The following is a 67,641-nucleotide window of genomic DNA, read 5'->3' as shown; positions in this document are numbered from 1 at the left end:
ATTGCTTCCAGATGATGGTATTCATGTGATGGGGTCACGTCAATTTTCCATCCGAAATTCTTCGAATCTTGGCAATGCGGCATACCGGGCTGCGACTGTATTAGTACTTGCGAAACAGACATAATCCATTTACCTGCTCAGCGAGTTCCCTACTGACCGAGACTTGGAGCCCTTTACCACGTAAAAACTGGCCGCGGAGCCTGCAGCGAAGAAATATTTGCACTGCGGTGTCAAGGATAAAGGAGTATGTAGTCTTTCCGTGGTAAACGAGTACAGTCGTTCACGGGGTGAGGACGAACACTGGGTGAAGACGGACAAGGGTTCTCAATATGGCAAGAAACAGCCAAGCTGCCAAACCGATCTTTTCCATCGTTTCCTATTTGCCCAAAACCCCTGTCCGTCTTCACCCAGTGCTCGTCTTCACCCCGTGAACGACTGTACACCTTTAGCCACACCGCCACGTTCTAGAGTACTCACTTACCCTTGACACTAGGGCTCTCGCTTAGCAGGGAAACGCAGTAGACCCGCCGTGGCGGGTGGTGGGGAAAAGCGATAAGCGGGGGTATGGCGCATCTTGGCGTCTTGGCGGTCGAGTGCTTAGCTGTGCAAATTAAGAATAACTAGGTCGCTACTACCGATCACAATCAGCTCACTGGGGTAAAGAGGATTGGTGAAAGAATCGTGAGATATGACATGATATCCCTCTCCTAAAGATCTGATAAGCTGATATAATCTCACCTCCGGATCCCCCTGATGTTGCCGCCCCGGTAGAGCCTGGATGTATCACGGTAGGCACCGGTCTCCAGTCCCGATCTGACATTCGCGGTGACGGGCTAATCCAGCTTGATATTACTGTCTAAGCCAATGAGGATGCTGCCGAAAGCAAGGGAAAGGATGTCCCTAGAGGGTACCTGAGCAGAGAAAAAAGCACAGGAGCCTTTGGTGCTGAGATGATCTCGTGATAAAAAGAACAGGTAAGCAAAGCAACGGTGATAACTCGTGATTGAAAAAGGAGGAGAAGAAGCAAATAAAAGTAACAGTATGTGCGGGTAGAGTAAAGAACAGTCAAGGAGAGTCATTGCGCCATACGTGTACTTCCTACACTGGACGCGAATGAACATCACTTAAACACATGGGACACGAGGAGAACCTTGATGCGGTAATAAATAGCCTAGTAAACGGTTGAGATCCGAAGATGTCCATGCCAAGCTGGGAGAGCTTAAAGAGAATTTCAGCCACAAACTGTGCCATATCTAGGACGATTTAATAATGTATTTGTAGAGTAAACACATACATACTGGGATTGAACAACGTATCCTTCTTATATTAGTTACGTCCCTTGCCAGTGTGAACGGTCAGTATAAATACCAGTGCAGGTTATTATCTCTTCTACCTTATAAACATACCATCCACTCGGGATACGGGAGAGAAATATTGATGTAACGTATGTATGTCGATATAATTTTCAGGCAATGTCCAATCAGGGCGTATTTCTTTCGTTTCTGGTCACCACCTTTGATTGGACCTCGCCCACATGTGTGGCCCCGCCTAGGTTATGTAATGCAGCATCGACAACACACCAAATATCATCAGCTCCGCACCAGAGAAGCCCTAGACCGCAAAGTTCAAACGCAACGCCATGGATCCCATTTCAGTCACCGCATCCATCGCTGGGTTGTTTACCGCCTCCATTGAGGTAGCGAAGCTATTTGGCGCGCTTAAATCAGCCTATGATTATGCCGGGACGGTTTATGAAGAAATACATCACTTTCGATTTATTCTCTATCGACTGGATAAATACGTTCAACCGGACTCTATGAATATTGCCCGGGCGTCGATGATTGACCTGGATCAGGTCGTGATAGTGCTCCTGGGATGCATGATCACATTCTCGGAATTCGAGAGGGAAGTCAAACGCCTACACTCAAGGTCACTCCAACGGATATGGTGGACGATCACAAAGCCCAGCCTGGTAGACCTTGTTCAAAGACTACAAAACCACAAGGGCACTATAAATTCCATGCTTTCGATCCTCACCTGGTATGTGTGACACTACCCCCTTGCACCTGTTATTCTTGAAATAGGGCGCTCGGCACGTTTCATAGTTCTGGAAGATTCTCATCATTTCATTATAGTATTTGTCATCGGCGTATGACTCACTTTCCTATTAGTCATTCTATTACTCACACGTCTATGACTCATTGTATTTCTTTTGTACTACATTTCCTTAGTATAAATACGGGGCATTCCCCCTTAGCTAGCACAATCAACACGATCAATTACTTTACTTCTCCTACATACTTTCTTTAGGTTATGAGCCCGGAGACCACTCACGCTTACACACTCTTCACCATTTTTACCACAAAGTACACTTTCTCGTTTCACTTTCAATCATGTCTGAGAGGAGCATCAAAATTCCCGCACTCCCATGCAAGCTGGATGGTCAAGGCCATTACACGGTATGGAGGGACCTTGCTACCCGCATGTTGAAAGTTCACGATCTGTGGAACTTGGTCAATGGTTCGAGCAAGCGTCCCGTGTTGACAACCACCACCACTACTGTACCTACCACGGCACCACAAGCATCAGGAAGCGTAGCTGAGGCTGAAGAAGACGAAGAAGAAACCTCCGACAACGCCGAAGAAATCAGCGACTGGGACAAAAAGGACAACCTTGCAGTTGTATTCCTTCAATCTAACATCGAATTCGAAGTTATTCTCACGCTGACACCGGCCGACACCGCTCATCACCTCTGGACTCAACTCGAGGACAGATTCGATCGGAAAACCGTCACCTCCCTCCACTCGCTCCTCGCCAATGTCGTCACACTACAGTACACACCCGACAAGGGTATCAAGGAACATCTAACCCAGTTCAACACTCTTTGGTCATCTCTCCTCACTAGAACTAGTAACTCTACGGACAAGACCAAAGACCCACTCGGTTACCACCTTCACCAACTCGCATCTGTCTCAGAAGCGAAGGCATCCTTCCTACTCCTCTCACTCCGGCACGAATCCCTCGAATCAGTCGTTGACAACCTGCAAACCAAGCCCAACGTCACCTTCGATGACGTCTACGAAAAGCTGTTGGATCTGGACTCACGGCGCAACAACGATGGACAGGCGGCTGGAGAAGCCTACACAATCAGGCGAGGAAACCCAGGACATGGAAACAACAACAGAGTCAGGAGGCCACGTAACAACGAAACAGGAAATCGGGACGTTACATGCACCTGGTGCACCAAGAATGGAGAATATGCAAAAGGCCACACGCACAAAAATTGCCGGAAACTCAAAGCTTTCAGAGACAAGGAGAAGTCCGCTGCATCTGGCAATCTCAACGTCGCGTCTGGTACTGCATTTCACACAAAACTTGACCTCTCTTGGATCCCCGATCTTTCTGGCCTTCCCGCACTCGAAGAAACCGATGTATTCACAATGCCGGTTGACTTCGACCTTACCAACTTCTCAGATGACACCTCGGATATAACCATGGAAGACTACTTTGGCTTCATTGCAGGACCTTCCACTACCGACAACAAGGCATAGATCTTCGACCCTGGTGCGACCAACCACATGACCGGAACGCTGGTTACCGACCCCACTCCCCATACTGGAACAGTTACTGTTGGAGGAGGTCGCAAACTCCAGATAACCGGAATCGGCAACTGCACAATCAACGGATCACATGGCCTGATCACTCTGCAGAACGTATTCTTGATCCCCGAATTAGGCAATACCAACCTGATGTCTTGGTCTTGCATCGCTAAGAAGGGATTCACAACAATTGGGACGGAAGACGGCTTTACCATCTACAAACCTAACAGCAAGGAAATCATCGGGATCGCTAACGCAAATAGTACTGGTCTTTATATTTTTGAAACCAAGGAACCATGCGCACACCTCTCTGCCGCCAGCAGCTTCTATGACTGGCACCAACGGCTCGGACATCTCCCCGCTTCCTCGCTCTCACGGCTTCGCACCATGGTCGCCGACCCCAAATCTCTCCCCACATCTGGTCACATGGAAACATGCAACACATGTGAACTCGCTAAATCAACCAAGTCTCACCTCGCTCCTCTCACCGAATCACAATCCAAACAACCACTGGAACTAATACACTCAGATCTGAGCGGCAAGTTCTCGACTCCTTCTCTGGGCGGTTTCAGCTACTATATCACTTTCATCGACGATTACTCCAGGTACGCTCACCTCTACTTCCTCAAAAAGAAGTCAGATGCAGCAGCTGCCACAGAACGATACATCGCATACATGGAAAATTAATTGGACAAAACGGTTAAACGATTTCGAAGCGACAACGGTGGCGAGTACATCTCCAATGACCTTCAACAATTTTTCGCCTCTAAAGGCATAAAGCATGAATTCACTGTACCTTACTCTCATGAGTCAAATGGAACAGCAGAACGCTTTAACAGGACTATAGCAACAATGGCACGATCCGCCTTGCTCGACCACAACCTCCCAAAAAATCTATGGGCAGAAGCGATCAACACCATGGTACGCGTCAAAAATCGACTCCCGCACAAATCACTCCCGAACATGACACCATACGAAGCACTCACCAGCAAGAAACCCTTTATTGGGCACCTCCGATCCTTCGGTGAAACCATGTTCATACACATACCCGTCGAAGCACGACCAGCTGGAACAAAACTGGATGCTAGGGCTATAACGGGACAATTCTGCGGATACGGAGATTCTGAAAAAATCTGTCGCGTCTACATACCATCACAAAGGAAAGTAGTTCTCTCTCGTCATGTTAGGTTTAAAGGTACATCCGTAGGGGAAGAAATCGAAGTCAAAACAAAAACCGACACACCCCCTAAACCAAAACAAATCGAGATCAAACAAGAACCATCCTCATGTCCGTCAACACCAAAACAACATAGAATATACGACGACGACCCAAGTGACGACGACATGATCAACCAACAAATAATGCGCGAAACCATGGAACATTTCTCCGACACTGACTCGGAAGACCACGCAAGTATAGTGGGGGCCGGCTATACGAGGCCCGCCACTGAACGTACCCCGCATGATGATAATGAAACAGATACTAATCAACCGAGACGTAACCCAGTACGGGAACGGAAAGCTCCGGTCAGATACGGACACAACATTCACCATGACACTACCCTAACAGAACCAACAAACTATCACCAAGCGATCAACAGTCCTGACTCCGAAAAATGGCAGAATGCTATGAAAGTTGAACTCGACTCACTCGCAAGGAATAATACATGGAATCTGGTCAACACACCGGATCACCGCAAACTGGTCGACTGCAAATGGGTATACAAAATCAAACTCGGGCCCGATGGCAACCCCATACGGTACAAAGCCCGACTAGTCGCAAAAGGCTTCTCACAGGTCCCTGGTCAAGATTTTGATCAAACCTATGCCCCCGTCACTCGATATGAATCCATCAGACTACTCCTCGCTCGCTGCCTTCAAACCGGCGGCCAATGCGATCAGATGGACGTCACAAGCGCATTTCTATACGGCGAACTTAAGGAAGAAATCTACATGAAATCTCCTCCAGGCTATCCCACTCCCGGGAAAGCATGCAAACTAATCAAATGCATCTACGGACTCAAACAATCATCAAGGGAATGGTATGCCCGCCTCTCAAAAGCGCTAATCAAAATAGGATTCAGAAAAGCAGACTTCGATCCTTGTGTCTTCATACACAAAACAGGGGAAGTTGTCATCGCAATATACGTAGACGATATCCTCATCTTCTACTGGTGCGTTGAACGCAAAAACCGCGTCAGCCTCCTCCTCCATTCTGAATTCGAAATGACGGAAACTGGCACAGCCAACTGGGCACTCGGAATCCACCTGATCCACACTAAGACTGGCATCATCCTATCACAGGAAGCCTATCTCAAGCGTGTACTTATCAAATACGGCTTCGACGAATCCAGACCTGTGGCAACACCCATCGACAACAACGTCCACCTCCAAAAAGGAACGGAAGCTGAGAAAATCGACGATCCAACAATATATCAGTCAATAATCGGTTCACTCATGTATGCAGTAATCGGCACTAGACCCGATCTCGCCTACACCGTCACCATGCTCTCACAATTTTCCTCTTGTCCCACCAAGGCCCATCTAGCTGCAGTCCATCGCGTCCTCCGTTACCTCAAGGGTACCCTCGATTGGTCACTCTTCTATGCCAAAACGCCACCAACTGCACTCATAGGCTATAGCGACGCAAGCTATGCCTCCGACATCGACGATCGCCGCTCATTCACCGGCCATTGCTTTATGCTAGGGGAAGCTCTTATCTCCTGGCGTTCTTATAAGCAACGATCTGTCGCCACTTCCACAACAGAAGCGGAATACATGGCCCTCTCAGACACCAGTCGACAACTGATCTGGTTAAGGAATGCAATCCACGAGCTGGAACGAAAACCGAATCTCTCTTTTATTCTTCGAGGCGACAACAACGGCTCTCTCTCTTTGGTTAAAAATCCTGTCTTTCATAAAAGGTCTAAACATATTGACGTACATTTTCACTTTGTTCGGGAACGGTTTGAGGATGAATTATTTGAACTAGAATATATTTCTACGAACGAGAACGTGGCGGATTTACTTACAAAGGGTTTGGATAAAGGCAAACATGTTTTATTTTCTTCTACTATTCACTGTGGCTCACGAGGGGAAGTCTTGAAATAGGGCGCTCGGCACGTTTCATAGTTCTGGAAGATTCTCATCATTTCATTATAGTATTTGTCATCGGCGTATGACTCACTCTCCTATTAGTCATTCTATTACTCACACGTCTATGACTCATTGTATTTCTTTTGTACTACATTTCCTTAGTATAAATACGGGGCATTCCCCCTTAGCTAGCACAATCAACACGATCAATTACTTTACTTCTCCTACATACTTTCTCTAGTTATCTCCCCCAGATTCACAGCCTCCATGTACCTTCATAAGCTGATATATGTGATGGCGATGTAGCGAATCGCAAGAACAGGCTCTGAATGGCATGCATGAATTACAAAAGCAGGTAGCAGAACTGGTACGCATCAACGCCGAAATGGCACATAAGCTCGAGTCGGTCACAGCTGGATCCGCCTTATCATCAGGGGCCAGCATCGCAGGGAGTGTCACGAGTATGCGAAGTGTGGTTTCGTTCTCTTCAGTCAGGACGAACTTTGAAGTCACCCTGAGAAATAGTCGGATATACAGGCGGGCACTAGTAGAGCGCGTAAATAAGCCCAGGCCGCCAGCCGAACAAGCCTCCGCTCCATCAATTCAACAATCATGGTCGGTACTCTCAGGCATCAGCCTTTCTGAAGTATCAAACTATTCTGTTTACTCTTTGCCTATCTCTCCGCAAGAACTCTATAATCCAACTTGGTACACAACATCCGCCCAGGTTGTCACGCTTCAGCCCAATACGCCCGAACTCCCAAGCTTGCTCACGGCAACTTTCGCAGAGAGCCTCAAGATTGCTCTGAAGCACAAGGATATGGAGACTGCAAAGACCATTGCCAACTACATACCCTGGAACGTCGTCCTGCGAATGAGTGCAGTATACCCCACACTCGTAGCTTCGAAGAGCCTTGAGAACGTACTTGATAGTTTAACTCTTTTCAAATGGTGGCTGAAGTGTGGAGGTGACATAAAAGTCAAGGATCAGGATGGTCGAACCGCCATCATGAAAGGGGTGAAAGATGAAAATTGGAGGGTTCTTGATCTCCTTATCCCAAATGGGCTAAATATCCACTCGCCAGCATCCCCACTTCATATTGTGTCGGGAGGGGAGGGTAAGGACTTTGTGCTTGGGCTTTATCAAGATATCAAAGCGAAAGATAAAGTAGAGACAACCCCGATGGATTGCGGTTTGGGGGGTAAGCGTGCGTTTGTGGCTAAGGTCCTTCTTGAGCTTGGACTAAATATCAACGCCCGAGACATTGGAGAGGGGACCGCACTCCATGAGGCTTGCTTGAACGGACATGGGGAGGTGGTAGAGGTTCTGCTTAGCCACGGTGCAGATATCGAAGCCAAGGATAGGCAAGGCGGTAGCGCACTCCATGTCGCTTGCAGGAACGGACATCGGGAGGTGGTAGAGGTTCTGCTTAGCCACGGGGCTGATGTAAATGCCGAGAATGAGCAGGGCGAGAGCGCACTCCATCACGCTTGCTGGAACGGAGATCGGGAGATGGTAGAGGTTCTGCTTAGCCACGGGGCTGATGTAAATGCCGAGAATGGGCAGGGCGAGAGCGCACTCCATGACGCTTGCTGGAACGGACATCGGGAGGTGGTAGAGGTTCTGCTTAGTCACGGGGCAGATATCGAAGCCCAGGATAGGCAAGGCGATAGCGCACTCCATGTCGCTTGCAGGAACGGACATCGGGAGGTGGTAGAGGTACTGCTTAGCCACGGCGCAGATATCGAAGCCAAGGATAGGCAAGGCAATAGCGCACTCCATGACGCTTGCAGGAACGGACATCGGGAGGTGGTAGAGGTTCTGCTTAGCCACGGTGCAGATATCAAAGCCAGGAATGATGCTGGGGCGGCGGCGCTCCATCGCGCTTCCTTCGGCGGATATCGGGAGGTGGTACAGGTTCTGCTTAGCCACGGGGTGGATATAGAGGCCAAGGATAGGCAAGGCCATAGCGCACTCCATCACGCTTCCTGGAAAGGACATTGGGTGGTGGTAGAGGTTCTGCTTAGCCACGGCGCAAATATCGAAGCCAAGGATAGGCAAGGCGATAGCGCACTCCATGTCGCTTGCGGGGACAGAAAACCAGAGGTGGTAGAGGTTCTGCTTCGCCACGGTGCAGATATCAAAGCTAAGAATGATGCTGGGGCGGCGGCACTCCATCGCGCTTGCTTGATCGCACATCGGGAGGTGGTAGAGGTTCTGCTTCGCCACGGTGCAGATATCAAAGCCAAGAATGATGCTGGGGCGGCGGCGCTCCATCGCGCTTGCTTGAACGGACATCGGGAGGTGGTAGAGGTTCTGCTTAGCCACGGGGCGGATATAGAGGCCAAGGATAGGCAAGGCTATAGCGCACTCCATCGCGCTTGCTGGAACGGACATCGGGAGGTGGTAGAGGTACTGCTTAGCCACGGGGCGGATATCGAAGCCATGAATAACGCAAGGATGACGGCACTTGGCTGCGCTTACTCGAAGGGACACGGGTCAGTGGTTGAGATGCTGCTTAGCCACGAGTCAAATATAAAGTCCAAGTAAGAGAAGGATCTTACCGTACTCGATCGCGCGATAAGGCGAGGGCTTAATAGCATAGTTGAGCTCTTCCTTAATCACCCAGCGGATACCAGAGAAATCTATGTCACCCTATCCAGACTCTTGTTCCTTACAGGGATCAAGTTTGAAGCCCTTCTCCAGATTAGAAGACATGCAGAAAAATGGAAACATGACCTTGATGGTTCTTATAGTTTTGGTTAAACGGAATAATTCAAAGTTCTTTTTGCTTATTCGTCCAGAACATTAGTTTGATCTTGACTGGTGTCTTCTGTAGTCTTAAATTTCCTTAACGAGAGGTGTCTCCTCGCAGCGAGGTATAAGTACTTCATAGCAGTGTTCTGAGCCAGCGATGGGCGATTCTCAACGGCGAACCATGCTGTGTATAACCTTCAAGCCGGTGTTCGTGAATATAAAAACCCAATGAACTAGCAATTAAGTACCTTTGAACTGAACCAACTGTATCAACTGGTAAAAGACGGTTTGAACTATTCTAGCCACCCAGGAAGATTGCCTCCAGTAGCTTCTGCAACTGAACTTGTTCGCACAGGAGGATTCATTCATGGACTGATCTCTGCCCCAACAAGCTAGATTTGAAGTTGTTGATGGAATAAGATGGAGAAATCCTTTCATGAAACAAATCCGTCATGCATCGGACGGCATGTCATGCAACGGACCCCCACACTAAAGCACCTCCTTTACTTCCTTTGCCCGCATCCCCCATTTAGTCTCGGGTCTTCGTCCTGTTCGGTTTAGGAATTAGAGGCATACTTTCAATTAAGTAATATCATTCCCACCAGCTCTCCAGTCTATGGAGGAAGTCTGGGGACATCCTCAGTTCGCCCAGGAAGTATCATCGGTCACAACTCTGCTAGCGGGTCAAGTAGCGGTAGTTCTTGGGACGTTAGCTAGGCGAGCCATGCTCTAGGGCTTGCGGGTGAGTTATCGCTGATAACATTCGTATTCAGTGGAATTGACACCCAGGGTACAAAATTTCGTTGCTATCACTCTTTTCTATATTACGGCTACGACCGTGAAATAAATCGATTAAGGAATAACCTCCTGGATGAACTGAATTCCCCTTACTCGTTTCTCAATTGATTGGGAACTTCAAATCCAGTTCATTGAAGAAAATACAACTCCTCCCAGGAAATCTCTTTGGAAAACCAGTTCGTTTAGACAACGCTATTGGATGAGTGATCTTCCTGGATGGGTAGCGCATGTACACAGACAGCTGTACGAGATTGAAACTTATGGCATTGCTGAGATATACATTGGAAAGGAAGACATACTTAACTCACTATTTTATCTCTACCAATAATACCAAAATATATCTAGTATTCCCTGCTATATAGCCTACTCTCCATTCAGAGGCAAACTCCAAGCCCTGATGGGGCAATTAAACAGGATTCCATAATGTGTCGCGTATCCGCTCTTCCGTCCAGGTCTAGGAGTGTAATGTGGAGTGTCAATATCCTCACCAAACCTTATAAATGCCATAATGGTTAGACCTCAAGCATTTCTTTCGCCACCTTGACATTGAACCCCGATATATAGGCTATTAGTAGACAGAAATAAAACCAATAAAGCATAGATATAACTGTTTGAGCGACAATGCCAAACCTGGGTCGATGAGCAATAGCGACATATCGGGCTAATGGTCAGCCAAGGCAATGCGCTCGGTGTGCATTTGTTGTTTACAATCGGTCCATAAACCACCATGTCAGGCTACTAGGTGTCGAACCAGGAACGACTATGGTTAAACGTAGACAACCCTCAGTAGCATCCAAATTAGCCTCATAGGTGGTCACTCGCGTCACAGCGTATCACTCGGATCAATAGATACAATTATAGCTGAAATATAGCGTCCATATCCAAGACTTATATACACAAGAGTATCCTGTGTTGTGTCTATCCAGGCTGACCGGGGGTGGAATATCATAGCGTACATTATCCCTCAAGCCATCCCTCTGCATCTACCTACATACATCCCGCAATATTGCGAACGGTAACCGGCAATCTGGAGGTATTCATGCTTGTGAAGAGACCATATAAATGGAAGAGGCTGTTTGGTTAAGTTGATGCAGTAGTGGCTTGCGGGTGCGCTCGCCTCTCGAGAGCTCTCACTAGATGGTCTTCCCATACATTATTCCGCGAAGTCACGGTACACGAATTCAAATGGGTAAATACTAAGTATACATGTAGTTTAACCACCAACTCGGTTCAACCATGGCAGGTTACTCTGGGCAATGCTGATTCGAAGACTATTGTAATATTAATGTAGGATGTTTTTAGTCAATTGCAAACGTGGTCTATTAGGAAACATCCCTAGCCTAGTTAGGAACATTGCCGCTTTCCTCCAAATAGACATCAATAAAATCTACAATCATTTGATAAGCGGTTAATATTTATCAAGTTCCACTCCCGAACATGTGGTGCCTTCTTTCTTATTGATAATGATAGTCCAAACTGATCGAGCTTGCCCCCCTCTACACTCTCCTTTATCGGTAACAGGATCAGTGTTTTGAACACTGCAGACATCTGGTCCGTAATAGCAAAACTTTCTCCAGTGAAGTGCGGTCATCACCAAACTAAAACATGGCTTCTGTGGTTAAGCGAAACAGTTATCTTATTTGACGACCTTGACAGCTATGCTTGGAGTTCAAACAAGATCCTACTTGATTGGGATTGGCTGGGGCGAGTGATATTCTGTGGTTGACAGTGGGAAATCTGTGGGTGGTACGGAAAGGCGGCGATCAAGACAAGTTATTCTCTGAGCCAGATCGTGAGAACGGCAGATCACCTCTTTCCTCGTGGTGTGCTGAGGACTATGCCTATTTCAGGCGTTGGGTTAGGCTTGATCGGAGGTGCTGTGATACGTCATGGTACAGTAGCTGTGGCCTGACCCGTAAATGATAGATGGCGGTGTAGTGGGAATGCCGACAGTGATCGCCGCAGTTTCCGCAGTGTGGTGGACGTGGTACTGTGGCATTGTCTTGCGTGTGTAGTAGGCCGATGTAGCCACTACACACTCAAATACTAGAGAGAGAGCTAAAATGTGCAGTCTGAACCTTATTCCACTTTGCGCGCTTTTCCATTCCACTTTTGCGCATTTAGCAGCCAGGTTTTCCGTGTAAAGGCATACTTCGTAGGCGGTGAACTCGCTTGGTCGGGAACGAAGGTATGCGCCTGCGTGATATCCCGACATTATTTGGTGCGCTTGTGTTAGATCGGGCTCGGAATGCGACCAGCAGAATGCCAATAACCGCAAAACATGGGCTGGCGATGAGACATACCCACAGCTCTGCCACAAGCATGTGAATAGTAATGTGCGATCATCCTAGTACTCTGGATTTTGTGTTACAGATGTTCATGGGGCTTCTCCGAACATGCGGCTAGGGCCTACAAGAACGTACGCTAAAGCACGACAAACCCTGTTAACAGCTATACTAATGCACGCCAAGATGGTGGCCGTAATATCTTCTGTGGCTTTCCGATCTCGTATGAGCGGTGGACAATGCGCGGTGTAACCACTGCACACACCCGCCGTCAGGTGCAATGCGCCTATTCCGTCGCTTTTCTGGCGCGAAATCGCAGCAGGTCCCGGAAGATCAACCTCTCTCATACAAATAGTCCCTGTTTCCGTCACTTGCATTTTCTGGTTCTTTTGCTGGTAAGCAATACACGCACTTAGCTGCACCACACACACCGCTGCGTTACACCAAATATGCCAAGCACATCTAGAGTAAGTGGGGCGATATGGGAACGGCGCGGGCCGGCCCACTGCACTAGCTCCCGCGCTATGCACTTACCCGGCAATAAGGTCCTGAAGCTTGTTTTGACGTTAGTCGGTCACGTGGATTTAACTGCTTGGTTTTCTCTCCGACCGAGATCGTATGCGTGTATCGCTTGGGTGTTACGTATGTTATTATTATTACTTGTAAGTACTCGCAAAGTCGCTTATTACATTTGCCGCGTGGAGAATGGTGAGAGTGCGAAGGGTAGCGGATCTTTGGTCTTGCTACCCTTTAGCTTGCTCCAAAAGCATGTGAGGCATATAATATGCGTTGCTAGTACTGCCCCTTGTACGTGGGGGTACAGATGTTACTTGTATACGTTCAGAATTACTGTGTCTGAGGGAGCGATAGCGAGGCTGACATTTTATGATAAAATGGGGTAGGAATTGAAGAACACGCTGAATGTACATATTCCTTGCCAAGAGTGGCCGAAAGAGGGAGAAGCACGAAGCTACACATCCCGGCATGTACGCACAAGACATGACAGGAAGTGCACGCAAAATCAGGGAAGTACAGTACACTCCATGCCGCAGTGCGGAAGAGAGCAAATTACTGGACAAGAAAAACCAACTTAGTAAGTCACCGCAACAGCTATCTAGGGGGAATGACGTAATACCGCTCACGGGCAGCGAGGTGATATACATGTGGGAAATAAGAAAGGGAAGGAATGCAATGAGGCAGGGACGGGAGGGGTGGGGAGGCGGTTTCTGCGCCCCGAAAGCACGATCGTTTTTACCGGTGACTACACCCGGGAACTGTAAACGCCGGAATCGTTTTTTCTCAGTGCTGTCTATATGCGAGCGAGTGAATGCTGAGACCTAACCCTGGACCCCAGGATAGATGCAATGGGCAAATATTGATATCCTATATCTGTAAACTCCGACACGAACCTCTACCGACCTTTGGCCACACGCCCAAGCCCCACTCTCAGTCGTACTAGAATTTCTCTTGAGTTTTTATCTCCCAACCAACCAAGCTCTGAAGAAGACATGAAAGAGAGGACCGGAAAAAGTTCATCTATGCCCCTCAGACATATCAGCAGACAGCGAAAGTACATGCTGAATATCCATTGGTGTGAACGGGCTAGCCCATGCTAGGGTTAGGGTTAGGTAGATTTTTTTTTTTTAATTCATTGATTGCATGCAATTACGGTTAGGGTTAGGTAGTATTTTGGGGAAAAGTTCTTTGCATACCATAGGACTACCGGACTTGATACAAAGCTATAGAATGCTAAATATTCACTAAATTAGAAGCTGGCTTGATTAATGCTTATTGCTACATGTTATTAGTTTTCAGTTATTTTGTCTCCACCTTTTTAAACAGTAAAAAGTGTTCCTGGTAGATATCCTGGTCTTTATCGACTGTAGGCAGATTCGGGATACCTGCGCACCAAATCTTGGGTAAAGTAACCAGGAGTAAGAAATATTAGAAATAGAAATCAAATCCACATAATACAGGACGAGTGCAATGTGTTGTATCTCATATTCATATCCCCCCGGGCCCTCTCACGCGTGGTTGCCAGTTATAAATAATTCGATATATGGTTAACTAGTGATGGGCACGAGGCAAGTTGTCTCGAGACTTTCAGCAAGACAAGACGAGACCTGAGGGTTGACAAGCCAAGACCAGACAAAACTAGGTCTGAAAGTCTTGAGACAAGTCTTGAGACGTTTTGGACTTTATTTCCACACCTAAATATGCTTCCCAGCCATGGTTCCAAGAAAAGTTGAATATTTCATCGAGTTCCAAAAAAGAAAACCAACTCCTAATTCGCACTAACTATCATGATGATAGAGGTTTCCCAGAAACGAAATCACATGACTAAAAGTCTCGAGACTTTGACGAGACTAGACCATTGTCTCGAGAGTTTCAAGACCTAGTCCAAATAATACAAGACAAGACGAGACTTCCCCAAGTCTAGTCTCGTCTCGTCTCGTGCCCATCACTATGGTTAACCCACAAAACTGCTTTTACAGCCGATGAGATACAGGCTACGTGAGCTAGCTAGTTATATACTAGCCAAACAAAGACTACTTCCTCCCAAGTTACTTCAAGTAGATTTTGACGCTCTAGAAGTCTTTCCCGGTTTCTTCCTTACTGGCTCCACTGCCAGGTAATTGACCCAACACCAGCGTCCCCACCCCTGAATATTTCCGAATTTAGAAATCATCTGTGCTCCGAAAGGTCTAGCTTTAGTTCAGCTGCTATTCTCGTTCAATTCGCAGTTATTTATTCATCATCCCTCATTTATAGCGTTTGGCGGAATTATATCTTGTCGTGTGATCATTGACGGCCAGCGTTTCGAGCCATTTCGCGAGTACTTGTCAAAAGCTCAGGTCTTCTCAGCATGTGTTCTGAAGGTTCCGAGCCCGCTGACTGTTCCCCACACTCAGTCCGGGAATTCAAGTGGGAGTTCGTCGGGCTTACGTGAGGATTTCTGTAAGGCATATGCATATGTCCGGCGATGCCCGTTGTCACCTTACTAGACCGGGGGCATTGTTGAAGCAGCCTACTCAGGACCGTCAGCCTTCGGGAAAAAACGGACTCGTCCAGTTGTAAGTGTTCCCTTCACGAAAAGTCTATCTTTGTCGTTCGAGCCTGCCATGCGAGTTCTATATCATATATATGGTCTTCCGTTTGTACCTTCACCTAACGCACCATCCCCGGACTTCACCTGAATGGATTACAAGTGGTGTACCCTCTATGATATTGCAGCTGCTAATCAACACCGCTATCTTCTGCTGCAGTGTAACATACAGTGCTAGGGCCGGATTGCGATTATCTGGCAATTGGGAACGATATTGCGTATTGGGTAAGTTTTCCCAGTCCCGTAATGTCGGAATCTAGCAAATCAAACTAAGCCAAGTCAGTCTACTTTATCGGTCAACGAAAAAAACCCCGTCAGTGCGGTACATAGGAAGGGGCAAAAATGAGGAAGAAGAAAGAAGAGAAATGAAGCTTGGGTGGGGTGGATTGCCAGACAGCGTTTAAAGTGAAGGACACAAGGTTTTAATTATACTGATTTATTGTTTTATTATTTTTACTTTTTAGTTGTGCTATGTGTGAGAGGTGGGGGAAGTTGATGAAATTAATGAATTCAAAGAAAAAACAGTCAGTGCGGCTGCAATTAATGAATTAAACCAAAAAAAAAAAAAAAACTCAGTGCAGCAATGCCGAGTGATCACTCATGAACCGAGTGACAGTGCATGAACCAGTCGACCGCCGAGTGATATCCCATGATGCTGGGACATGAGACAACCGGTCACCGAGTGATCAATCAAGATTTCGGTGACACGTTTTTATTTTTATTTTGTTTAATTCGTTAATATTTTGGTGACACGGCATAACCGCCACTTGGTCGGACATCGCCCTCATAAAAGTTGTGATGCACGATTGCAATCGATTCGATTCTTGATGGCTAATGTAATCAACTCATGCTATTTAACAAATCAAGTCATACTAACTCAAATACCAAAACTGTGAGATAATACGAATATACAATTTGTGCTACTCGGTGGAAAAAAAAAGCTCTTCCGCAAGGAATATGACTTCGCATTCAAACATGGTGCATGCGGCAGCTAGTGATGGGCACGAGCCGGGTCAAGACGAGCCCGGGGTAGGGCTCAAACTGGCTCGATTGTGGAGACAAAGGTTCGAGGTGTTTGAGCCATGGAGCTAGGCTCGATCCCAGGCTTGATCTCTCATCTTTATACCTAAACATTGATCTTACAGTAAGTCGGCATATAGAGTTCGTATTCAGGATGAATGATGGGGATATACTCTCATATAAATCACCAAGCTCCGGCTTTCTCGAACCATTACTAATGTTTCGCTAGGCTCGTGCCCATCACTATTTGTGTCTGCATATCGCCAAGGTACGGCTGAGCGGCAACATTCTAGTGCCCCATATCAAGAGCTAGTCCCGTTTAAAAACATTATACATGAGATTATGAGTGGAGTATATGACAGCGCCAATGCACACGCGCAGCGGTGAATCACTATACGCATTTAGCTTCCAGAGGAGAACGGTTACAAGTACTGATTCAGTTATTCGCTTTGTATCGCAATAAGTATTGCTTTTTGGTGAGTGTAGGGAGTGTATCGATGCAGCCTAGATTAAAGACCACGATGGAGTGCAATCGGGCACAGGGTATTGACGAATTAAAACAAGAGGAGATAAATAACGCAATCAAGCTCTTGCTCATTGGCCAAAACACGTAGACGTTCAAACTACGAAATAATACTTGTGCATACAGCACCAGGTCAATATATACAAACGAAGAAGAAGCGTCCCAAAATTCCCTTGGCGGGAAACGAATCAAATGATTCATTTCCATGGCTGGTAGAGTATGTAAGTCAATCTATCGAACAATTTTGTTACGCGGCGCTAGACCTCTTTCGGACTAGCGAGCGGAAGTAACCAGTAGGTCTAGCCGCATATGTTGTAGTCGGGAGGTACACTCGCGACCAGCAACAAGAACCCGAAAATGCACGTCCTAATCTGCAATTTCCATTGGAGTAGAAGTCAAAAATACACCAAAGACTTGTAGCTGCATATTCGGGTTCTTGCCGCTGGTCGCGAGTATATCCTCCCGAACCTTCGGGACCTTAATAGAATCATATTGTTCTGCTATTACGTATTGCCATAGTGCTACTTTCGTCTTTGTGACCCAGCAGGCCATTACAAACGTAGTTAGTTACAAGACAATTACAGATGGTTCATGAGAGAACAACAGCAGGCCTCCAAAGGCATATCAAAACAGATGAAATCAATTCTGGCCCCATGCCCATGATCACTCACTGCCATTAAAATTTACTTATTCGAGCGAGCCATTTATTTCACAGCGTACAACATTATGCGCAAAAAAGCGCGCAGCATCCGTTCACATTGTGATTAACCAGACTTCGTCGTAACCAATTCCGGTTGCATATCACCACGCGCAGGCGCCCTACGGCGCAAGTAAATGAATCCGGTAAACGAATCATGGCCACACAAGTAAATGTCACAAATTGACTATGTGTAATCGAATCAGTAAATGACTCCTTTAGTTCAATATGTCCCTTTTGTTTACACATTAAAAACCGAGCTAGTCTTGAAAAGGATGTTCTAGGCGGTCAATTATTTGTTCGCCAAAGAACAGCAAAAATAAGTCCTAGCAGTGAGAGGTGAGCCCAGAAGCTTGTTAGACTGTATGACTTACGCCAAACAATAGAACAATTATAGGTTTACGCATGATTAACCGGAATATAATGGAAATGTGCAGGGAAAATGCTACTTCAATGTGCAGTTCGGGCGAAATGAGTACAGAAAATACTACCTTAATGTATTACAAAATGTCATTCTGTAAATGCATCACTTGCAGTAAATGAAACACTTGTGTCATTTACCAACGGCCTCTTCGGTAAATGAATCAAATGATTCAATTACTCAATTCGCTTTAATCGGTAATGCATCAATTGCTTCGTTTACGTTGCTAGTAGCTATAGAGAGGGGTAATAGTCGCCGATATCGATCTCGGGCGCACTACAGTAGGTAGTTAGTCATCTTGAGCTGCAATATGTCATACGCTGTGGGTGGATGAAATCATTTTATTCAGAAGATATCGCACCGTAATATCTGGCATCATCCGTTGTCGTTGCAGAATGTCGATGATTGTCGTCGAGAGGGTTTGGAAAGTATGTACTTGTGGATGGGTCATAGCGGGGTCGGATATATTGTGATCCGGACTGCATGTAGCGCGCCCGGTATGGCCCGTGATTGGCCTTGCGGATCCGCACCCAATGTGTAATTCGGGTTAATGATCACTCGCTGGGCTCGACTTCACCCCCATCATTGGCCCCAACTGGAAACTTACAGACTGGCCAAGCCTCCAACCCACCCTCCAGAACTTCACAGTCCCCAGCCCCAACCTATCGACAAGCCTCAATGCATGGTTCGAACAATCGCTGCAGAAGCTCACGGATACCCTAAAGGGCCACACCCCCTCCAAAACAATCACCAAATGGTCGAAACCTTGATGGAACCCCAACATCACCCAACTCCGGACAATCTATCATTCCGTCCACCGCGACTTCAGAAGAGGCCTCAGTCCCCCTTTCGAAGTCAAAGCGGCGAAAAATGCCTACTTCAACGCAATCAAAAATGCAAAACGCACTCACTGGAATTCCTTTGTGCCCAATGCAGCCACCAGCGACGTCTGGAAACTCAAAAAGATGGCAACAAGATCAGAAGACAGAGTCCCATCCCTCCCCAACTCCCCCACCCCTGCACTACTGAACCAGAACCTCGTCAAGGCATTCTTCCCGCCCAGACCCGATACCGGTTCTCCCCCCCCCCTCAACTTCGCTCACGTTCCTGACATCACCCCCGATGAAGTAAGAACCACCCTTCTCCCCTCCTCCAACCTACCAGCCCCTGGGCCAGATACCATCCCCTATTCAGTATGGAAAGGGGTTGATAAGGCCAACCCCCACATCATCCCTGCGCTCCTCAACCCACTCTTAAAATGCGGGTACCACCCCCTCTCACTTAAAAATGCAAACGGAGTTATTCTGGCGAAACCAAACAAAGCCGACTACACCCTCCCCACCTCCTACAGAATAATCGTCCTCCTCCAGACCTTCTCCAAAATTCTCGAGAAGATCGTCACTCTCCGCCTCACATCCATCGCAAAAGCAGTAGGCCTCATTCACCCCCACCAATGTGTATCAGTAGCCGGCCTATCCACAGCAGATGCAGTCACTACCCTCCTCCATGATACTAAAGCCATGCAGCACGTCAAGCTGAAAGTCTCCACTCTATTCCTCGACATCAAGGGAGGCTTCGATAACGTCGTCAAACACACCCTTGCATCCACCCTCGCTGCCAAAGCTACCCCCCCATACATCATTAACTGGGTCCTATCGTTCCTCTCCGACAGGCACATCACCCTTCTCTACAAAGGTTCTCCAAGAATCCCAACCCCTGTCCAGGTGGGCGTCCCCCAAGGCTCCCCCATATCTCCCCTCCTCTTCGTCATATACATGAACATCCTCCACCTACATGACCCCTCCCCAGGGCTCACCCTATCTTACGTCGATGATTTTGCAATAACCATGGGTTCCCCCAGTTACCAACAAAACATCCACATACTCGAAGAACACTTCAAGGCGATTACAGCCATCACGGCCGCCCAGAACACCACCTTCTCAATCCCAAAAACCGAACTCATGCACTGGCGAACCCCTAAAGATAAGGCGCCAACCTGCACTCTCCCCATCACCCTTGATAACCAGATCTTCCACCCAGGCCATCAAGTCAGATGGGTCGGATTCTGGCTATCCCCAAACTTCAACCCAAACGTCCATTTCATCCGCCGCCTAGCCTCCGCCCAAGCCAGCTTCGGGTTTCCTCCAGAGATTTTCCTCCCCCGGCAAAGGCCTCTCCTCATCCAACTGTAGGAAAATTGCCCTACGTGCCATTCGCCCAATGCTCACATACGGGGCATCCGTCCTAACCCCCATCAGCTCCCTCAAAGCGATTAACAAATTCTGGAACTCAGTACTCAGATGGGCCACCGGCTGCTTCAGGGCAACCAACGAACGTGTCCTCTGAGCTGAAGCTCACTGCCCCCCCCCTCACCAACTACATCCACTACCTCAAAACAAAGTTCGCCATCCGCGTCCTACTCGCTCACCCCCTCAACAACCCAGTGATAGGACGCTGCCACCCCTCCTTCTCTACCCTGACCCCCGATAGGGTTCCCTCCCACACACACCTCCTACACGGCCGCCCTAACCCACCCAAAAAGTGGAACTCAACGACAACGAAGGGTGTGGCCTACCTCCCTATCGAACACCTCTGCTCCCTCCTCCCCTACCCAATCGCAGGCGGAACCGACCACAAACTCCTCCCAAAACAGGCCAAAGAACAGATGCTGAATAACTGGGCACAAGACTACCCAACACCCTCCTACTACTCCTTCCCTCTCACCACAAGCCCTAAGCTCTTCATGGACTTACATAAATTCACGGCTACTCGAATCCATCAAATGAGAGCCCAAAAAAGCTACCTTAGAGGCCACAAATCATGGCTCAACCTCCACCTCTCCGACGTGTGTGATAGTTGCGGCGAAGGCCCTGAAATCACCGAACATGCCATCTTCTCTTGCCAAGCAAAAGCAACCCAACGCGCCCAACTCCTCCCAGGAATCAGCACCCTCGAAGAGATCTGGAGCAACCAAACCAACACACTAGCTCTGGGAGCCTTCATCACTGCCACCAAAACAAACCTCCCTAGGAGAGAACATATCTCACCCCTCCTATCGGGATCCCAGACGTCAAGCGCCCTCAGTTCCCCTCCCTCCTACACCTAGCCATCACAAAACCGCCTCCACCAAACCATGGAACCCCACACCCTCAAAGACCCTCAAAGGGCAACAGGTTATCGAAAACCAGCAGGAAGAATCTCTTATGTCGGATATGGGCCGCCAAAGATTGTTGTTTTCCTTATCGTGATCTAGTCAGTTTGTTAGCGCAGTAACCATTTCCTTACATCTCATATGTTCTTCTGGGGTTGTGATATTTGTTTGTTTTCTAGCCGGGGAGAGGTATTTTTATGCCATAGTCTATGACTGCATGCAGAGTTTTGTACCTAGAATCAATTAAAACTACATGATTTAAAAAAAAAAAAAAAAAGGTCACTCGCTGGGCTCATATTCCTACTATACCGCAGTTTACGAACAGTTCATTTTGTAGCTCTGGTAAACGATTGAAAACATTCTGCAAGACTCGAGTCTGTTCTCTAATCACAAGCAAGAAACCACTCACATAAGATACCCAAGTATATCAGTGTTCTGTATCTCTGCATCTCTAGGGCCTTTATGAGGTGGAGGAGTTTGAAGGAGACTTAGCCCTCGCTGAGTTTTGAAGTTACTTAATAGATGTAGATAGTTTAGTTTGCTAGATAAATACTTGTGTATCCTCATTACTCAATTGAAATATTGGCATGCCAAGTAACTGGGATACTGACTCCCAAATGCGCAACTGTCCGCTCACGCGCAGTATGTGTCATGCCATGCGCCGTACCCCCGTACAGGGAGAAGGTCTTCAAAGTCGAGATCATCGTTCAACAGTCTAAGAAGTGTTCAACAAATGTGCACATGGGCAATCAATACTCCTTAGGGTACAATTTCGAACTGGTAAACTACTTTCTATATGGGGGATTGGGGTAGGCATGAGGCTCACAGCGGAAATAGGCCTATATTAAAATATCCAAACAGACGTTTAAAACGTACCATACAAACTTAGTACCTTACGTTCTCGGTGCAACTCTGATAGCGGCTTACTATATAAAGTATCATGCTCTCGATCATCTCAACACCCCGGGTGATTGCATCCCTTTGAGATCTATCCCGGCGACCTACCGACCAATCTGCAAAAGGGCTGTAACATCAACCCTTTTCTGCGCCTCAGCCGAGGACTCATCGCAGCCCGACCCTAGTTAACCGATGTTAGTTAAGCGATTTTGGTATCGGTCGACAGTCGCTGGTGCCATATAGCAAGAATGGCACCCTACCAGTAGGTAACCAATATATCACATGTAGACCTTTCTTCGAGTGTGGCTGTGTGATATAAGTAAAGCTCACCAGATTTTTATTAGAGCGTTTAAGCTCCCGTGACCTTTTGTAAAAATAAAAAATAAAAAAAATAGCAAGCAAGAAATATTAAGAAAATAAGAAGCTAAGTGACGAGGTTGTAAAAGAAATATTGGAGCCAGATGCTGTTGATCCTATGTCTGATCATAACATTGTTGGCTTTACTTGTATTTATTCTTCGCTTATATGGTTGGGGATACTTTGAGCCGGAGTGTCAAAGTTGCCGAAATTTGAGGCTTAATGGCCAACCATCACAACACATTAAAATCAAAATAGCTCCGTAGAGTAATAGAAGAGGAGGTAGATAACAGTGTAACAGAGCCCAATTAATCTATCTGTCGTGGTTGTTGTGCTATCGAATTTCTAAAAGTTGGGTTTTTGGTGAGAGGCTGACCAAATGTCGCACATAACTTCCAGACCAATAATTACCCGATTAGGAGGCGCGCTAGTATAAAATAACCCGATTTGGAATACATCACTGGTTCATGGCCAGTATCTTGGCATAACCTAGCTGATGACAAGTAGTTACTTGATTGGGAAGGCGACCTTCACTGGGGACTCTAGGTGTCCCCAACCATATTAGAGACTTTCAGTTCACCCGAATTTTCGTTTTCAAAGTAAAGGGAAAACTGTTGCAGCTAAAGTTGCGTCTGCTTCTACACCTAACATGTCACGTTCTGGTAGATACTCGATGCTAAATATTCAGTCCTCAAGTATTTCTCGGTCTGCATCTACAAGATGCCCTTTTTATCAATAGTTCAACTCGCTCAGGATAGAGTCTTGGCTGTAGGGTTTCCATTCCACTCCGAAATGGAAAACAGGGCTCAACTAAAAGCCTCTACTCGGGTATGGTTGGGGACACCTAGAGACGGAAGGGTACGACATTGGTCCCCAGTGAAGATCACCTTCCTAGTCTAGTAATTACTTAGCACCAAATCGCACTTAAAATGCCAAGACAGTAGATTTATGCCAAGATATTGGCCAGCCATCAGTGGTCTATTTCCAATCGGGTAATTATGTACTAAAGTACTTCCTAATCGGGTAATTGTTGGTGTGGAAGTGCGACATTCAGTCAGCCTCTCACCAAAAACCCAACTTTTAGAAATTCAATAGCTCAACAACCACAACAGATAGAATTAATTGGGCTCTATTACAGTGTTATTTACCTATTTCTCTACTACTCTACAGAGTCATTTTAATTTTAATGTGCTGTGGTGGTTGGCCATCAAGCCTCGAAGTTCGGCAACTTTGACACTCCGGCTCAAGGTGTCCCCAAGCATACAAGAGTTAAAACCAGAACATGCAATGAGGTTATTTGTATAGGAGTGCGGCGCCACTCCATACAAATAATCCCTGTTTCTTCACTTACATGTTCTAGTTCTTATTGCGACACCCGAGCATTAGACGGGGGACGAAAGGTGAAAAAGCAATTAGTAGTCCATGGGTCATCTAGAGGCGTTAAAACAAGGTTTCATCCCGCGAGGCCGCATGTCTCACCCGCAGCTTCGCACATGTAGTGTAATGCTAGGCCATGAAGTGTGGGGAAAGACGCGGGAAGCATGATCCTTCTCCCGTGATCGTCACAGATCACAAATTGCTGCAGGAAATGTGACAGCGAGTATGCGCATCTTCAATGATGTGCTGAGCGTGGGTGTATTTGTGTCGATGGTGGTAACACTACATGCATTCTAGGTGCTAAGTCAATTGCAATCGAACATAGACTACAGTCGATATGGTGTATTACTAATCAGTATCATTCTTTTACGTTGATTTTCGAATTGAATCTAAGAGCTTAAGGTTGTTCGTAACTAAAAGCGGAGTCAGGTAGCTGTGTAGACGCCTGTCAGATGATGATCTCGGCGATACAGACTTTTATACCGTGGAAAGCATAATCACCATTTCCAATGCCTGCTTAGAAATTGCGCTAATGTATGATTTCTTATTCGTGTCTGTAGCCGTTGTCATCCCTCCATGTCAAGCTTTGTTCATACTTACTATCCTCACTCGTCCGTTAATGTTATAAATCCGTCGACTCGCCGTTCGACCACAACTACCAGCCAGCCTACACATCCTGATATATCCTAACAACAAACCATGGCCTTGACCACTCAACAGATTGCAGGCCTCCAGGTCTGCACACAGCTGTTTCCTTCATCCTCCAAAGCCTACGAAGACTGTCCGGACAGCAATCTTGTCGGACGTCACTTTGGGCATGTGCCGTTTATTGCGCTTCCCATCAACACGCTCTGGCAAAATGGTATCACGTTAAATGTTCGTTTCATGGGTACGGATGGCAGCACATTCGTCAGAGAAAAGGTCAAGCAGTATGCAAACACCTGGATGCGCTTCGCCAATATTAGACTCCGCTTCGTGAACGAAGGCCCCGCTCAAATTCGTATTAGCTTTAAACAGGGCAGCGGGTCCTGGTCCTGGGTGGGAACAGGCAATCTTAGAGTACCTGATAACCAAGCTACCATGAACTTTGGCTGGTTTGACAACAACACTCAGGACTACGAGTTTTCGCGGACTGTGATCCACGAGTTCGGCCATGCCCTCGGCTGTATCCACGAACACCAAAGTCCAGCCGCTAACATCCCTTGGGATGTTGAGCGTGTATACCAGTATTATTATAAAACCCAAGGATGGTCACGAGAACAGGTCGATGTGAATATCTTTCGACGGTACAGTGCGTCAACCACGCGTTACTCGGAGTTTGATACTTTGTCTATAATGCTTTACGCAATTCCCGCTGAGCTCACCACGAATGGTTTCTCCACCGACTAGAATTACGTCCTCTCTAGGATGGACCAAACCTTTATCGCTCGGGTATACCCGCGGAGCCGTGCAAACACCAGTCATTTCTCCATCTCCGACCTACGTGAACCACGCCCGCCAATCCCTTTCAACCAAGAGCAGGTTCTTCTAACTCCGCAGTATTCTTCGCCTCCCCGAGTTGCCATCGGACTCACTGCTCTCGATGTCAGTGCCAATCATGACTTGCGTATCTGTGCCTACGTCGACCGGCTTGCGGAAGATAGCTTTGTAGTTCACTTGGATTCCTGGGGTTCTACTGAGCTGCTCGCAGCCAGTGCCACATGGCTCGACGTCGCTGCAGATGATCCGCACTTTCAGGTCGGTAGCTTCGATACAATTGAGATCCAGTCATCAGAGCAGCCCGAGCAGGCAATTTCGAAACGCATCGACTTTGAACGCACCTTCGCAGACTCGCCCCCTATTGTCCTAGTTTGGTTAAATTCCGTCCATGCCAACAAAAGCCACAACACACGTGTCAAGGTGTACACATCGGACATTGATAAACAGGGCTTCACTATCCACGTGGACACATGGGGCGATTCCATCCTGTATTCAGGGGGGGCTTCCTGGATCGCCTACCCTGCTTCCAGGGCCGGTACGTTCTCTGGTGTAGTCGACATCGAAGGGGAGCCGGGCTTGCAGTGCAATGGTGATGTTTCCTTCCCTATCGCCTTTGCTGAGTCTCCTAATGTTCTGTTGGCGGTGAACTGGATCGACTTTGCTTGTCAAAAGGAGGTTGGGTTCAAGACGTTTGTTGATTGTGCATCAGATAAGGGATTTAAATGGCACTTCAATTTATCTGAAGGTAGCCATTGTTATGGAGCCGGCGTCTCATATCTGGCTCTTGTCTAACTTGTTCGTGCTGGTTGTTCGCTTTCGAAGAGATATGAGTTATTTTGGTCCTGTTTGCTACTTTTGTCCTGCTACTTTCACTTTTGCTACTATTATTTTTCTACTTTTGTTTTGCAACACGATCTATGAAATGATTTCTTCATGTACTGTAGTGGTCAATTGAAAACTCGGTTAGTGCGATATCAAAGTCAATACCTCAGTTACCTTATAAACCGTAATTTGGTTAGTATTCCGGAATTCGTCCGCCTTAGCTCTCTAATAGGTCGATAAATGAATCAAACAACGCGCGCCTTCCCCTACAAAGACAGTTTTGGAAACGAATCGTTTGATATGTTTCTCGAGGGGATCATTTGATTTGTTTCTCGAGGAGATCGTTTGGAAATGGGACGGGGGATGCATTTCTAGGGCCGTTTGATGCATTTCCCTGATGCATTAATCCGGACTTGGTGGAATAGAAGTATTTTTCCTAATAATTCGCACGAATTCCTTCGATGTAAGAATAAATAGGGAAAGCACTATAATCATTCATAGCTTGAGTGATAAATTCTAGGTTTTCTTAGCTGAACAACTTAGGTTCAGCTCTCCTATTTTCCGGTTTTTTTTTTGCACCTAAGAATTGTATGTACACACCTCGCATATGGCTGCTACTTTGGGAATTATGCATTCTAAATATGTCAAGAAAATAGTTAAGAAAGATCCATTTTTCAGATGCCTTTCTACGGGTGGATTCATTTCTTCGGGACTTGGTCTCCGACCCAAATGGTCACTTTGCACACACATTTCCCACAGTAAACATTACGTGGTAAAAAGGATGCAATTCTTGAGTTGTTTCCTGGCGGCACTAGAGACTGCCCCCCGTCGTCTAAAGCTCCGGCGCTGTGCTTGCTTGCTATAGGGCTTTGTCATAACAGTTGCGTCACTCGCCGCAGTACTCTCCGGAATTAATAGATAAATAAAGAAATTAACCTGTCATATATTTCTATAGCTGATAGGCTGCATACAATTGGTGGGTTAAACAAAAAAAATATTAACTGATGGGATCCCGCCTCGAGTGATCGACTGTGATGCTGAGCCGGAATCCCGCTAGTACAACGACGTTGACTACCGTATTGCCCAAATACAAGTACCACACTCAGGAAATAAAGCTCCGCAATTTGTGTGTCATGCCATGTGGCGGAGGATAATTTCTTTGAAGGGGTCGATTGAGCGATTTCAATTAGTCGGAAAATTGATTTATGTCTTTGTCAATGTTCCTTTATTATTCTCTGAGACTGATATACGACATTTTCTATGAATACGGGACATTTCCCCTTTAGCTATTCTTTATATGTTGATGGCGGTCTAAACTCATTGATATCACGAGGTGGGGACTCTGCGGGAATAGTCCAGGAGCGACGCCGGACGCGGATGTTCTACCTCAAACATACACCTTCGGTTACGATGAGATTGCCAGAGCAACGGTGCCCAAAGGTTTCTCGTGTTGTAAGGTTTCTAAATTAACGGACTTTTGCTTCTATTATGTGCGAGATCTGATTTATAAAGATATGCGCCGAGTATGCTGGCATTCAAAGCGTTTTCGAGAATAATTCAGCTAGAACTAGATAACCACATAGTCTTTTTTTTAAACCACAGGGTGGTTAAAGTCAAACCACACAAGGGCATTTTAAAAGACACCGCGGTTTAAGTTAACGGCAAAAGACTACAATGCCATAGAATCTTTTTATATATATCCACGACGCCACAACAAAGCGAATGCCACAATAGGCGAAATCTTTTGTATCCCCCGCCATCACTACTAGCAAGGTCTCTTAGAATTTGGGTCACGTGTAGATCGCACAAGGTGGAAAGGGTAGAGAATCCACCTTCACTCTCCTCTTCACTCTCCTCTATCTCTCTGATCCTCACGTGAGCCAAATTCTGAGCGACCTTGCTAGTAGTTGGACGTGAGTGATAATCCCAGACACGGATGATAATCCATGACGACGAGTGATCCATGAGGACAAGTGATACACCATGAAGCGCCCACTTCCCCGATCCCGACCGACACAACACCGCTTGCAGTCTATTTCCCCCAAAGATTCAATTGTACTGTTATTAAAACAGATAGTGTAAGGATTTGAGAACAACCAAGTTACACACTGCCGCACCGCAATATATAACGCCGATTCAATTCAAGCGAGCAGATAGATATCGGGGTGCGCCCAGCGGGCTGTTAACTTTCCTCCGGCGGGGCAGAAATTTTGAATAGTTGGGGGTGTGATGAAGATGACTGAATTGATGATTGAAGGGTGCGGGTCACGTCCCTGTTAAGTATATACAAGCTGGGTACGAACCCCTTTCATACTAGTGACTTGAGCATTACTCCAACAAGGAACTTATCATGTGTGATCATATCAAGTACTAGGAGCCTAGCTAAAGCCTAGTCATGCGAGATGCTCCATTACCACCGCCACCGCCACCAGCGATGGGGTGCCAAATGTGGGGTTCCCGCGGGGGGGGGGGGGGCTGTTCACTTATAAAATAACACGCCGATGAAACAAGTCGATCGATCACCCTGCCTGGTCATGCTGACATCCCCACCCGCGCGGCGTTGCGGTGTCTTTGCCTGACTTCCGGCCGTATATAATACAAATTCGCAGCCCTAGCTAGCTGCCCGTGGATGATACGGCCGGCCATGGGCTTCCGGATGTGTCAACTGCAACAGTGAATGAAGAGCTGGTTATCCTTTGTTAATCCCGTGTATAAGGAACTCTGGTGGTGTTTTCTATGTGTGGAGTGATTCTTTCGGTGGCCGGAGGGGGAAAAGAAAGAATTGGAGCAAGACAGACAGAATAGGGGGCGGGGGACTACAGTTGGGCATGCATACATGTCTCGTGGATACTTAGAAGTGCGATGGGCAATGTTATTCTTGGTATACAGTAATATGTGGCTACGTACTGAACGTACATTGCTCTTGCCATATCGGCTGCATATGATGCTAGCCGTTCTATTTTATAACCGGTCATCCCGATCGAGCAGCAAAATATATACGTTCTTGAACAATTCTGTTTCAATTTTCTTAGAACTATCCATAATATAATAACCATAGGTGGAGTCGAAGCCATCCCCCCCCCACCCGCGGGGTGTTCGGCCGACAAACACACACCACACACCCCCACTATGAAGTCGTTGGATATTAGCATCAAAACCATCCATACCTGCCTAATCTCACTGAACGAGCATCCATAATGTAATTCGGACCTATCAATCATATAACCATAAATTAATGAGATAAACAACAAAAACAAAAAACATATATCATACATAACCCTAACCCTGACCGGCGGAGTTTCAAATATGGTAGCGGGTGCTCCCCGCCGCCGCCGCCGCTCGCAAATAATTGGATAAGTAGCTAACCATAAGAATCGAGGGTTTATGACAATACATGGGTTTAGGATATTGGCAATTTCCAAGTGCGCCCTCCTCTCGGGTTTGCGGGGGAAGGAGAAACATCCCAATGTATTGTCTTGTTTTGTATTGTGTCGGTAATAGGGGTCGCGGGGGGGGGGGGGGATATCGAAGGCCTTTTTAAACCCTGGAGAAGAGTGGATGGAGAGAGGCAGGATCGATGGATATACACGCATTGAATAGTCTTTACCTTTCCCCATTATCAGAGTACTACTAGTACTGGAGGGAAAGAAATGAATCCAGCACGTAGATCAACCTCCCTACCACTACTACTCAAAGCTTAAGAATAATAATATCCCATTAATCACAAAACATACGTAACATTTCCGCCAATATAAACAAATACCCCAAAAAGAACATTCAACAGTGCCCATGAACAAACACCACTACAAAAACCTAACCCTCCACTACTACCTCTCCCGCCTGCGTCTCCCCCGTCTTCGCCGCCTTCCCCCCCACCGCCGGCGCTCTCAACTGCAAATACCCCTCCACCGCCGTATACGGCCCCCCCTCAAACCTCGGCCTCCCATCCGTCTTCTCAATCCCCAGCGGCAAAAACCCCTCCCCCCCCCCGTCCCCTGCACATACGGCTGCAACCACGCCCACTCCGCCACCCCCACCGGCACGCCCACTCCAGCGCCGGGCACCACCGCCCCCTTCTTCGCCAAATCATACCCCGCCGCCAGCGCATGGCTCTCATTCCCCGTCCACGGCGGCACATCGCCCGTCAGCAGCACCGGGCCAACCCTAAAGAACGCCGTCATCTTGTCCATCGCGCCCTGCCACGTCCACGGCGGCAGCACCAGCGCCGCCGGCGGCAGGAACGAGCTGTAGGCGTGCACGGGCGCGAAGGGGTCCACGATGGCGCCAAAGATGCTCATGTTTGCGATGCGCAGCGTGTCGATGTCTGCGGCGGTGGCCGTGGATGGGTCGGGCCAGAAGGGGGCGAAGGAGGGGTATGCGGTGCTGTCGATGTCGACGACGGCCTTTCCACCGGCGCCGAAGAAGGAGTGGACGGCGGAGAGGTCGAGTGTGAGGCGGCTGGGGGGCGGTGTTGGCGGTGTTGGCGCGGAGGGGAGGAAGTATCCGACGAGGCCGTCGTACGACCGGTTTGCGTCCCCGAGCTTGACGGGGAAGGTGTATGTCTTTCTGCCTGGGTCCTTGGGGTCCGTGAGGAGGTACCGCTCGGGGAGGAGGTTGTTGTTGAGCGTGGACTGCTGCGTGAGCGCGTCCGTGGTAAGCTCGAGCGACCACCCCATCGCCGTCAGCGCCAGGGGCTTGCCGACAATGGCAGTGAGGAACTCTGCGTATGCCGTTGGGGCAGCGGGCGCTTTCGACAGCGCCTCTGAGATCATGACCATGAACGACTCCAGCCACTCCTGGTCGCTCTGTATCTGCGCCGCCAACTGGTCGAGTCTCTCGTCTGCCGCCGTCGGCGGCGGAAACGGTAGCCACTTTGGCGACGGATTCCCTGTGTCCTGCCCGCCCAGGCGCACCTCGGTGTAGAACGTGCCGGCGGTGGTAAACAGCTGGATTCCGCGGTCGGGGTAGTTGATGACGATCCATCCCCAGATGGGGTTCTCCCACTCTGCGGCCGGCCGCCAGTTTGTCCCCGCCTCGTTCTCCATGAGGAACCACGACGACAGGCGCGCGGGCTGGTTAATTGCCGGCGGCAGCTGAATGTACTCGCACACCCCCGCCGCCTCCTGCGTGATCCCGTTCGCAGTGCCATCGGGTAGCATGGCAGGTGCATAGAAGTCGCTGATGGCCGGGTAGAGCGGGGGCGGCGTCTGTTGGGACGGGTCGATGGCGCTGATGGCCTGTCCGAAGCGGTCGATGATGTTGAGCTTTGTAAACCGCATCTGGCCGTGCGTGACGGGCTTGAACGCGCAGTGCGTGGAGCCCAGAAACTGCACGAGACTGCCGTACGGTGTTAGGTCTGTGTTTTTCCCAATCTGCGACATCATGGCGGGCGTGAAGCCGATTTTCGTCGCGGCCTTCACCGCCTCCGCGAGTGGCGTGGGCGCCGCTTTGGGCCGCCGGACAAGCGGCTTGATGTGTGTGCCCTGCACCAGCGTCAGAAGGTGATCCGTCAGCCCCGACAGCGGTGCTGATAGGAACGGCAGCTCCCACAGAGTATCGAGTAACTTCTTCTGTTCCGGCGGCTTGATGACTTTGTTGAGGATGTGGTGCGGCGTCGACTTGAACAGCTGCTCGAGCTTCTCCACCAGCGAGAAGTTTGGCTGCGGGAGGATCAGGACGCGGCCGGAGAGCGTGCGCTTATCGTCCAGCTGCTTACCCTTGGGATTGGTCTTGGTGTTGGTGTCGTAGTTGTACAGCGGCATGTAGTCATCCGAGATGGCCCAGCGGAGCTGCGCGTGTGTGGCGCCGCGGCTGGTCTTTTCCTCGAGCGCCCACCCGTCGTACGGGATGTGCGTGTACTCGACCTCCCACTCGAGGAAAAGCGGGAACCAGGGCTGCGTGCTGTTCCAGCGGTCGCGCCAGGGCTCGGGGGCGGCGGGGCGGCGCTGCTAGGTTTCGTGGCGGGGCCAGTGTCGTGGAAGAGTGGGTAGCACTCGGTGCTGACTGGGAGTGGGGGAGTGTCGCAGCCGTGCAGGAGGAGGAACTCGTTGAGGAGAGCGGCGGCGGTGGTTGTAAGCTCCGCGGTTGGCATCTTGCTGGCCACCATCGTGGAGAAGTCGGCCCAGCCGGCGGGTTGCGAGGGCGGCGATGGGACGGTGGTTACTACCTCGGACTGGAGACGGACGACGAGCTTCTTGAGGTAGTCTACGGGCCACCCGCTCTCGATCCCGCCGACGATGAGTGTTGGGTCCCGCGTCTGGAAGGCCGGCGGCGTTGCGGCGGCCTTCACCTTCAGTGGGCTTAGGTGTGTCGTTGCAGTGTTGATGTTCTGCTGAAATGTATTCATCTGGCCCTCGAGCTTACTGATATCATTACTGAGATCCCCTGCCCTCTTCGTATACTCCGGCTGGTTTGCCCTCTTGTCAGCCTTCACGAGCCCCACATACTCCCACCACACCCCAAACAGCTCCCACCGCTTCCTCTCCACCGCCATGGCCGCCATATCATACGCATAGCTATTCTGGTTCAGCGTCCTCAACGTATCAATATTATCCTGTGTCGGGACCATTGGCGATGCGCTGTCCCCACCCGCCGGCGCCCCACCATTTGCCGCAACAGCAAAATGGTACTGCGTCCCCGTCTTTGTCCGCACATAGTTACCGGCACTCAACTCGTCCGCCGCCTGGCGGACATCATCAACGCTGTCGCTCTGCGCCAGCAGCAGCGCCTGCAGCCTAAACAGGTGATTCTCGAGCTCCTTGACGTCATGCGTCGCCGCCGCGTCGTCCTTGTGCGCGGCAACATATGCTAGCAGAGCGTCCAGCGGGGTTGTGCCCACTGCGACGGGCATGTCCCCCGCCAACAACATCCCCTGGTCGTCCGCGGGGGTGTTTGTTGGCCGCCCCGCGTGATCCCACTCGACATCATAGATGGCGCCATGGCACAGCAGGCGTGTCCCCGCCGTGTTCTTCTCATCCATGAACGCCGTCACATCGGGTGTCCCCGCCATCGCCGGCGGGAACACCATATTCAGCGCCTCCAGCACCGCGGTGTGGTTCGGCGGCGTCGTCGCCGCAGGGTCAACATAGAACAGGTCCTGCGTCGGATCCGAGTGCCAGCCGAGGACATAGTAACTCGCGGTGACGTTCTCCGCCTTCTGGGTGTTCCCGTACGCATCGACGTAGTCGAACCCGTCACACATGCTAAACACATTCCCGTTATGGGGCTGGAAGTCTGCAAAGAGGTGGTTGGCGCTGTTGACGAGACACAGCGGCACGCGGGAGGCATCGGGGTCCTCTTTCCACCCGGAGGCGTCGGCGCGGTAGCCGATGAAGACTTCGGCCTGGGTGCTGATGTCGGGGTCGGTGTTGGCGCCGCCGGGGTCGATGAATGGGCTGACGTCGGTCTGCAGGTCGACGGTGGCGTCGAGGTCGTCGATGAGGCGCTTGCGGTCGCTCTCGATCACCCAGGCTTGCAGGAGGGGGAGTTGGGTCTGGGCGGTGGTGGGCAGGATGGTGGTTGCGTCGGTGATGACACGGACGACGAGCCAGCGGACGGGGGCGGAGATGAATGATGGAGCGGAGTTGTCGACGGGCGGGGTGGGAGTCGGCGTGGGCGAGGGCGTGGGCGAGGGCGAGGGCGGCGACGGGGGATTCCTAGTAGACGCCGACCCAGCACGGTAGACCCGCGGGATCAGCCAAGTGAGATACACACCGACGCGGTTCTCGCGGATTGTGTTGGCGCCGAGGTCATAGAGGCGAGGGTTGCGCCCGTTGACGCCGGCGGTGTGCAGGTCGGTGAAGGGGACGATGTCCGGCTGTAGGACGTCAGCGCTGAGGCGCAGGAAGGTGTAGTTTGGCTGGGTGATGGGGGCGATGAGGGAGGGGTGGTTCTCGATTGGGTAGCTGATTATGGAGTTGAGCGCGAAGGCGTCTACTTTGAGCGGGATGAGGACGGTGGGTTGGGGTGGGGGGGGTGATGCCGAGCGCGGAGGTGGGGCGGCCATGGCGGCGGCGGGCGGCGAGGTGGTGCGGCGAAAATGAAGGAGCTAAGAGGGAGGTGGATTGGTTGTTTGATAGTGGGGGAAAGTCTCAATCTCGTTCAGTGCACCCCCAGCGTTGGCATTAACGTAGTGGGCAGAGGATAGGACAGGAATTGAAACTAGTCTCATTCTCAGTTCAAGACTCGAGGGGGATATACAACATACCGGTACACGGCGGGGGGGAGAGGAGGAGGGACCAGAGGCACGCCAATGATCATTCATCCGTCTGTCCCCCCACCCGTCCCACCCCCCGCACCAGTCCTCGTGCTCTAGAGCTAACTGCAGCCACAACCACCACGGGAAAGTGCTAAAGATTACACATTGGCGCATACGCAATCATGCCACAGCTAAAGTGTCTACATGTAGGTACTCTACCTACACCGGACATCTAGCTCCATGCCTGCTGGCATGCCTGCCACGCCACGGGACCGATAACTAATCCGCCTCCAGCCCCGCTCTCGCTTCGAAGAACGGCTGGGCTGGGCTTCAGGGCAACGAACCACTCGTACGATAATGTCGGAAATGCCGCGTAGCGTGTGCAAGCTGAGGAGTATGTAGTTACCTACATGTAGTAGTAGTAGCACAGGTACGTACATACTCTATGCTGGCTTCCACCGTTTGGTAGCGGCGGTTGCACCAGGGCATCACCGCGCGAATTCCACGTAGGTTTGTTCCATGGCTTAAGCCACCGGCGGTTCGGAACCCCTGGCGGTGGTGGAGGGTGGTGGCTTGTGACCTGGAGTGTGGGGCAGTGGACCCTGCAGCGATGGTGGGGTGGATCCTGCAGAAGAGAGATGTGGGATGGGATGGACCCGTGTGGTGGGGCATGGTGATACAAGATGCACTCCATCCATGCTGCATGTCATGCCGGGACATACAGATGTCTCACATTGATCTGGATCTTCAGCTGCCAAGATGGAGAAACCAAGTTAGTGATCACAGTCTGTCAAATTCGCGACCTGGACCGTGCACCACTTAGTACTCTAGGGCAATTGTCTTGCTTTTTACGGCTGGCAACAAGCGCAGAGCCAATCAAGAACTTACAACAATTACCAGAACTAGGCTAGTGACAGCTAAAAGAGGTAGAGTATATGCAAGTAGGTCGCGAATTTGACAAGATTCATCCGTTCAAGGGATAGTGAGACTAAAGTTGTTCAACATATACAGATCTCGCAGCTTGGCTGTTCCTTGCCACACTTGGAGTCCTTGTTCAGAACCGTCATGCAAGTGGCAGTATTCGCCGTGAAGAGACGGTGAAAGGCTGTAACTGTGTTCCATACTCTATGTGGACACTGGACACCTTTCTCTCGAGGATCTAGCTCAATGATCGAACATGACAACTACATGTATCGATCCTGTCTCTTTGAAATATAGAGAACCTCCTCCTTCCACGCACCTTCCTCTCTCCTCGACCCTCACTCCTCACTGGCACAACCATCATCACCTTAATTCCCCAAACACCAGATCCGAGCCCCACCGCACAACAGAAATGTTCACGAACGCAATGACCGCCGTCGCCGCGATCCAAAACCCCCTTGTGCCAGACACCGACCTCAACGGGGCGGAAACCTGGCTCTTCTACATGACCAACAACAACAACTTCGCTATGCAGCGGCGCTTATCCGGGTCCCAAGACCCAAATGTTCCCATCGACATCCCCACCGGCGTCCTCTGCAACCCCTCCACTTTATGCGCCCTCCGCTACAAAAATGCCGTAAGTCACTTCACCCCCCCCCCCCTCCGGGGGGCTCTCACGCCCTCACCCTAATACACTTCACCGCTAACAAAATAACAAATATCTCTAGGTCGAGGCCTACGGAATGGTCGCAGGTAAAGACCCGGAGTACAACCTAATCTATATGCTCTACGCTATCTCACCGTTCTACCGCTGCCTCGGCTACTCAACCTATATGCCCGTCAACGCCGCCTGCGGTGACGGTAAGGAGCTAGGCTGGATCTACTGCTTGAAGTAACGTTCCCACACACACACACACCCCTCTCCCTCTGCCACCGCATTCAAACTGACGCGACGCAGCAACGACAAGCAGCAGCCGACATTGTATGAGCTACCACTCACCGGCGGGCCCACACCACAGATAATGGGCCTCCCGCGCCCTCTGGTTACTTCGTACCTTGCGGCGTGCTACGAGCCACACCTCCAAACGCGCTACGTCTTCTACCAGGGCCTAACAAACGATCAGTCCTCGCAGATCATCCACTGCTTCCAAGCCGACAGCTCTACCGGTGCGTTCCCCACCTCCCCCTCGTCCTCTCCCCTAACCCCCCCCCCAAAAAAAAACGAAAAGGGAGGAGGAAGGAAACCCGCATCGCTAATACCCCCGCGTGAGCACTAGACCAGCCGGTCGACAGCACCTACGACATCAAGACGGACAACAGCCCGCTAGCCTGCTGCGTGATCCCCCGCGCCTCCGGCGCCGGGAACCTAGTAGTGCTATACTTCACGCAGAACGGCGGCACCTTGCGGCGCTCCACGTACGATCCGGCGACTAACAAGTGGACGGCGAGTAGTGGTTCGGCAATGTCGCAGGCGCCACTGGTCGACCAGGCGTCGCAGCTCACAGTCATGCCGGATATGACGATGAAGAAGATTAGAGTCTTTTTCGTCCAGAAGACTAACCCGACGGGTGGGTTTACGCTTTGGGAGGACGATTATGTGCAGGCGGATTAATTTAGACCGGGGTGTGTGCTCGTGGCGCGAGACGGCGAGGGGCGGGAAGGGGGCGGGGGGTGCGGGTGAGGGGTGTGGAGTCTGGAAAGGATGGCGACCCGCCAGATTGCCCCAGAACCGCCGGCAATAGTATGCATGTGTTTTATTTATCTATGTATATATATCAATGGGAACGGAAATTATGAGGAAAATGTCCCCCGGGAATCCGCAGTGTCTGGTCAAAATAGTAAATAATATGATAACCCCTCCCCCCCCCGGGGGAAGCTTTTGCAAACCTCGGCCGTGGGGGCTTCTTTCCCGGGTCGGGTCGGATCTGGTCTTCTTGAATCTTGTCTGTCCTTGGCAGAACAATTTGGGTGCAAATATATAGACAAAAACCTCACGGCATCCCTCTGCGCGCATGATCGAGCAAAAAAAGCAAGCATATCAGCTGATATTGCAAAAGCCCCAAGAGCCACCACATGAATTGCCATTTTCCACATAACCAATAACTCCATATTAAGAAATCTCGCCCACATATACAAGGCCGGCCGGCACAAATTCTCGCCATAGGCTCTCTCCCGCGGTGAAATCAATCAGGTCAATTATCAATTATCAATCGCCACCAATCACTCAATTCACCAAGTCACAGCCACAGTCACAGTCCTCCCCGCCCCTCCTACCGCCCCCCGACTGAAAAATAACCAACATTCAAATCGCGATAGCAGACATCCGCACGATAATCAATCACCTATCCAAGTAGTTTCATCCCCTTCCGGAACCTTCAGAACCTCCAAAAAGCCAATGTAACCCCAACACTAACATACCGCCAACCAGCTATAAGTACTTTACGTACGTGCAGTCGGTTATATTGTACTCCGCACTCACTCACACACTCGCTCATGTAGCCAGCTGACTGGCTGGAACCTAGATCATAGCCTCCCTCCCACGCGCAACGCAGGCGGTGTGGAGTGCCCGGTGGTGCGGCATGTATTCGGCGGGGGACCAGGGGAGGGTGGTCGGCCGGTGCGGGTTAGCTTATACACTCGGATCCGCTGTGTTCTGGTGGTTCGTGTTGCTGGTGGGAGATGATGGGTGCTGGCGGGAGCGGGGTATGATGGGTGCTGGTTGGGGCGGGGACGGGAGCGGGAGCGGGAGCGGGTATCGAGGAAAGAGGCAGAGTAGTAATACTGAGGGCTAGATTCAGCGGTTTAAAGGGGGTCTTTCTAGACTGTATTTTACCGGCTCCTCTGGTGAATAGACGTGACGCCCGCCGGCCCTTGTACATATGTAGCTGCGCATATCATGGGGAATTCTGTGCTTGAGATATAAACAGCACAGCGCGGCAGAGCAATATTTATATTGAATTCTTTCCGCGTGTCCTGCCTCCTGGCTTAGCGAAGTCGGTTCAGTAGGCAGGCGGGTAGGGAGGTTGGTAGGTAGGTGGGGCTCACAGCTGAAGCTCAACCGTCAACCTCTTGAGCACGCGGGCTTGCGGGGATTTAATTAAGGCTCCAGCGCGCACGTTAGCGAGCTGGCGCAGCACACACGCATGAGAATGTATTGTTTCAGTCCCATAGAACAAAATACGATTGAACTGCGTATAGGTTTCGCTTTTTAATGTAATCTGCAACCTATACCATGATTAGAGGGAGAAGGGGTTGTCCGATTACTGGCTGCACCGAGCGCAGGGATAGAAAGACCCCAACTTTGTATCCGGCGTCTGGCCAAAAGATACAACTGTGGTATGTAGCAATAAGTCGATGTAATTAAACATACTAAAACTATGCGTGCAAAAATTCTGTAAAGGGATGAAACATACTTAGACTGCTTTTGTAAAGAAATTCCTCATGCGGGGTTGGCACATATTTTAGATATTCCAAATACGGCAAGTGTAGATATCCAAACTCTCAAATCTTTTTTCTAGGTGGTTGCTTTGTTCTTTCATTTGAAAACACATAACAGTTACAATAAGGAATCTAAATCATTCAAACCAAATGGAATGTGTTGACAAGATAGAGATCACCTCATCAGGTTTATAGAACAAACAGATAATGGTTGTTGCTGCTAGAAAATTCACTGTGAGAAGTTGTACTTTTATTTTGTATGGAGATGATGGTTGCCACTTACACTGATGGACAGTGTGGGGATAAAGAAAAATAATAAAAATACCTGCCTAACCTATTTTGGTAAATCTCTGATAGGCGTGCGGTTGCTCGGAGTGTCGGAGAGCAAACAGCGTTGCTGGACTACGAGCGGATGGACGGACGAGCGGACAGTGGACAGCGCTGCTTGACAACGAGCAGTGTCACGCAATAAGTAGTTAAAATAATAGAATAATTAAGTACATGTGCTCACTCAAAGTCCACTTGGAGTAACCTGCCGGTAATATCAGAAATAAATTCATTTAATCTAGAAATTTCATTCTCAAATTCAGTGATTCTCTTCTTGAATTCCCACAGAATATTGCATTGTCAGCTTCTACCATTACGTAAACAGTTGTTACAGCAAGAAATAACTCTGCCTATCTAATCTAGCTTCTGAACACAGTAGGCCCAACCGGCATGTTTACAAGTATCGAATATAGGTATGTTGATTCTAATTAAATTTTGGAGATTACGTTTACGAAAGGTTTATCAAGGCAGTCAGCAGAATGTTTGGCGATAAATTTATCATATAGAGAAACACCATTGGCAACAGGATAGGCAGAAGTACGATTAGGAGTAGGAGTAGACATGTTGAGAATCCGTAGGTATTATATTATAAGAAAAGGGAGAAGGGAACTATAAATAATTGGGTGCCTAGATCTTCGAACCCAGTATAAAATTTGATCCTGATATACCAGTCGTGGTGGAGAGCGGAAGGAGAATACTCAGCGGATTGAAGAACGGAAGGACCGCACTCTTGCTACTGCCACTCGTGGTGTTGACAACGTGGGCGTGGCGGTGCTTCAATATCAACCCATCACGATCTGTATACAGTCGACCTATCACTACCGTGTCTTCGTACTTACCCACAACCCCCGGTACATCTTGTACGGATCGAGTGATATTACATGATTCAGTCCCCTGCCCGAGCAAGAATGAATCTAAAACTCGGAGAATATATATGCCAGCACCTAAGCTCGCTCCATTGTAGCGCATGTGTTACAGCTGTACTTGTTATTCGACTCGTTAGTGGCGATCAAATGCCACTGGTCAGGGATTCCCGTGGGGTTGGTGCTTTGGGGGTGATTAGGTTATTGCAGTACCACATTGTCGCTTGCATCGAGAGTTGCAATGAGGATCATAGTTCGTCAAATTAAGGTTCGACGTCCATGCATGTATCATGCCCATTCAATGGGGATATGTGTATGTACTCGCATCTTCCTGACGTTTTCGAACTGAGCAACTATTGCTTACACCAAAAATAATTAGCTTGGCGTATTTTTGTATGGTATGCAATATTGGTCGCGTCCACAACCGTTAGGAAAATATGAGTACATGTATGTGAACATGAGAATATGTATAGATTGAAAGTTTCCGGTAGTGTTTCGGCCGCGCAGAACGGATACATCTTGGAATTAAGTACAGCAAAACCTTTCATAATTACACCGCCGTGGTGGCCAGGTTTTGCTGGGATCATCAGAGGGATGGGATTTAGAGAGAGACAACTGTTAGCAAACTATAGGTATCGTTCCCCCCAACCGCTGGAAGTTTGGTAGCGGCGGAACTTCGACAGTGTGGAATTATGCCTACCAAGTAACCCTAACCCTGGGAACACCCATGGCTCGGATTCTGAGAATATATGAAACGAGTCAGTCCATCTGTCCAAGGCCTCGAGCCAGACTGTACGAACAGACTATCACACCCCTTCCGTCGTCGCAGGATGTTCAGGGCGCGCGGAACAAGGACACCTAAAACTACTTCTTGGAATACCAACTAGCCAGAGGTCTAGAGTTAGGACGATGGATCGATGGGGAGATCTTGGCATAGTAGCTAGCTATAGCTACGTCCCTGCAGATATGCAGTTTCCACAGGCACCTATAACTCGCCCTTTAATTCTTTGCACTTGCTCATGGCGCAGACGCGAAACACCCCAATTTGGCGCTTAAACTCGCGTGTGGTGAACATTAAAACCGAGCGAGATCTAGTCACGACCGATATATAGATCCCAATATAACTCTATGGTCTTCCTAGTGTACATATGTGGGCGCATTGCCATTCCCCTCACATCTACAATCCCGCTGGCGGTTAGCTAGCCTATATATACATATCGCCCGCTTTCAACGGGGCTACGCACGGATCTTTGGGTGTTTCTCATATATCGGCCGCCCAGTCGTTGCCTGCGCGGCCTTCTCCATATTATGCCTTTAACCCATGCAAGAGAACAGAACAGAGCGCACACCTTCCATCGATCGATCCTTGGTCCTGCGCGGCAGTGTGGCAGTGGTGTAAACCTCTAAACTATGGGCACGGTGATATATCATGGTTGCTAATTTTGGGTTAACTGGCGCGCGCGAATATGGGCTTTGGAATCTTGGGCGGTCACTCGGGGGGTGGAGACATCGTTGTGGGGGACCTACCCGGCCTGTGGGCAGACTGGAAAGCGGCGGTAGGTGAGAAAATGTTAGACAGTAATAGCGATGGCGAATTGGTGGGCGGGAGGGGGGTAGAAGAGGTTGATAAAAACACAGCACCTGGGTGCATGGTCCGAAATACACAGAATTCCTATACCATACTCATTCTAATTTCTCCCGCGCAGCACTTTCTACCCACATAGCTCCTAACTACAAATTAAACCAACTACATAGCTACATACCTACACTCTCCCACCCAAAAACAAAACCTCCAACTCGCCATTCCAGACAGACCTCCATTATTGGAATGAAACCCCCCCCCCGCATCAGTAATGCCAATGATAATTCTGACCTCCAAAGCCAAAATGATCTCCATTAGCTTGATCCTCGTCATTTTGCGCTTCATCCCCCGGGCTCCCCATGAGATTCCAGTCGAGCTGTGGTAGGAAGTTCCCGTTTTCCGGGCTGTACCCGTTACCCTGGTTGTTGATTGGGTTGTTCATGGCGAATAAATAGCTGCCCTGGTTGTTGAAGAGGTTACTCTCGGCCATGTTCGCCTCGAGGAAGTTATTGTTGTCCTCGCTGTTGAAGATATTGTTCTCATCGTAATTCTGGTTCCCTTGGTCGGGCGTTGCGAGGTCCAAGCCAAGGTTTAGTAAAATTCGGTCGAGAGCCTCGCGCTGTTCGGCAGTGAATTCAGTTTCCGGTAATGGGCCCTATGCACGCCGTCCATGTCAGTCCGTCCATCTCACTCCTACTCATCGCATGCAGCACACCGGGGGTGTGGGGTAGTAATGGCAGTGGGGGGGGGGGGGGTGGTGGGGATTATATCTATACCCTTAACCCCAATCCCACAATCTCTTCCTCCTCCTCCACCGGCTCCGGCTCCTCATCCAGCGTCGCCATTGAGCGAATATCAGCGTCCAAATCCACCTCATTCTCCTCACCTGGTATCGGGGCATCAAGCAGAGTACCGAGATTATTAAACTGCATACCGTCTGGGTACCCATTACCCAGCGCATTCCAGAGCCCTTGCGCCGTGTCCCATGCCGGCTCCTGATCCTCCTGCTCGCTATCCCCGTGCTGGCCCTCGTCGTCCGAGTCGATGAAGTCGTCCGACTCGTCATCACTGTCCCTGTAGGTCCCACTCGGGTCAAAGTAATTGACGGGGTCGTCGTTGACATATAGATACGTGTTGAGGCCGTCGAGGATGCCGATGGGGTCAGGCGAGAGCCACCGCCCGAGCCAGGGCATGTAGTACCGCGCACTGCAGTACAGCAGGCCGGTCTCGGTGTCGTGTGGGTAGCGGCGGTAGCGGTACTTGCTTGGGGCGGTGGTGAGGCGGCTGCAGGCGGTGAAGACGGAGGTGCCAAAGGGGGTGTATTCGGAGTAGGAGATGAGGTTTCCATCGGGATCAAGCTCGAGGGAGGTGCTGGGGTGGTACCGGATCAAGGTGTCGGGTGGGGGAGTGTCGGGATCATTGTCACCGCCGCCGCCACCGCCGCCGGAGGTACTGCGGGCAGAGGAGGATCCGGAGGGGATAGTGATAGACTCGACGAGAGCGATCCGTTTTGTCCCAACGACCTCACTCGTAATCATCTCCGACTTGACCGTCACCCCGTCGCTGCCAAAAGTCCTAAATATCTCGCCCAGCGGAAAATACAACGTCTCCTTCATCCTCCTCGGCGCCTCACCGTCTTTTCCCGCACTCTCAGTAACCTTCCGGACCCGCACACCGTCGCTGCTATAAACATACCACGTCGTCTCTGGCGTCTTCCCCTCCCCCTTCCTGACCACCTGCGTCGCCGACGACCTCAGCCGCTCATTATAGTCCCAGCCCATCTCAGAGAAACCGGGCATTGCAGTGACACACCCAGAGGCGCCATACGCATAGTTCTCCGCAAACCTTCCGAGCTCAGTCCTTGATAGGCGGTTTCCGCGGTATTCGCCGCCGCCGCCGCCGAGGAGGAGGCTCGGCTCATCGTAGACGAACCTTCGGGTCCAGCCCGACACCAGGGGGTCGTTGGCCGCCGAATGCGTCATCTTGAGCATGTTTCCGGCAGGGTCATATTGGTAGGTCTCGACATACTCACACAACTTCGTAGCGTCCGCAGGGAGCGTGCTGATCGCCGAGGGCGATAGTGGCTGCGGGGCTCTGAATCGCCGTCCGCCGTCGCCGCCATCGGCGCAGTCGAGCTGCTCGCGGCCAGTGGCGGCGACGAGGCGGCCGAGGGCGTCGTACGTGTAGTCGCACGCAGGGTCGATCCTGCAGTTGCGGAAGAAGACGGCCTGGTGTGCGCTGTCGACCGTGTGCGTAATTCGGCCGAGACAGTCGTGGGTGTATGTGATATCCTCCAGGACGGCGTCGCCGCCGGATGACTCCCGGACTGTCCGCTTCCGCGTGAGGAGCTGGGTGCAGCGGTCGTATGTGAAGGTGGAGGAGCAGGCGTTTCCGTATGCGATGCGGAGCGGCTGCCCGTTGGGGTCGTAGGTGATGGAGGTGATGTAGGCGGTGAAGCCGGGGTCGGTGGCGGAGCGCCAGTGCACGGATTGGAGCTCGCCCATGAGGCCGAAGGTGCGCTTTGTGATTGCGCCGTTGTGGTCTGTGGACCGCACGGGGTGGTCGAGGGCGTCAAAGTGGACGGTGGAGGTGTAGATGTCGAGATGGAGGGCGACCTCGAGAGGATTATTCCAATTCAGCGTGGTTTTATACTCGACGGCCGTCTGGGCGGAAGAGCGGGTGCAGTTTCCCTTGAAGTCGAAGCTGATATTGGTCCGTAGGCCCGACTGGTCGTACGTTCGAACTGGCCTTCCCTTCAGGTTGTGGGAGAGGGCATGGCCCTCGTCTTCCAATTCTTCTCCGTAGACCGTGCGCCTGACAAGGAGTTCCTGAGTGGTGTTGCTGCTGTTCTCGGCGGCATCAATGACCCAGCTCTCCTTCTCCCTGCGGAGAGCATCATAGGTAGTTCTTCTCCGCACGCCACGGCTATTCCATTCCAACAGTGGATTCCCATAACAGTCGAGGAACGCCCACCTCTCTCCAGAGTCCATGTTTGCAGAGTGCACCGGCCGCCCAAGGAGATCAAACCGCCTACGCTCCACAACCCGGCCAAGAGCGTCGATGTTGGCGGCCATGTTTCCCGCGAGGTCGTAGTCGCAGTGCTCCGAGACCTTCCCGGCGGATCCATTATCGCGGATTGTAAGGATCGGGCGGCCAAGGACGTCGAGATGCACCACTGTCGGCGTGTCATGGTAGATGGCCGCCTTACTCGCCGCATCCCTCTCCCACTTCCCACCACCACCCACGGCAGCGGACTGCCGCTTCCCATGCCACGACGGCACAACCAACGCCCTATCAAGACTCTTCACAAACCCGCCGATATCCACATCCCCCGCGGGGTCCTCACACAGCACCGTATCCCCCTCATCATACATCCTCTGCACCCACGGCCCATGCACAACCTTATTCCACGTACGGTCCGGGTTCAACGTACCCACCACGCGGTCCACAGCATCATACAGCAGCGTCGTGGCCGCCACATCCGCGCTCTCGTTCTGGGAGCGGAAGTGGTGGGAGGGGGACTGTGTGGGCTGGAAGCGCCGCACGGGGCGGCCCTTGTCGTCGCGGATCTCCCAGCCGCTGAGGAGCCAGAGGGGGCGGTTGTCGTTGTCGGGGGCGCGGGACATGAGTGTGACGGATTGGAGGGGGATGCCGAGGCCGTCGAGGTAGTGGATCTTGATGAGGAGCTTTGTGGGCTCGTCGCTGCTGTCGTTGTTGTGGTGGTGGACGTCGCGGGTGATTTCGGCCGCGAAAGAGGGGAGGACGCCGCCGCCGCTGCTGCTGGCGGCCTTGGAGCGGTGGAATCGCGAGCGGTCAAAGATCGTTCTTGAACCTGCAGCACCCAGCAGCTCCACGGCCAATGGACCCGCGGGATCAGCCAGAAAGGCATCAAGTTGCTCCTGCGTGGGGCACGGTTGAAAGCCATCAAGCGAATCACCAACCGCTTCTCCTTCCTTGCCCATCCTTGCCATCCCGACGACATTCCCGAACCCATCCATGGCGATCTGGACCCTATTACCATTTGCATCCGTGACCTGCCGGGGCGCTAGGCGTCGGTAGTCGTGGACGGCGGTGGTGGTGTTGCCCAGTGCGTCGGTGCACTTGACGGGGAGGAGGTTGAGGCCGTCGAGGACGGTGTAGGTGCGCTTCCCGAACGCATCGACGGCGATGGTGGGCGTGTAGAAGGCGCTGCGGGCACGGTGGAGCTCCATCGCGGGTTCGTCTGCGAAGAGGGAGCGCGAGGAAGGGACCCACCATCTAGTGCTGTCAGAGTCGAGGGCGACAAGGCCGGCGAGAGACATCAGCTCCGGTGTTGGGAGGCCCCGAAGGGTGTCCGCTGCGCCGTCGCCGTAGATGGAGGTGAGGAGGGAGCTGGTGGTGCAGAGGGTGAAGGCTTGGTCCATGATGGAGAAGGGCTCGAGGTCGCCGAGGGGGAGTGTGTAGAGGAGGTCACTGCTGCGGTAGTAGGTTCTGGATTCGGCGGTGAGGATCTTCTGCGCGGCTGTTGTGGGCGGGGATGTAGCGGGGACGTTTGCCTGCTCGGGGGGGACGTTGGCGGCGGTGCGGAAGAAGGAGAAGTCGTCTCGCGTAAGCTCTTCAACTCGGAGCAGCTGCTCTACGCCTACGGCGGCGGTCTTGAAGCCACGAATGCGGTACTGCTGACTTGCGGCGACCGAGGGCTTTCGGAAGAGATCGGGCTTGTCGAACTTGTTTGTATACTGAATCTGCGAATAGCTCATTACCGCCGTCTCCTGCATCTCCCTCACCTCAGCGGGGAGCATATCAACCTCCGCATTCCCCCCCGCGCGGCGGCGGCGGCCATAAACGACCGACGCCGACTTGACCACGTCGCCAAACTCATTAACCTCCAACGTAATCCCATGCACCACCCTCGGATCATCGTCTAGTGTCGCCCCGCCGCGGCGCTCATAATGCGTCGCCAACGTCTCCAGCGGCGTGACTCTGTACACGCCGCGGGTCGCTGCGGTCGGCGAGCGCGTGCGGTGCACGGTCTGGCGGCACTCAGTAATAACGTATGGTAGTGCTTCGCGGGCGGTGCCATCATCGCTATAGATCTCCTGCCGCAGCAGCGAGCCCTTCAGCGCGCGGAAGACCTCGCGGCGCTCGTCGGGCGTGACTGATGCGGGCAGGCAGGAGGGTTGCAGGCGCGGCGGGTGGGACGCAAAGCTAGGACCGTCTGGGACCGCGCCATCACCGTCCACGGCGCCGGCGTGGAACCAGGACTTTGTATGGACCGTCGGGCGTCTAAACGGCCGCTCGGCGTTGGCGGAGGTGGTGAACTCGTCCGAGTCAAACTGCTCCACCATTCCGAATCCGCGAAACTCGCGCTCCACGCCGTCGTAGAAGCCGTGGTGGTATGCATATCTCGTTGTCGTAGCTGTCATTGCGATCTCGTCTGTCTTTTTCAACTGGCTGACGCAGTGGACGGGGAAAGGGAGACGGGTCTTCCACGGCTTGCCCGCCTGCTCGTCGGTTTGGTGGTACCAGGTGGAGGGGCGGTATGTGATGTCGACGCTGGCGCCCAGGCCGTTGGTGTACGTCTTGAGCAGGTGCGGTTTCTGCCCGCCCATAAGGTCGAGGTAGCGGAGCGCCACACCACCCCCCTCCGCGGCGAGGAGGACGTCCGGGCCGGTCCAGCACAGACAGGAGGTGCCCTGGCCGAGCAGGTCAAGGGTAAAGACGGAGGAGAGGTCATCGATCTTGGGGAAGCAGTCGATCGTTTCGCCGTCCGACCACCCGTTGCCCGCAAGGTTACGATATACCTTCACCCCGCCAGGGGCGGGCAGATATATCAGGTCCGCGGTACCCGTCCCATCGATATCCGCCATCCTAACCCTCTCTGTCGAGAACTGTCCGTAGCCGTCGAGCACCGGCGCGTTATCCATCACCACCTCATCGCCGAAGCGGCCATGGCCCAGGTTCGGCCAATACGCCACGCGCGCGCACGAGACATGGACGACATCCGCGAGGCCGTCGCCCGACATATCCGCCAGGAACACAGCCGTGCCCGCGATATCGCCGGCCGGCGGGAATCTCGGCCCCCCTGTACCTGTTCCCGCGCGCTTTGTTCGGCGCTGCGGGCCGAAGCCGGCTTTGGCGAGAGACTCGTGCCAGATTAGCTCGTCCGTGACTTCGTCTGCCGGCAGGAGGATGTCCGAGAGCCCGTTGCCGGTGAGGTCGATGCGGCGGATTGCGTCGGGGGATCCACGGTTGTCGAGGTTGATGATGGAGAGGAAGGTTGTGAAGTCGTCCCAGGAGTCGATTGTGGTGCGGCGCTCGGAGAAGCCGGTGATGAGGCCGGAGGACGAGGTGAAGACGGCGTCGAGATGGCCGTTGCCGTCGAGGTCCTCGAAGAAGTGGGTGGGGCCGCAGCCGGGGGCGGGGTGGAGGGTGAGGAGGCGTGGGGGGGAAAAGGTCGGAAGGCCGTTGGAGGATGCGGGACTGAGGTTGCGGTGATAGAGCCAGGCCTCTGATGCGGGGGAGGAAGACAAGGACGAGGAGGAGGAGGGGGAGGAGGAGGAGGAGGAGGAGGAGATGAGGAGGCCGGGGACGCCGTCGCTGTCGAGGTCGAGCCATTGGGTTCTTGTGGCGGTGGAGTTGGTGGAGCCGGGGAGGGAGAGGAGGGCGGAGGTGTCGGCTGTGCGGAGACGGAGAGAGGAGGGCGGGGAGGGGGTCGTGTAGGTAAAAGTATAGGGCGGGAGGGACTCAACGATGCCAGCGGTATTGGCGGAGTGGGTAACTGCGGAAACAAACGACGCAGTACCAGACTCCTCATACTGGACCTGAGTTGAATTCACAAGCACCGACGCCCCCTCCTCCTTCCCAAACACCTCAGGCATGTAGTGAAACATGAGAACCCGACGGCACAACCTCGACGTCCGAATCTCGAACCCGCTGGTGTAGGACGAGAAAGGATCCGATCTGCGCCCCCACGGTTTGACCTCCGCCTCAGTCGGGAGTTCATCGTCATGCTCACCATAGTCAAGGACCACGCGGAACATCCAGTCGTTAACACTATCATGGTCGAGTGCCGGGGGAGATATATCCCAAGTGTCCAGATGCCTCCACGGCGTGCGGTTGCCGTAGTGTATGCTCTTCAGGTACCGGTTCCGGCCCTGCGCGGCCTTTGAGCGGCCGGCCTCGGACAGCGCGGTGGCGCGGAGGCCGGAGGTGTCGTCGGGCTTGTAGGTGTAGCTCACGGCGTTTCCAGCAGCATCCACAGACCAGCAGGCGAGCCATTTGAAGATGCGTTTATGTTTACCAGAGGTCTTCTGCTCCTTCTCCTCCTCCTCTGCACAGAAGATCCGCGAACTGTCGTTGAGGCCGTAGACGGTGGTGACATTATCCGCAGTGATGACCCGCCAGAATACATCCCCAGCATCCTGGGCGGCGGTCCACCGCTCGATACGCACCCCCCCGCTCTCCACCCTCGGCAGGAATCGGCGAACCTTGTACTCCCGATCCTCCCCGCCTGCGGCCAGTGGCCATGGCCAACGCCGCACCACATCACCGCCGAGCAGCGGGACGAGGTCCTCCGCGTCGCTGATGAGGAATACATTCTCCCTATCCCTATCCTCCTCCGCGTCATTGTACGTAGGAACCCGCCTCGACACCTTCCGACTGATGCTGCCCCCTGCGCCGCCCAGCCGCCATCCGACGCCAAACACGCCGTTGCCGTTCCCGGAATCGTAGCCGAGGGAGAGGGTGGGTGAGATTTGGGTGGCACGCGGAACGGGCGTGACGGGGAGGGGGAGGGAGAGCGACATTGTGCCCGTGACTGGGGCGACGGTGAAGGTGGGGGTTAGGGGGCGGTTGTGGGAGCCGCCGGAGGGGGGGTTGATGAGGGGGGGTGCGAGGGCGAGGGGGGCATTGTTGGAGGTGAGCTGGGGGGCAGTGGTGTGGGTAGGTTTGGTCGAGGTGGAGGAGGGGGCTGCGGGGTTGGAAGGGGTGGTGGGGGTGGAGTTGGAGTTGGAGTTGGAGATGTTGGGAGCGGGGGAGGGCTGGACGGCGGTGGTGGGGTGGTGGTCCATGATTGGGACAGACCAGTTGTTACTTTGATTTATAATTTACCTTTTCTGAAAGCTGGTGATTTATCTTGGGGGGGTTTTATGAACTTAACTAGCTCACACTATACCGTTTCTGCGCAAGGTAATATCTCTCTCTCTCAATCTACTGGGGCGAGGATCCGAAAGGGGGGGGAGGGGACGGCCATATATATTCAACCCTCGTAAGCAGCCCTCCTCCTCCTCCTCCTCGTTGAGAATCCACAGACAAGCAATGCAATCGACATCCGTGCCTGAGTGCAGTGCATGCAGCCCAGCTGAAACACCCTGCATGGCCCGGGCGAGTGGTCGATCGGCTGCATTGCATGTCATTCATTGACAGGGATCTTTGTCTGAGATGTCGCGTGCAGGAAACTTAGGGCTGCTGTCCCACCAGCCTGGCGTTTTCGGTGACTCCGCAGCTGCGCATAAGATTAAGTGAGATGCATGTCCTAGCTGGGTGGCGGGGAACATTTGTGGCGTTCTTTAGTTGGCCGCCAGGATCATGCAGCAGATATGTAGGGCTTCGCACGCGACAGGTACTGTATGTATGTAGGTTTGAATGAAGGGATTTTTTCCGAGAGGCTAGAATACATATGCTCTCTTTTCGATTCCCCCAGGTGTTGGATAGCTATGCAGCTAAGCTACCTACTCTACCCCGCACACCCGACCAACACAGCTTATCTATGTACCTACCAGCAAAAAGTATAGGGATCAGGAAGAGGCCCTCTTATATTAACCTGCGTGGAACACGAGAACAGCCCCGAGGTAGAGTCCACCGCTAAAGATGTACCAACCACTCTCCCAAGTCAGGGCCAGCGGTCTAGCTGTGTTATCTGTAAGTAGTCATCAGCTAGCCGTAAATGGATATTAGATGTTATTTTTCAATTCCGGCCCGTACAGAACTGCTTGTATATACATGTAGCCATCCAGTCAGACACCTTGGATACGAGTTTGTTGTGGTCCTAGCTTAGGTACTTGTTTGTAGCTAGCGAGGTTTCTGTTTGGCCCACTAGCCAGTGTTATTCTTCGGTTTATCAGTTCGAATCAAACCGGTTTTCTAGAAGAACCGTTTAACAAAAGCAATTCGGTTCAGTTCTGGCCTTGAGAAGTAATTTAAAATCGACTTTAATTGTATCGCAGTTGGAACCTACTCCCCATACAAACTTGAGGGTCCGAACACCCACCCACCCACCCACCCACCCAATTTTAGAAGCAACCCTAACCCTACAAACTTTGGTTCACGCATAGTTCCAGCTATATATGGAGTCTGGCGCCCAGGATTCTCAGGGCGGCTCTGAGGTGCGAAACTGGTTCTTGGGTATTTGGTCGGTTTAGTTGTTGGATGTTTTTTTTTTATTCAGTTCAGTTCAGTTCAGTTCAATTCAGTTTCGCTGGAAGAAAAAAATAAGAACCGGTTACAACCCGTTGGAAACACTACCTGAGGCTGAGGCTGGCAGTGGCACTGGCTTGGATTTCTGCATGCGAGCCATATATGCGCTTTGCTCTACTACCCACCCCCCCTCCCCCCCCGCGGCGCGGCCCCAACCCGTAGGAAACGAGATTTGATTGTAAAGGTAACCGGCGATTTCATCCCAGCCGAACACAACTACTGACACAATTATCTCCGGACTTGCACAATAGAAATGTGCATTATCATAATAATAATGTAATTTGCGCAATTACAAGTACTGAAACTCTTAGGACGGATGTTATACCATGGTGTGGATGAGACTTGGCGAGTGACATCATCGGTGCAAGATAATGAGGAACCGAGTGATGCCTTATGATGCTCCCCCGGCCGGGGAAAAAGGAAACAAGAAACTTTACGCCATGTATAAGCTCTGCTCCAGTTGAGGGAGAGGCGCAGCAGCTGTGCGAGATGCATATACGAGAGGATAGCGACAACATAGCCCAGGTGTCACCCTATCCTCTGCTCAGTAATGTCATGTGTGTAGAGATCATATATAGGCCTCTGGGCTCGCTGCTAAGCTGATCCGGTTTCAGATGTCCTGGTGAACAAGAAGAGGTGATCCCGGATCTTTGGAGGGCGTGTTGTGTTTGCACCCCCCTCATTTTCCACATTATTTATACTGCACGTCTTTCTGCTAGCATGTCGAGGTTTCCCGGGGGTATCACTAGCTGTCTTTGCCCGCTGTTTATCAATATAATCATTTCACCTTATCAGCTGCTGCTGTAGCCTGTAGCTATAGGTCGTATTCATCAGCCAAATCTGGTTTGGGAGGCCTTTAATCCTTCCGGCAGCGGGCTGCTTCGGAAGAGAGTCGTGGGGTATCACTCGTGCCGGAGATCCCCGACCAAGTGCCGACGCTGCAGAAACAGACTTGTGACGGGTTCACTGGTTTCATACCAGGTGGTCTTTAGGTGTACCGACCTTTCGTTCCTGGCTCCGAACGGCCCAGAGGTCTACTGGACGAGGTAAAACCTCAACGCTTTATGTATCTCTCATCAGGCCCCAGCTGAATTTAGGGCGTTGCATAATGTACGCCTTGCATGACTAGATATACGCACGGAGCTACTGTCTGAAAACAGCCCGCCACAGGTGGGAATGTGACTTAAGAATATCTTTGGCTTCTTCATTTTGAGGCAATCCTATGGGAACACAAAATTGGTGGAGGTTGGTCTGGCTGGACTAGGGGTCCACCCCCTTCGATTTCTACAATTTGGGTCCATAGCCGTTGCGCGAAACAAAGTTTATCATTGACCGATTCACACGGGGACAGGTAAATTTCTAAAAACGTCTACACGATATTTTACGAAAGATTTTGAAATAGACCGAGAAAAAGATGATTTAAATATAGATAAAAAAAGATGAGGAGAATAAGAGGGCAGACCTCCCTGTAGGTAACTGCGCAAAGAAATCATAGAAGTCACCTTAATTTAGACCTTAACGCGGTAAAATAGACCCTTCAAAAAATAGAAAATCGTTCCGGTACTTGACTGCAAAAAAGAAAAAAGGAAACAAAACAAAGTAATCCCAACCCTAACCCTATTGAAATGATATATTCCCCATAAGGATTTCATATCCCTAGTATAGGAAGTCAGCAACCAAAATCTCGGGAGATACTTCTTTAGCACTCACCTTGAACATACTTCCGGTTCTCGTAGTCTCCCAAGGCCCCATAACTACTTCCTGATCTCAATCCTATACTTCACGATAAGATAGACATTGTCAACCTCATCCTTGTCGGTGCCAATGGTGAGTTCCCAAGGCTTCATTCCTCCCAGCGCCTCCCCAGTGAACGGCTTGCTTGCAAGCACCGTCACGTCTTTACCCATATCTACATCTCCGGCAGTTTCAAATTCCACCGTGGCCGTGTTCGTCTTGATTGATACCGTCTTGCTCCACTTTTCCGGAACCTGGCGCACAACTAGTAGGATGCTGGTCGCCGTGACAGAGGACGCCACCTTTGTCCAGAACGGTAGTCGGTCGCCAATGCGGTCAAGTTTCATTTTCCTGCCGCTGCCGGGCGCACGCATATCGAACCACTCATTTGGATAGTCGTTGCGCAAGTCCAGCAGCGCATAGCATCCGCTCTCGCCACGAGCATCGCTCACCCCCACGTCCTCAACCCTTTGCATATACTCCTTGACGGCGCCGGTCGCGGCTTGCTGGGTGCCAATCCCGCCATCAATCGAGGTGTACCGCATCTGAATAACCACATCACTGATGGAACTGTAGTCAAACTGCTTGAAGGTGGCCGGGAACTCGAGCTTCCACCTACTGATGGCGCCGGCACCTTCGAAGGGAAGGTAACGCTCGCCGGAGAAGTTGAGCTCAAACGTGCCAGAGTCATTTTGCCCGGAGCTGACGGCGATCGAGGTGATCGGGATGCGGTCAGTGCGGAAGCGGGGGTCGTCGCGACCTTTGTCGGCGTAAGGGGGGGAGGTCGAGGGCGAGATACGCGTGCGGTTCTCGAGGAGACTCAGAGTGCAGTTCAGCGACGTGTAGGGACCAACGATGCACGGGATTGACACCGAAACAGACTTGATTCGACGGAAATAGTGCCCAGGGAAATCAAGGTCAAAGAGGACCTCTGGCAGCCAGAACTGTGCGGAGCCATTGTGACGAAGAGCAAGAAGCGCAGTTGGGTTGGTTTGGCGCAGAGAGATATTCTTGACAATCTCAAAATCGTGCGCACGCTTTTCCATGTATGCCATCTCCAGTCTCTTTAGGCTTAGGTATAGGTTCTGGGACGACAACAGCCCATCGCGCGCGCTGTCCCAATATCCGCTCTGGGTAAGATAACTCACCGTCTCTGGGCCTCCACGGCTTGCATTCTCAAAAAAGAATGCCCGTTCGGCCTTTCGTGCGAGCTGCATGGTGAGCAAGTACGACTCGTAATACAGCTTACGGAAGGAGTTCTCCAACCAAGCATACAGCTTTTGGTTTGTATATTTTGTGCGATGCCATTCCTGTACCTGCGAGGACCGTTCAATCTGAATCTCCTGCGCCCGGATCTCGCTCTCGCAGATCGCAAGCTTCACCTTTTGCACCGCAATCTCCTTGTCCATGTGCTTGACGTCGTGACCAGCCATGTTGGCTTGCAGTCGGCGCTCTTGAAGCTGGCGGATCATTTGTCCCTTGCGCGATGCACGCTGCCCCTCATGGCTATCCATCTGTGCCTTCACCTTTAGGACTTTCGCCGTGCCGATCATAGCCTCCGCGGCATTTGCTGCATCAAACTTGATTCCGACTCCGACACCCATTGGCTGCATGTTTGTTTCCAGGTTTGGGAGGGCGAGCAGACCGGCCGCTGTGAGATCGAGGACCGATGCAACATCCGTCAAGCGAGCAGCGCTGTCTTGCTTTTCCATGTCGAGCTTCTCGTAGGATGTCATGCGTAGATCGTCCATCGTCGGCTTTTCAATGCTCTGCACAACGTCGGTCCACTCGGAATTTTGATCTGGGACCTTCTCCGAAGACTCCCCAATCAAGGCCAGGTAGAAACGCAGACGAGAGACATGCGATCTCCGCACTTCCTCCAAAGCCTCGATGCTCTTGAGCACCTCCGTCTTTTGTTGCTGCTTGATCGGGAGGAGTGTGGTGTTGGTCAAGACGTCGTAGCGCGAAAGAAGCATCGTCAGTCCTTCAGAGTCCTTCTTCTCCTTTGCAGCCAAAAACTGCTCGCCCATACTTCTCAACTCGGAGCACATTTCCAGAGCCTTCTGCAGTAGGTAGTAGAATCGATAGTTCGGCATGGGGGCGTCAAGATCATTCAGTAGCGCCGAGGGGCTAAGTCCCGCAGCTTGAGCCTGGGATAGAAGACCTGGCTCGATGGGTGGATCAAATAGTGGGAGGGATAGCGGGCGTCCGTTGATATCCATGCAATTGCGGACTTTGTAAAAGCGATCGTTGATTAGATTCCTCAGCGCTGTGAGTTGGGTGTTTGGCGGGACACAAAAGTACCCAGTTTTGACTATCCCCGTAAACAGGTTCTGCTGGCCTGCCCCCGAGGCCAATGCGGGTGTGCCATTCGCAGCCCCACGGTAGCACGGCTCGCTGCTATACGGGAACTCTAGCTCCATGTCAACCGCAGCGTTGGAGAAAATGTCGAAATACGAATTGAGCTTTTCGAAAGTCTTGACGTCTCTCTTTCCCATGCTCGGAATTTGCTGTGGCGGGGGTCCAAATAGATGCGACGCTTCGACGTAGCGCTGGATCGCCAACGGGATGCTTTCGAGGCTGTTTTGACGGAAATACTCGTCTCCACTCGCAATCAAGATTTCGATATACTTCATGACAAACCGTTTCATATACACCACTGGTAGCGAACGGGCAATTGCATGGGGGATAAACGGGTTTTTCTTCCAGTTCCTGACATAAGTCTCGCTTTCCCTTTCTTTCCCATCTTCAGGCAGAAGACTGTTCAGAATTTTGACCGACGTCTGCCCACCAGTGATGGCTGTGTTCCTGAAAGGCACAAAGCGCCAACACCGTTCCATGCCTTTACCTTCAATAGTGGGATCGAACACAAGACGAGCAATTTTGAGAGCAAGCTCAAACTGCTGCGTGGCTAGAAGACGCTCCATGAGAAGGGACACTACGTGCATTCCCAGCTCCCAATTGTACAGTGCATATGGCGACGCATGCTCGTCGTAGCCATTGGTTATACCGCCAAAGCCAGCCTTGCATAGGCTTCCCTCAGTGACTTTGCTCAGAAAGTCATACATCTCGTCAACTGTGTCGCTTGTGGTGGAGTATTCCATTAGGTCAGCTGCAAGAACATGGTCAAAGAGACTGATATCTTTCATCACGTGGCTGACAGGGACCGGGACACCGTTGGGTCCGATTATCGCGGATGGGCCCAGGTCAGCAACCTCGCCCGGGGCAGGCGGGAGCGCAAAATATGTGGAGTGGCTTGAGCGATTCGAAACCTCGAGGAGCAAGGCCGTCAGCTTTTCCGATCGAGAGCCGTGATATGACATGGTCCAGGTAAAGTCTCGGTACGTCAACTCATTCACCGTGGTCATTGCCAAAGTCACATCAGAGATATCCCCGCCGCGGCGCATTTCGACAAAGACTTCTGGGTTCTTCTCACTCTTCGCCGGAGCCCAGAGCTTCGAGAAATGTGTGGGGAAAGAATGGTCGTACTCAGACTGGGAATTAGAGACCTCGAGGGAATCCGCGAGCTTTTCATCTATGACCTCCTCCTTCTGCATAGCGTTCTTCTCTGGGTCACCTGACTCCTGCTTTTTTGCGGCGGCGGCAGCGGCGGCGGCAGCGGCTGCTTCCTTTTGCTTTTTTGCGGCGGCGGCTGCTTCCTCCTCCTCTTTCTTCGTTCTGGGTTCGATAACAGAAATCTGGGTCCCGCGTATCTTGAATCGACCAAGAACCCACCGGTGGGCCTTCTGGCCAGCAGCCAAGCGCTCTGTGGGTACCGCAAACTTTTTCCCCTTCATTGTATGCCAGCTTTCCACATCAATAACGACGACGTCGTCTGTATCTGAACTTTCATGTTTGAGAGTCTTGGATGATATGGTATCAACAAAGAATCTAAAGCTCGACAACGGAGGCGATTCACCCCCTTCAGGATGCAGTGGAACCTGCAAAAAGCGCTGCGAGATCCGCTTTGCCGACCATTTCCCATTCCGAAACTCGGTGTGCCCTAGACGCATTTCCCAGTGCTTCTTTGGCGTGGCATCTACCGCCGGCTTATTCCCAATCTCCTTGAACGTAACCTTCTGTCCGCTTTCCGACACGCTCTGGGCTCTGTCCGACTCGCTCTGGAGCATAAAATGAGGAATATAAAGGAATAGCCTGCCGCGACTGATCACCGGAATCAAGTACGCACCGGGCATGCGCAGGGATTTACCGTCGATATCCGTCTCGAGTGACGGGATATCAACATCAATTTTGGTCCAGGGATCCCAGCTCATCGTTCTAGATTTTCCGTTGTCGACATCAAGCGAGCGGTAGTAGTACTGATACGGGGCGTTCCTGGTGCGACCAAAAAAGTGAAACTTCCATTTCGTTTTTTCGTCAATCTTCTGCCACACGTATGCCTGGACTTCCAAGCTTGCAATCTCGTTGACACCATAAACATACGCCTTGATGGCGTTGCTGATGGTCTCCATATCGACGTTGTTCTGCATAATGCTAGCTTCAAGCGTCTTGAAGAGGTCGGTTTTGTTGTCGCGCAGCGTCGGATCAATCCAGTTCTCGGGGTAGAGGAAGAGCTTGCGGTTGGCCTCCCACAGGGTGTATTTGGCCATGTATTTCCAACGTACTTGGGAAACTCCTGCGCACATGACGCCCCCCTTGACTGACTTTTCGAGACTGAGGTTGCAGCGTTGAATGAACAGCTGGACAGTCGAGATTGCTTGCTTCATTCGCGAGGTTTGCAGCTTTGCGCCCATTTGGACATCAATGAGAAAGAATTCAAACAGGTGATCAGCATCGAGGAGCTTGAGCTCCTTGATTTTTTTGTGGTGGAGGAGAAATTGGACGAGTGCCGTGCGCTGTCTATCTCGAAGCTCGTCGTGGGCCACAGCTAAAGGACTGCCGGCACCAGCACTTAGCGTGGAATGCGTCGCAAGGCGAAGCTCGTTGGCACTGATAAACGTCTCGTCCTTGCTCAAAGATGTGACTTGCGACTCGGCGACGCTCAGATCGGGAGATGCGAATCTAAAGAGATTGATAATTAGTTTGGATTCCGCCTCCATGACGCGCAGATAGGTGATGCAAACCTAAAGAGAGTGATAACTTGAATACTTGGCAAATTCATACGATCAATGACTTTGAACATCTGCTTCATTATAAAGAGCTCGCGTTCGTTTCGGAAGAGGTTAATGATCCGCTCGGGGTTCGACTTCGACTGGTTGGGATATTTTGACAACAGAATGCTCTCCACGGATCTGGTCGGCCAACCCGTGGCCTCTGAGATCTTGGTGTAAAGTTCCCCGCCCTTTGTATGTGCGTCCTCACGAGCCGTCCATTCAAACAACTCGATGAGCGACATGCCTTTCTTTTCTTTTGATTGGCAAGCATCACGGACATCCCGATAGGTCTGGAGGCGCTGCAGCTGGTCAATTGTGGGGCTATGAAAAGTGACACTTAGCTTGGATAGCTCGAGCTTAGACGATTCACGATGGAAATACTCCATTTCCTTGAGATTCAGGCAGTACACCTGGAGCACCCTCGATGCCACCGCGAGTTTACGGTAGACCTCGTCGATGGTGTTCCTAGTGTTTTTCTCAATGAGCATGTCAGCCGTGAGGGGGGACGGTGTGAGTGCGTCTTTGGTCATGTACTGGATTTGCTTTAGGTTGATTCCCTTATACGTCAGAGTGCAGGTTTTGCCGTAGGTGAGTCGGACTTGACCCGACTCCCAGCGGCCAGATTTCAAGGTAGGGTTCAACGATTTATCATCGAGCAACAGCGTGAACGGTGGGGTATGGTTTAGCGTGGATGAGGGTTCGCCCGAAGGCTCGACAATAAAATAATAGTCTCCGGAGGTGGGAGGTAGGAAGAAGCCGTCAAAAGATAGGGCACTGCCATCGACGGCAGGCAGCGTACGCAAGGCCTCCAAAGCTGTCTTTTTATCGGATCCAGCGCGGACAATGTCCGTCAACAGACCCATTAGCAACGCGCTATCGACTGGAAAGTCGACTGAGACATTGTCGAGGATGATTTGTTGCAAACACTGGGCTTTCAGGATTGGAGTTGCATGTCTAAGGAAAAAGAGACGCCGGTTATTGATGGCTTCATCTGTCGCCCTGGGAAAGACCCTTTCCGCCTCTCTCAACACTGTTTCATCTGTAAATATCCGTTCAGAGAGAACCTTAAAGACCGCCCTGGAGTCGGAATCAAGCCCTGCGATGGCTTTTGACCACTCAGCAACCTCCCCACCCATGACTTCCAACGCCATTTTCTTTTCCTCTTCAGACAAGAGACCAGTAAGGGTCAAGCTAATCTTGCTTTCTCCCGCTGTTCCAACGGAAAAGACGTTACAGGAGAGCTTCGAAGCGAGTCTCAGGAGAGTCTTATTCCCCTTATCCGGAATAGCAGATTCTTTGACCGTTAGATCCCGAGATACTTTATATACGCCTGACAGATTTATTTTTATTAGTGGCACGTACGATTTTAGCGACAATTATGTAGGCCATCTCACCTTCAATCATTTGTACAGCCGCTTCTGATTTTCCCGGTGGGAACAACAGCGAGGCTACTTTGACAACCTCCTCCGCCGTGGCAGCAGTGTGGCTCGCGCTACTCGGATACGATTTCTCGATAGAAATGATACCGTCCATCAACCTTTTTGTGGCTTCAAGCGCCAGCGAAGTATCGCGATCGCTCAGTTGACCTCCCAGGGCCACCAGACTCTTCAGGGTCCAGCCAGCATCAAGCAGCAGCTTCCACTTTCTCAACACCTGGAGTGTCGCACGGGGGTTCGCAAATATGTCTTCGTTGGAAAACAGTTCCTGGAAAGCAGCGTACTCGGATGCAGCGATACCGAGGATGTTGCACATTAGCGAGACACGGTAGATGGCCGAGACATTTTCCAGAGTCATAGGACTTTCGATAGTCAGCTTGGCCTCAGGACTTGGACCAGCAGCGGCGAGGAAGTAACCCAAGTCCTCCTCCAGGATTCCCAGGGTAGCCAAGACGACGGGCTTGTGCTGCGAAAAGCGCTGGGTCGCGCCGGTGAAGACCCTGCCCGTTTTTTCATCGGGGGTGAAAACGTTGTCGAGCTTGACAATCCGTGCCTGTAGGAAGAGGCGGGCGTAGAGCGATGTTGGGCCATTGGTGTCAATATTACCCCACAAAGGCTGTAGTGTCGCAGCGGCGGGATAAGGGATGCCCGGAATCTCGGTAATCTGTTTCACTGCAGCGATATCTTCAAGCATCTCGCCAGTGATACCCCAACTGGGAGTAATGTCGAGGGTTGACTCGTCCTTACCATTTCGGCGGAGAGTACTGAGGATTGCGTCGGTTTCGCCGATAGACCACCCGAGTTTTCTCCACAACCGGATGAATGCCTGAAGGTCGTGGCATATATCCTCTGTCAATGTGCCCCTGTCCTCCCTGAGAAGCACGGTGCAGCGCAGGCGCATGTCATCCAGTTTGCCTGAGAAGCGGTTGAGTTGGTTTGTGGTGATAACCAGCCTGCCGCCCATGAATTGTGTCTTGAGAATGTCCTGGAGGTCCTTGAATGAGATGGCCGCGCGCGGCAACAGCTCCCGCTTGATAAAGGTTAGCCCCACACCTTCTATCTCGTCCAGCATCCTAGATTTGTTTCCGGCCGTGTCCAAGGTGTCATCGTCGTATCCCCATAATGCCATGGCCGACCGGATGCCCATTGCAGCACGGTAGTCAGACGCAAGTGCCAATTGCTCGTAAGAGCGCCAAAATTCAAACGGCGGGAAAGCCTCTCTGGTGATGGCCATAAAGTCTTGTTGTTGCAGCCCCAAGATCTCGGCCGCGTTTGCGCGATCCAATACTCTTTGCGCGGGATCTCGCAGGCGGTCGACGTCGGTCACGGTTAGCTTTCGCTTGCTCGAGGGAGCGATTCGAGTCAGGAAACGATCGACAGAAGAAAACGTGGAAAGAACTTCGCGACGAGAACTTCCGGCGGCCGTGAGTAAGGAGCGGATAGTGTCAATAGCTTGATTGTAGGGAAAGACGTTGAGTGGAAAGACTTGTTTCTGCAAGATACCCTGATAAACCTTGAGGTCTATATGACGGGGCTGCACAACGTGGTTGGTGGGGTCATTTGTTTCCTCTGCCGACATGTTTTTCACTCCGTATTTGGCGTATTCATTCCCACAGACATAATCAACCCACGACTCCAAGACCTCGTTGACAAGGTCAAGGTACGGGATCAAAACATTTGTATTTGTGCACGATAACTCGAGCTTTTGCAAGTCAGGACGCCGATTCATAAACATGTCATACAGGGTTGGCGAACTACTGTCGTCCGGAATTGATCTGGTCTCCTGTAGTAAGCGGAGCAGATCCACAAAGTAGGCCGACGCACTGAGCACGGAGGAGCAGTCGCTACACTCAACACCATCCATATCGTTAAACAAATTTGTCATGTTTATAACTTGTGTTTCCGCTCTATTATCCTTTTTCTTAGCAGCGGCTAGCCTTGTCTCTTTGTCATCAGTGACCTTTGGCAGCACGGCAGCGTTCCTTCTCCGAAGTTCCATGGCCCATGTCTGCTCGTTGCGGATTTCAACGGTGGTGGCATGGTCGTGTATGCGGCGGGCAGTGTCTTCAGGCATCCCTGACTTTGCCATGTTTTTAATAAAGAGTTCCAGGTCTGCTACGGCGATGTCGTGCGCGGACTCGGCGCGCTGGGCCATCAATTTCGCGATATCAGCTGGGTCCCGCACCAAAGCCTGAAGTCTCTGGAGGGTCCTTATAAAGGCCATGGCATTTCCATGTTGATCTTTCGGGGCGTTGGATAGTTTTGTTGCTACTTCAGGATGCTTGAACATGATTCGTACGGATTTCTTACTAATGTCAAAATCCTGACCAACGGCGGCGGTCAGACAATCAACGACCAGGGCCTTGAGACTCCCGATTTTGCCGTTATCGTCGGCTGCTGGGATGACATCTGTGTCCACAAGGCCGAGTAGGACCGCGGAGGGCTGGTGGGCAAAAACGTTTTGTTTCCAGGTGGCGCGAGCAGATTCTGCGATATCCGCGGGAGCGTCGGCGGGAAGTGTATAGAAGCGCTTTGCAAGATCTGGGAGGCTTTTTGGGTTGTTTGCAGAAAGATACGCAGTCAATGGACCGTCAGAACCGGTGAGCTCATAGTACGAGCTTAGAAGCTCGACTTTCTTAATGGCTTCAGGCGAGCTGCCGCTGGCGCGCTCATAGACGACATTGAAGACGTCGCGCGCGGTAATGGGGGTAGGGGAATCGGAATTCAGCTTTTTAACCATAAGATCAAGGAGCTTTGTCTCAGAGCCCAAGACGGCCTTCAAGGAGTCTTGGAGGAAGGCGAGATTGGGATTTGGAGCCATTGTGGTTTGCAGTTCTTGGGTTCTTGCAACAGTTGTGTGAGTGTGGTTTTCGGGGGAAAGCTGGTCGCGCGGTCGAGGAGGACTTTGAGATGAACTCTGGGAGGGTGTTAATTTGGTTAACTCTGATTTCTCAATTGAGGGTTGTATGCACTGGAGGCAGGAGACTGAATAGTAGAATAGAAAGAGCTGAGGTGGGGTACGGTGGGAGGTATAATAAATTCTGGATTGAACTTATTTGTCAAGACGTGCGGGCACCCTAATTCAGGCTTATCCAGAGTGAAATGGCCATAGCGGGCCGCTCCGAAGCTTTACTAGAACTTGTAATTGGATAGCTCTAATTGCCAAAGAGGATAAAGCTACAGTAACGATGAGGCTGAAGATCAATAATCATGTAGCGTGATTGACCGATTGATTCAAAGCTACCGTCTTAAGCGAGGGATTAAGCCCATAGCGGAGTGAATACTGCATGTTCTATCCCAATTGGAGTTGTTCAGCTTGCTGTCGCAATTGAGTTGGGACCGGAAGCTGTAGGGCAACATACCTGAACAGTGAACATGCTTTCAATTCCACCATTACCTCCGAGTCAGATGGATGCCCCACAGTTGATGCAGAACGCAGGTCACGCATTTGGGGGGGTTGCGTACACATGGAGTTTCATGGCTGTAGGTCAGGTTGGTGGCTTACAATTGAAGCTATCGGTGATTCCGCGCGTGTCGGTGATGCCGCGAATGTATGTAGTACAAACGTGTCCCATGTTGTACGCAGCTAAAGTGCAGAAACCCGTACCGGTGGGGTGGCGACACATGCAAGGGGAACCAGAGTGGAGTACCAGGGGTTCACTGTGGGGCCGACCCACCCATAACACTGGAACGCCACGTGAGCCACACGCGAGCCAGATCTGGAACCTGCAGGTAGGGTCCGTGCAGGCAACGAACTAACGTTGCTGTACCCCACGCCAAGCGCTAGGAGCAGTTCAGCTAGGAAGCCCGTGTAACATGATCCTACTACGTTACACAACTATAGCTCAAAAAGCCCTTGGCCGGGAGAGCTGCGTGTATGTTATGTAAAGTTACCTGCAAGTGATATATATATTTATGTGGATTATACAGTACTTGGTTATCTTCACCTGGAAGCAGACATATCGCGCCAACACTTAGTTCTCGACCTCTCTCTCTCTCTCTCTACTCACCATGGAATCCACACTCGGGCCGTATCCCAAAGTCATAGCCCTTACACAGGGCATGATCAACAAAGGTCTCGAAAACGTGTTTAGTTCGTATGAACGGCTCCAGAGCCTGGAATATCTCGATCACGATTCCCACCTGTGGGATATCCGTATTGATTTGTTGCCGCCGCAAGTTCTGGTATCAAAGAGTGGAATTAACTTTCAATTCCGGTGCGGGGTTCCTGATTATTCATTGTTATGATTCCATTCCTTGCATGGCGATGCTGATATAGCCGCGATAAAGGATCAAGCTCGGCCGGATCAAAGGGCCAGCAGCCCACGGCCAGATCAAAGAGCCAGCAGCCCCTGGAGAGATTGTGGTTGAGGTGGCGGGGTGGACACTCTCGCATGCGCTAGACACGAGGGCGCTGCTAGAATTCCGCGAGGCTGTGGAGCTGTGGGATGCGGGCGGTATGGCCGGGGATTTCTCGCCGGAGCGGATCTACGCGATATTACTCGCCTCTAGTAGGTTTTATTGTTCCCCGGTGACCCTTGCGCGCTGGAGTCGTAGAGCTTACTTAGCGGGATAATGTAGTCGCGGATGGAATTGTGGTTGATCTAGATGAGAGCAGATGTATGCCCCAGATACCTGCTGACGGGACCGGCGGTGTGGGCGGCGGGGCTAAGAAAGATTACCCGTGGCGGAAGTGGGCGGCGGGACACGCTGTGGAGGCTGCAATGCTGCTGGAGGTATTCAAAGAATGGCCTCGGAGATTGAAGGATCAGGGATATAATCCACTTGGAGTGAGGTTTGATCTAGATGTTCTGCCTGCACTAGGTATGTACTGGGGACAAGCTTCTGGAGGGGAACTTGAACGTGGTTACTGATCGTGTGGTTTTTATTCATTGTGTGGATATAGAGGATGGGAATATGATTGCTATTGGTGAGAACCTATCTACACCATACCCTAACCCTGGCGCAGAGTTGAAGTTGACTTACTCCGTGTCTTTAGGTTCCCACAACGAATCACGCCAGCTTTTTGAGCACAATTCCTACTCACAAGCTGTCGTTCCAAAGGCCGATGCCAAACTCAACAGCATTCTTGTATGCGGCACTGCTAGTGCTAGTCCCACCGGTCAAGCTGCTCAAGCCAATGTCGACTCAAAACGGTTTAGCGCCAACTTCCTTTCTGACGCCCTTCACTCTGAGGGGTATGACATTACGTTTGGCTTCTGGACCTTGAATCGCAAACACTACCTGGAGGATTTCGTGCTCTCGCGGATAAATGTACTCCACGAGGCGACCGAAATCAGCGTCGATCCCCCGACATGGGGTCCTTACGAGGACGGGGAGATAGGCGAGGAACGATACCACCCGACCCACAAATTGAAGCGCGACTTTGCCCACAGGGATGACGATGGGAGACTCGTGTCGCCAATGGGTTTCTCGAGGACGGGTTCGTGTTATACATGGACGAGCAACAGCGGCTCTGGGGTAGACCAGATCAAGCACGACCAGCCTAAACTAGACCTACGGAATGTCTACAGCTCTACATGTGAGTCTGTAAGATTCGGAAGGGTTTGGAGATCTATTCGCACTAACGCTAGCTCTACGTGTAGCAACCCATTCGAGTGTTGCGTTTTGGACCCCGGGAAAAGATACATTGACAGTCAACTTGAAGACGAGCATCGTGATCAGATCTGACTGGTTCGAGATCAAGTCGGGAACACAGTCAGGGAGCTTCAGGTAAGAATCTATATATGTACAAATTCAGCTAGGCCGATTGATCTTCAAGGCATTACACATACCTACAACCAAATATATGCTAAAACGTACCAGGCGCAACTGTTCCATCGCATGGCACATTGTACTCAAGTTTCTCATCATCAATAATGTCCTGCACATCCAGGTTACCGAGGCCCCGCACCACAAGCAGGAGGCGAATAAGATCTTGACCACCGTAGACCGCGTTGGCTCGTTTGGCGTCAAGGGGGATTATGAGCCAGGCCTTGATACGAGGCTAAAGAAGTTTATCGAAGGGAGCTTGGAGCCATCAATTAAGCGCGCCAGCGAGTTGTTTCAAAAGAAATTTGAAGATGCCACAACCCTTATCCCTCCCGAGAGGAGAGATATTGATCTTGCAAAGGCAATACTGAATGAAACAGGTGACCTTATTGTTGGGATTGAATTCAAGCCGTAAGTCCACTAACTACCATTCCCGCATAGATAGCTTACATTACTGACCCCCTCCTCTCCACAACAGACCCCGCAGTATGCGAGATCTAGTTTTAATACATGACCTCGGTCCTGTTCACCGGGCAGCGCCCCTACCTCCCCGTCCCCCTACCCCACCACCAGCACGTACAGCTCTCCTTGAATGGAGCTATAAGTTCACCTTCAACGAGGAACGTACGCGCGCGCAACTCGTGCTCAGCGGGACCAACTTGGGCTTTGACGAGCTCGGCGTAGGGTTTATCGAAGTTTCATTCACCTCAGCCCAAGGCTCCCCTGACACGCTTTTCTCCACCAACAAACTCCCGTACAAAAACGACCGGGTGACGCTTGCGGCGGGATCGGTGGAGGCAACCTTGCAAACCCCAACCTCCGATGGGAACAACATTAAGGTCGCCCTTGATGTCGTCCCTGTCCCGCCCGAATCCACCGTCGAGATTGAGGTTGATGCGATTTCTGAGGCGAAGCCGGGGGTGTATCTGGTCCGTGTTACTGAATCGTGGAGGGACCCTGAGGATGATTCGCGCTGGCAGCGGCAGGGATTGAAGGATATCATTAAGGTAGTTGTGCAATAAGTCAGTTATATACCTATACTTAGGACCCACCGAGTTGTGGATGTTATGGAATCTTGTGGATAAACTATTTTACTTGTTGTTTCCTTTTTATTTACCTCGATTGGGTTTTCTTATTCCTTGGACTTGTTTCCCTAGCTTTCGCTTTGTCCATTAATTATGAGGATCAATCCACTACACAAGAAATAGATTGGCTTATATGGTACTGAATAGGTGATTCTATTCGAAACTTTATTACATGTGCGTAAATGTTTGTTACAGTATTTTATTCCTATGCTATCAGGTATACTAGTCCAGGGACCGATTGCTCGAGACGAGGCGCAACTCCACCGAATTCAACCAGTAAAGCCTCGAGATTTCCAGGGACATATGGCTGCCACCAAACACAAGTATTCAGCCCCAAACAAAATAGATATATCTGTTTATCAAGTAGGGTTAGGGTTATAATGGAACTTCATGCCGAGGTTTCAAAAGATCAAAGCCACCCGGCCCCCCATCTACCCCGAGATTTTAAAAGCAGAATAAAAATCATAGTTTAAGTACTCTTCAGCCCGGATCTTAGGGCCCTCAATATTAATGCCAATACGCCAGACGCCAGGCACCTTGATCCAAATTTTATCTGGGAGATAAACTCAAACATTGCCTTACACCAAATCACAATAGACAATGGCATTACATTTAGTCCTTACGATTCTCCATGCTCCTGTTAACTTGTGTTCCAATATGGGCACTCAATTGCGGTCACTTGAAAAGTTGCCCTGAATGTGGCGGCTTCGTGTCGTTGTAACGCCCGGCCCGAATAACCCTGCATGTCCATCATTACTCGAGTTGGAGTTATGTTCAGCTCCAAAGATAGGAATCGGAATCCTATGGTAGAATGAGAAGCATCGAGGCTCATACAATACCTGCATTAGTTAATTGTTAGCAGAGACGAGTGATGTTGCATGTCCCAGAAGTGCCGGGGCGCCGCGAAAAAAAAGCCCGGGGTCGGCTGCTGCTGCGGGTCACTGAGGTCTCGCTGCTCATGTGATCGAGTGATGTCTCATATCTCGCTTATGTAGGACCTTATGTCTCATGTCTCGCTCAGACCGAGATCAATCACGCTGAGTTGCTGCACAACCATCACCATGCATGTCGCATTCACCCGAGCCTCCGCCACAGCATCTGTAGTGTGGGTACCGCGGGTGTGTTACCATCGCCAAAACTGTCCAATGGGTTGAAGGGCCTCCAAAGCGTATATTTGTAGCAATTTTTATCTCTCATACATGGCTAGCCAATGTCGAGTTGTGGCGGTAGGTGATATTCTCACGATAGTCGCGTACCGATGCACCGGCAACCGGAACTAAGATCGAACCTGGGCTCGACTGTCTCGACCCCATCAGCTCAGCTCAGCTCG

The 67,641-nt window shown here is 51.1% G+C and overlaps 8 protein-coding genes across 8 annotated transcripts; 5 read left to right on the top strand and 3 right to left on the bottom strand.

Annotated features, from left to right (window-relative positions):
• Window positions 1-7,080: 7,080 nt before the first annotated feature.
• On the top strand, window positions 7,081-9,246 carry LAJ45_07772 (uncharacterized protein; the record flags this gene model as incomplete). The annotated part of the gene is made up of 1 exon (XM_046117327.1): window positions 7,081-9,246. The coding sequence occupies one exon, from the start codon at window positions 7,081-7,083 to the stop codon at window positions 9,244-9,246; it is 2,166 nt and encodes a 721-aa protein (XP_045969623.1).
• Window positions 9,247-24,784: 15,538 nt separating this feature from the next.
• LAJ45_07771 (uncharacterized protein) lies at window positions 24,785-25,474 on the top strand (the record flags this gene model as incomplete). Its single annotated transcript, XM_046117326.1, has 1 exon — window positions 24,785-25,474. One exon carries the CDS (start codon window positions 24,785-24,787, stop codon window positions 25,472-25,474), a length of 690 nt encoding a protein of 229 aa, XP_045969622.1.
• Window positions 25,475-25,492: 18 nt separating this feature from the next.
• On the top strand, window positions 25,493-26,356 carry LAJ45_07770 (uncharacterized protein; the record flags this gene model as incomplete). Its single annotated transcript, XM_046117325.1, has 1 exon — window positions 25,493-26,356. The coding sequence occupies one exon, from the start codon at window positions 25,493-25,495 to the stop codon at window positions 26,354-26,356; it is 864 nt and encodes a 287-aa protein (XP_045969621.1).
• Window positions 26,357-30,273: 3,917 nt separating this feature from the next.
• On the bottom strand, window positions 30,274-34,391 carry LAJ45_07769 (uncharacterized protein; the record flags this gene model as incomplete). Its single annotated transcript, XM_046117324.1, has 2 exons — window positions 30,274-32,334; window positions 32,391-34,391. 2 exons carry the CDS (start codon window positions 34,389-34,391, stop codon window positions 30,274-30,276), a joined length of 4,062 nt encoding a protein of 1,353 aa, XP_045969620.1.
• A 1,525-nt stretch (window positions 34,392-35,916) lies between these two features.
• On the top strand, window positions 35,917-37,116 carry LAJ45_07768 (uncharacterized protein; the record flags this gene model as incomplete). The annotated part of the gene is made up of 4 exons (XM_046117323.1): window positions 35,917-36,141; window positions 36,233-36,396; window positions 36,463-36,671; window positions 36,782-37,116. 4 exons carry the CDS (start codon window positions 35,917-35,919, stop codon window positions 37,114-37,116), a joined length of 933 nt encoding a protein of 310 aa, XP_045969619.1.
• A 4,863-nt stretch (window positions 37,117-41,979) lies between these two features.
• Window positions 41,980-49,765, bottom strand: LAJ45_07767 (uncharacterized protein; the record flags this gene model as incomplete). Its single annotated transcript, XM_046117322.1, has 3 exons — window positions 41,980-42,369; window positions 42,491-42,998; window positions 43,098-49,765. 3 exons carry the CDS (start codon window positions 49,763-49,765, stop codon window positions 41,980-41,982), a joined length of 7,566 nt encoding a protein of 2,521 aa, XP_045969618.1.
• A 3,159-nt stretch (window positions 49,766-52,924) lies between these two features.
• LAJ45_07766 (uncharacterized protein) lies at window positions 52,925-62,275 on the bottom strand (the record flags this gene model as incomplete). Its single annotated transcript, XM_046117321.1, has 3 exons — window positions 52,925-57,926; window positions 57,989-59,312; window positions 59,413-62,275. 3 exons carry the CDS (start codon window positions 62,273-62,275, stop codon window positions 52,925-52,927), a joined length of 9,189 nt encoding a protein of 3,062 aa, XP_045969617.1.
• Window positions 62,276-63,465: 1,190 nt separating this feature from the next.
• LAJ45_07765 (uncharacterized protein) lies at window positions 63,466-66,248 on the top strand (the record flags this gene model as incomplete). Its single annotated transcript, XM_046117320.1, has 7 exons — window positions 63,466-63,671; window positions 63,745-63,965; window positions 64,036-64,278; window positions 64,361-64,996; window positions 65,061-65,187; window positions 65,281-65,637; window positions 65,705-66,248. The coding sequence occupies 7 exons, from the start codon at window positions 63,466-63,468 to the stop codon at window positions 66,246-66,248; spliced, it is 2,334 nt and encodes a 777-aa protein (XP_045969616.1).
• Window positions 66,249-67,641: the final 1,393 nt, after the last annotated feature.

Source organism: Morchella importuna (genome assembly GCF_003444635.1).
Source record: "Morchella importuna strain M04M26 chromosome Unknown Morimp01GS025, whole genome shotgun sequence".
NCBI lineage: Eukaryota > Fungi > Ascomycota > Pezizomycetes > Pezizales > Morchellaceae > Morchella > Morchella importuna.
The sequence above is the reverse complement of the archived record's forward strand: the minus strand, read 5'-3'. Positions and strand labels throughout refer to the sequence as shown.